The 71,278-nt window shown below is 45.6% G+C and overlaps 2 protein-coding genes and 1 pseudogene across 3 annotated transcripts; all 3 read right to left on the reverse strand.

Moving 5' to 3' along the window:
• Positions 1 to 15,054: 15,054 nt before the first annotated feature.
• Positions 15,055 to 16,790, reverse strand: LOC129644663 (beta-defensin 11-like). Its single transcript, XM_055570180.1, has 2 exons — positions 16,733 to 16,790; positions 15,055 to 15,262 (listed from the first exon to the last, which is right to left on the reverse strand). Exons 1-2 carry the CDS (start codon positions 16,788 to 16,790, stop codon positions 15,126 to 15,128), a joined length of 195 nt encoding a protein of 64 aa, XP_055426155.1. The 3' UTR covers positions 15,055 to 15,125.
• A 28,486-nt stretch (positions 16,791 to 45,276) lies between these two features.
• On the reverse strand, positions 45,277 to 49,829 carry LOC129644664 (beta-defensin 33-like; annotated as a pseudogene).
• Positions 49,830 to 59,180: 9,351 nt separating this feature from the next.
• Positions 59,181 to 67,497, reverse strand: LOC129644665 (lingual antimicrobial peptide-like). 2 transcript variants are annotated; one of them, XM_055570181.1, is made up of 3 exons: positions 67,360 to 67,447; positions 60,906 to 61,051; positions 59,181 to 59,412 (listed from the first exon to the last, which is right to left on the reverse strand). In XM_055570181.1, the coding sequence occupies exons 2-3, from the start codon at positions 60,961 to 60,963 to the stop codon at positions 59,279 to 59,281; spliced, it is 192 nt and encodes a 63-aa protein (XP_055426156.1). In that variant the 5' UTR covers positions 60,964 to 61,051; positions 67,360 to 67,447; the 3' UTR covers positions 59,181 to 59,278. The 2 variants fall into 2 exon arrangements, 1 of the variants encoding a protein (XP_055426156.1); XR_008710920.1 differs by lacking the exons at positions 59,181 to 59,412; positions 60,906 to 61,051 and adding an exon at positions 62,775 to 63,063 and having other exon boundaries at positions 67,360 to 67,497.
• Between the last annotated feature and the right edge of the window lie 3,781 nt (positions 67,498 to 71,278).

Below are 71,278 nucleotides of genomic sequence, written 5' to 3' on the forward strand. Positions count from 1 at the left end.
AGGTGATCACGCTCATTCATTTAAACAGGGTCTATGGGGCTTCCCTCTGGAGAAGGCAATGGCACCCCACTCCAGTACTCTTGCCTGGAAAATTCCATGGATGGAGGAGCCTGATAGGCTGTAGTCCATGGGGTTGCTAAGAGTCGGACACGACTGAGTGACTTCACTTTCACTTTTCACTTTCATGCATTGGAGAAGGAAATGACAACCCACTCCAGTGTTCTTGCCTGGAGAATCCCAGGGACAGGGGAGCCTGGTGGGCTTCCATCTATGGGGTCGCACAGAGTCGGACACGACTGAAGCGATTTAGCAGCAGCAGCAGCATGAGGCTTCCCTCAGGCTTCCCTGATGGCTAAGCTGGTAAAGAATCCGCCCACCAATTGAGGAAACAAGGAGATGCAGGTTTGGTCCCTGGGTCAGAAAGATTCCTTGGAGAAGGGAATGGCAACACACTCCAGTATCCTTGCCTGGAGTATCCCATGGACAGGAGAGCCTGGTGGGAGACAGTCCATGGGGTCACAAAGAGTCGAACACAACCCAGTGACTAAACAACTGGACTTGCTTGGTTAATGAATTCTGTGCGGAACTGACGTTTCCCTTCAGGGCTGGGTCCCTTGATCTCCAGCACGAGTCCTGAGAGTGCTTTGCTCGGATACAGGACCAGATGCCCCCAGGGTGCTGGCTGCTTCTTGGGGGTGGAGGGTCTGATCAGAGCACCCGGGCCTTCCCAGGTTGGCGTCATTTGAGCAAGAATTAAGTTTGGCTCCTGGAAGATGCTAAGGTCTGGAGGCGCTGTCACCACAGCACCGCCTAGAGCATGCTGTCACCTGAGGCGGGCTGCAGGGAAAACGCAGGACACCCAGTTTAGCTTGGATTGCTGGTGAGCAACACATAACCTTGTAGTTTAAGTATATCCCGAGTGATGCACAGATCACACTTGAGCTAAAGCATTTGTTGATTTTATGTAATTCAGTAGGTACATTAGTTTTCTAGGATTGTTGAATATTTAATAAAACAAGGTCTTTGGAGTCAAAACCACTTGGGCTTGGGTTAAAGTGCTCCCTACATTCAATCTGCACTCCTTTGAACAAATTGCTTCATTTCTTCATCCCATCTTGTAAAATGGCCTACCCCAGAAATATTGCTATGAGGAATATATTTGGGATAAGACATTAAAAGTTTCATTGTTTTAGTTAAAGAGGAACTTCAGTTCCGTTCAGTTCAGGTGCTCAGTCATGTCTGACTCTTTGTGAGCCCATGAATCGTAGCACGCCAGCCCTCCTTTTCCATCACCAAATCCCAGAGTTCAATCAAACTCATGTCCATTGAGTCAGTGAATCTATCCAGCCATCTCATCCTCTGTCGTCCCCTTCTCCTCCTGCCCCCAATCCCTCCCAGCATCAAGAGCTTTTTCAAAGAGTCAGCTCTTCGCATGAGGTGGCCAAAGTATTGGAGCTGCAGCTTCAGCATCAGCCCTTCCAATGTACACCCAGGACTGATGTCCTTTAGGATGGACTGGGTGGATCCCCTTGCAGTCCAAGGGACTCTCAAGAGTCTTCTCCAACACCACAATTCAAAAGCATCAATTCTTCAGCACTCAGCTTTCTTCACAGTCCAACTCTCACATCCATACACGACCAGTGGAAAAACCATAGCCTTGACTAGACGGACCTTTGTTGGCAAAGTAATATCTCTGCTTTTCAATATACTATCTAGGTTGGTCATAACTTTCCTTCCAAGGAGTAAGCGTCTTTTAATTTCATGGCTGCAGCCACCATCTGCAGTGATTTTGGAGTCCCCCAAAATAAAGTCTGACACTGTTTCCACTGTTTCCCCATCTATTTGCAATGAAGTGATGGGACCAAATACCATGATCTTAGTTTTCTGAACGTTGAGGTTTAAGCCAACTTTTTCACTCTCCTCTTTCACTTCCATCAATAGACTTTTTAGTTCCTCTTCACTTTCTCCCATAAGGATGGTGTCATCTGCACATCTGAGGTTATTGATATTTCTCCCGGCAATCTTGATTCAAGCTTGTGCTTCTTCCAGCCCAGCATTTCTCATGATGTACTCTGCATATAAGTTAAATAAGCAGGGTGACAATAGACAGCCCTGATGTACTCTTTTTCCTATTGGGAACCCTTTTGTTGTTCTATGTCCAGTTCTAACTGTTGTTTCCTGACCTTCATACTGGTTTCTCAAGAGGCTGGTCATGTGGTCTGGTATTCCCATCACTTTCAGAGTTTTCCACAGTTTATTGTGATCCACACAGTCAAAGGCTGTGGCGTAGTCAAGAAAGCAGAAATAGATGTTTATCTGGAACCCTTTTGCTTTTGTGATGATCCAGTGGTGTTGGCAGTTTGATCTCTGGTTCCTCTGCCTTTTCTAAAACCAACTTGAACATCTGGAAGTTCACGGTTCATGTACTGCTGAAGCCTGGCTTGGAGAATTTTGAGCATCATTTTACTGGCGTGTGAAATTGAATGGTGGTATGAATACCAACAAGACCTTTTGGAACTAACACCCAAAAAAGATGTCCTTTTCTTTATAGGGGACTGGAATGCAAAAGTAGAAAGTCTAGAAACACCTGGAGTAAAAGACAAATTTGGCCTTGGAATTCGGAGTGAAGCAGGGCAAAGACTAATAGAGTTTTGCCAAGAAAATGCACTGGTCATAACAAACACCCTCTTCCAACAACACAAGAGAAGACTCTATACTGGGACATCACCAGATGGTCAACACCGAAATGAGATTGATTATATTCTTTGCATCCAAAGATGGAGAAGCTCTATACAATCAGCAAAAACAAGACCAGGAGCTGACTGTGGCTCAGACCATGAACTCCTTATTGCCAAATTCAGACTTAAATTGAAGAAAGTAGGGAAAACCACTAAACCATTCAGGTTTGACCTAAATCAAATCCCTTATGATTATACAGTGGAAGTGAGAAATAGATTTAAGGGCCTAGATATGATAGATAGAGTGCCTGATGAACTATGGAATGAGGTTCGTGACATTGTACAGGAGACAGGGATCAAGACCATCCCCATGGAAAAGAAATGCAAAAAACAAAATGGCTGTCTGGGGATGCCTTACAAATAGCTGTGAAAAGAAGAGAAGTGAAAAGCAAAGGAGAAAAGGAAAGATATAAACATCTGAATGAAGAGTTCCAAAGAATAGCAAGAAGAGACAAGAAAGCCTTCTTCAGCGATCAATGCAAAGAAATAGAGGAAAACAACAGAATGGGAAAGACTAGGGATCTCTTCAAGAAAATCAGAGATCCCAAAGGAACATTTCATGCAAAAATGGGCTCAGTAAAGGACAGAAATGGTATGGACCTAACAGAAGCAGAAGATATTAAGAACAGATGGCAAGAATACACAGAAGGACTGTACAAAAAAGATCTTCATGACCCAGATAATCGCGATGGTATGATCACTGACCTAGAGCCAGACATCCTGGAATGTGAAGTCAAGTGGGCCTTAGAAAGCACCACTACAAACAGAGCTAGTGGAGGTGATAGAATTCCAGTGAGCTATTCCAAATCCTGAAATATGATGCTGTGAAAGTGCTGCACTCATTATACCAGCAAATATGGAAAATTCAGCAGTGGCCACAGGACTGGAAAAGGTCAATTTTCATCCCAATCCCAAAGAAAGGCAATGCCAAAGAATGCTCAACCTACCGCACAGTTGCACTCATCTCACACGCTAGTAAAGTAATCCTCAAAATTCTCCAAGCCAGGCTTCAGCACTATGTGAACCGGGAACTTCCTGATGTGCAAGCTGGTTTTAGAAAAGGCAGAGGAACAAGAGGTCAAATTGCCAACATCCGCTGGATCATCGCAAAAGCAAGCGAGTTCCAGAAAAACATCTATTTCTGCTCTATTGACTATGCCAAAGCCTTTGACTGTGTGGATCACAATAAACTGTGGAAAATTCTGAAAGAGATGGGAAACCAGACCACCTGATCTGCCTCTTGAGAAATTTGTATGCAGGTAAGGAAGCAACAGTTAGAATTGGACATGGAACAATAGACCGGTTCCAAATAGGAAAAGGAGCACATCAAGGCTGTCTATTGTTACCCTGCTTATTTAACTTATATGCAGAGTACAACATGAGAAACACTGGACTGGAAGAAACACAAGCTGGAATCAAGATTGCCTGGAGAAATATCAATAACCTCAGATATGGAGATGACACCACCATTATGGCAGAAAGTGAAGAGGAACTAAAAACCCTCTTGATGAAAGTGAAAGTGGAGAGTGAAAAAGTTGGCTTAAAGCTCAACATTCAGAAAACAAAGATCATGGCATCCGGTCCCATCACTTCATGGGAAATAGATGGGGAAACAGTAGAAACCGTATCTGACTTGATTTTTCTGAAATTCAAAATCACTGCAGATGGTAACTGCGGCCACGAAATTAAAAGACGCTTACACCTATTAAGGAAAGTTATGACCAACATAGATAGCATATTCAAAAGCAGACACATAACTTTGCCAACAAATGTTAGTCTAGGCAAGGCTATTGTTTTACCTGTGGTCATGTAGGGATGTGAGAGTGGGACTGTGAAGAAGGCTGAGCCCCGAAGAATTGATGTTTTTGAAGTGTGGTGTTGGAGAAGACTCTTGAGAGTCCCTTAGACTGAAAGGAGATCCAACCAGTCCATTCAAAAGGAGATCAGCCCTGGGATTTCTTTGGAAGAAATTATGCTAAAGCTGAAACTCCAGTACTTTGGCCAATTCATGTGAAGAGTTGACTCATTGGAAAAGACTCTGATGCTGGGAGGGATTGGGGGCAAGAGGAGAAGGGGACGACAGAGGACGAATGGCTGGATGGCATCACTGACTCGATGGACGTGAGTTTCAGTGAACTCTGGAAGTTGGTGATGGACAGGGAGGCCTGGCATGCTGCAATTCATGGGTTACAAAGAGTTGGACACGACTGAGCGACTGATCTGATATGATCTGATCTGGCTTCTGAGGTGAGTGCAATTGTGTGTTCATTTGAGCATTCTTTGGCATTGCCTTTCTTTGGGATTGGAAGTGGTCAACATGATTTACTATTATCATTAGTGTTACTGTTAGGCACATGGAAATGATTTGTAAGCCGTAAAGTCCCCTGTAAATGTTTTCTATCACCATTACAATTTATGGGTTTACCACCAACTATTTAAGGGCAATCATGGGAGGCTGTTTTTCACTTCTTTAAGCCTGTCTTTCATTATGTGTAAAATGGAGCATGTCACATATGCTATACTTCTCTCAGATTTTATATTATTCCATTTAGCACATCACTGGTTGATGAATCAACTTGATCTTCCCTACTGTAGGCTCCAAGGTCATCTACCATATCACCTGACAAGGTGCATTTGCCACTTGTCCGATGTTGTCTGGATAAGACATACAAGTAAGAGGAAGAGAAGTTATAGTAGCTTCTTATGGGGAATGAGTTTTCGGAATTCCAAGTAGAACCAGTGTCTGGTGGCACACCCGAATCGGGGCAGGAGATCTGGGAGAGAGTTTGAAAATTTCAGCTGGAAAGAAAGTGCTTTTATCCTATCAGAGATGTTCAGCTGGGCCTGGGCCTAATTTGAGGATGTTTCACCTATGGACACATAGTCCAAGTGTTTGCCTGTCGTAAAGGAAGAAGTTTGCAGGAAGTCAGGGTTTCCACATTGGTTCTCACTTCTCCTTATGGCTTCTGAGGTTTGGTGCATTTTTTGGAGAAAAATCATTAAACATTGAATTCTGTTAGAAAAGTATTCATTTCTTTTTTTCACCTTTATTTCATGTCTCTGCATCTGTCCATTTCTCCTTTCAGAATAAACACCCTCAATCCACGGGTCGCAAAGAGTTGGACACAACTGATTGACTGAACAACAACAACCCAACATACATACACCTTTTACAATCAAAAAATGAGAAGGAATTTTGGAAATTAAAATGATCTTTTTTCACTGTCAACTTTTTTTTTTTTTTTTTTTGCTACCATTTACAGAGAGAAGTGATCCATCCTAAGCAAGCTCTTGCATAGACCACAATCAGGTGAGGCTTTATGGGCTAGAGTATTTCTTAATACAGGTAATTCATCAATGTATTCTTGAGTGAAAAGCACCAAAGGATACCAGATAAGGGGCTTCCCAGGTGGCCCTAGTGACAGAGAGCCCACCTGCCAATGCAGAAGATGCAGTTTTGATCCCTGAGTCAGGATGATCCCCTGGAGAAGGGAACAGCAATCCACTCCGGTATCCATGCCTGGAGAATCCCATGGACAGAGGAGCCTGGTGGGCAACAGTCCATGGGGTCGCAAAGAGTGGACCACAACCGAGTGACTAAACAACTGGACCTGCTTGGTTAATGAATTCTGAGTGGAACTGTCATTTCCTTTCAGGGTTGGCACCCTTAATGGCCAGTACCAGAGTCCTGAGAGCGCTTTGCTTGGACACAGGACCAGCAGCACCCATGGTGCTGGCTGCTCCTCGGGGGTGGGGGGTCTGATCAGAGCACCCAGTTTCTCCAGGGCTGGCATCATTTGAGCAAGAATTAACTTTGGCTCCTGGAAGATGCTAAGGTCTGGAGGCGCTGTCACCACAGCACCGCCTGGAGCATGCTGTCACCTGAGGAGGGCTGCAGGGAAAACGCAGGACCCCCAGTTTAGCTTGGATTGCAGGTGAGCAACACATAACCTTGTAGGATAAGTATGTGCTGAGTGATGCACAGATCACACTTGAGCTAAAGTATTTGTTGATTTTATGTAATTAAGTAAGTACAGTAGTTTTCCAAGATTGTTGAATATTTAATAAAACAAGGTCTTTGGGGTCAAACCCACTTGGGCTTGAGTTCAAGTGCTCCCTACATTCAATCTGCACTCATTTGAACAAATTACTTCATTTCTTAATCCCATCGTGCAAAATGGCCTACCGCATAAATATTGCTATGAGGAATATATTTGGGATAAGACATTAAAAGTTTCATTGTTTCAAAGAGGAAGTTCAGTTCAGTTCAGTACAGGTGCTCAGTCATGTCTGACTCTTTGTGACCCCATGAATCACAGCACGCCAAACCTCCTTGTCCATCACCAACTCCCAAAGTTCACTCAAACTCATGTCCATTGAGTCGGTGATGCCATCCTGCCATCTCATCCTCTGTCGTCCCCTTCTCTTCCTACCCCCAATCCCTCCCAGCATCAAGGGCTTTAACAAAGAGTCAGCTCTTCGCATGAGGTGGCCAAAATATTGGAGCTTCAGCTTCAGCATCAGCCCTTCCAATGTACACCCAGGACTGATGTCCTTTAAGATGGACTGGGTGGATCTCCTTGCAGTCCAAGGGACTCTCAAGAGTCTTCTCCAACACCACAGTTCAAAAGCATCAATTCTTCGGCACTCAGCTTTCTTCACAGTTCAACTCTCACATCCATACATGACCACTGGAAAAACCATAGCCTTTACTAGAAGGACCTTTTTTAGCAAAGTAATATCTCTGCTTTTCAATACACTATCTTGGTTGGTCATAAGTTTCCTTCCAAGGAGTAAGTGTCTTTTAATTTCATGGCTGCAGTCACCATCTGCAGTGATTTTGGAGCCCCCCAAAATAAAGTCTGACACTGTTTCCACTAATTCCTCATCTATCCGCCATGAAGTGATGGGACCAGATACCATGATCTTAGTTTTCTGAATTTTGAGGTTTAAACCACCGTTTTCACTCTCCTCTTTCATTTTCATCAATAGACTTTTTAGTTCCTCTTCACTTTCTGCCATAAGGAAGGTGTCATCTGCATATCTGAGGTAATTGATATTTCTCCTGGCAATCTTGATTCCAGCTTGTGCTTCTTCCAGCCCAGCATTTCTCATGATATACTCTCCATATAATTTAATTAAGCAGGGTGACAATAGACAGCCTTGACATACTTTTTTTCCTATTTGGAACCATTCTGTTGCTCCATGTCCAGTTCTAACTGTTGCTTCCTGACCTGCATACAGGCTTCTCAAGAGGCCAGTCACGTGGTCTGGTATTCCCATCTCTTGAAGAATTTTCCACAGTTTATTGTGATCCACGCAGTCAAAGGCTGTGGCATAGTCAATAAAGCAGGAATAGATGTTTTTCTGGAACTCTCTTGCTTTTTCAATGATCCACCGGATGTTGGCAATTTGATCTCTGGTTCCTCTGCCTTTGCTAAAACCAGCTTGAACATCTGGAAGCTCATGGTTCATGTACTGCTGAAGCCTGGCTTGGAGAATTTTAAGCATTACTTTACTGGCTTGTCAGATGAGTGCAATTGTGTGTTCGTTTGAGCATTCTTTGGCATTGCCTTTCTTTGGGTTGGAAGTGGTCAACATGATTTACTATTATTATTAGTGTTATGGTTAGGCACATGGAAATGATTTGTAAGCCATAAAGTCCCCTGTAAATCTTTTCTATCACCATTACAGGTTATGGGTTTAACACCAAACTAGTTAAAGGCAATCATGGGAGGCTTTTTTTCACTTCTTTAAGCTCCTCTTTCATTATTTGTAAAATGGAGCATGTCGCATATGCTATGCTTCTCTCAGAGTGGATAATATTCCGTTTAGACATCACTGGATGATGAATCAACATGACCTTCCGTACTCCAGGCTCCAAGGTCATCCATCATATCACCCGACTTGTTACATTTGCCACTTACCCGATGTTGTGGATAAGACGCACAAGTAAGAGGAAGAAAAGGTACAGTACCTTCATGATGGGAAAGGAGTTTTCAGAATTCCACGTAGAACCAGTGTCTGGTGGCACACTTGAATCGGGGCAGGCAATCTGGGAGAGAGTTTGAAAACTTCAGCTGGAAAGAAAGTGGTTTTATCCCACCAGAGATGTTCAGCTGGGCCTAGGCCTAATTTGAGGATGTTTCATCTATGGACACATGGTCCAAATGTTTGCCTGTTGTAAAGGAAGAGGTTTGCAGGAAGTCAGGGTTTCCACATTGATTCTCACTTCTGCTTATGGCTCTGAGGTTTGGTGCAATTTTTGGAGAAAAATCATTAAACATTGAATTCTGTTAGAAAATTATTCATTTCTTTTTTTCTACTTTATTTCATGTCTCTGCATCTGTCCATTTCTCCTTTCAGAATAAGCACCCTCGATCCATGTGTCGCGAAGTGTTGGACACGACTGATTGACTGAACAACAATAACCCAACACACATACACCTTTTACAATCAAAAAGGAATTTTGGAAATTAAAATGATCTTTTTTCATTCTCAACATTTTTTTTTTTTGCTATCATTTACAGCGAGAAATGATCCATCCTAAGCAAGCTCTTGCATAGACAAGTGACTTAGCACACATGCCTACCAGGTAAATCATTGATATTTTTCTCCATGTCTTCCTTTGCTCCACTTGGTTGTACTTTACAGTGTTCATACCTCTCTTTTTCTTTATATGTAAATCTCCAAAGTAAGAAGCCCTGTTTTATTATCTCACATTCTCAGCACCTAGAACAGTGCCTGGCATTGAGCAGGTAGTCAAACATTTGTTTCTATGAATAGGTAGTAGAATGGAAGAGTCAATATATAGGTTAATGAATAAATGGATATGAATGGAGGGAATGAGGGAGGGAAGGAGAAAAGATAGGAAGGCTTGGGCATAATCCTTAGGATTTTGAGGGTCTGGAGAGAGCCCATTAACTTGCTTTATCCCAAAGTGTTCCCAAGCACAAGCACCCGCTCACCCACTCCCAACATAACAGGTCAAAGCAGGTCATAATACGTCATGGTCTCTAGCCTTCACTCACCCACCTCTCTTCCATCTTACGTGAACTATATGTTCGGACGTTTTTCTCTCTGTGCTGAGGCAACTTAGCAATAAAATATTTTCACTTTTAATCTTTTGATCTGCATTTGAATCTGTCACTAAGTAGAGATATATTTTAGTTTGGTGACATCAACCTAAAAATAGGGTAAGTGTTTGCGGCAAGCTGTTTAAATAAGTCTTACTTAATTCTATAGAATAGCTGTGAGGGTTTTACTTCTTTGGCCCCAGCAACAGTACTTTTATAATAATGGAAAAGAAAGTATAGCCTACAGGCAATTGGCCACATTTCTCTCTTGTACTTTTATACTGAATGTGATCCTTTACACTGACTCCCTAAATGTTACACACATATTCCCATGCTTTCTTCAACCACAGATATCTCTTTCTCTCCTGGAAACCTACCTTGTTGTTCTGCAGTTCTGCCCTTCTCAGGTGGACTGCGGCAGAGACACCTGGGAGTCCCTGTCCATGGCTACATGATTAGAGGCCAGGTCAACAAAGGGCAGAGGGAGAGGTGAGTGAGGTCACACAGGATACCTGGTGATCCCCGTTGGCAGGAGTCATCCTGGCGGAGAGGTGGGGAACCAGCCAGACTCGATGACATTGTTGCCACGGAAATCTTGGTTTTCTCTGTCCACTGGAGCCAAATAAAATTTGCAGAGACAGAGTTTGGGGCAAACAGAAAGATGGATTTAACCCTTAAGCCGGCAGAAGGGAGAACACAATAGGTTCCTGTCTCAAGGAGCCTGTCTCCCCTCCATCGGGAATCCAGGGAATCAAACAGTCGGGGCTCACAGTCAGGGTTTGGAGATACAGGATAAAAGGTGTAGGGGTCCTGAATTCTCTCTTTTTGCACTGTTTGGAAATAGTCTCTAGGCCACTGTCAGGTAGCTAGGTATTTGGGTCTGGCAGTTGGTCCCGGTGGTTGGGTCCATTGTCCTTTGGGGATTTCCTGGTGACTTTCTTCCTATAATACAAAAGGGGGAAAGCAAACCACTACGGGGTGGCTTCCAAAGAGAGTGCACCAGAAAGTTAAGCATCAACATGAGGTTAAAATAGAGCAAAGAGAGGTACCAAACTACAAGGAGAGGTTTATGATGCCATAAAGGTAAGTATTAGGACATGGCTAGAATTAGCTAAAGAATCATAGTTGCAGAGTGTGGCTCCTGCAGAGTTAGAGGGCAACAGGTACAGATGTAGTTTGTATAATAGGTTGCTGCTGCTAAGTCACTTCAATCATGTCCGGCTCTGTGCGACCCCATAGACGGCAGCCCACCAGGCTCCCCCATCCCTGGGATTCTCCAGGCAAGAACACTAGAGTGGGTTGCCATTTCCTTCTCCAATGCAGGAAAGTGAAAAGTGAAAATGAAGTCACTCAGTCGTATCTGACTCTAGGGACCCCATGGGCTGCAGCCCACCAGGCTCCTTGGGATTTTCCAGGCAAGAGTACTGGAGTGGGGTGCCATTACCTTCTCCAGCATAATAGGTTAGTCTTCTGAAAACAAGAAACTTAGTTATCAATGCAGACTGTTGATTGCTAGCCAAGTAGGGCTCAAAGTCCTCCAAGCTAGGCTTCAACAGTACATGAACTGAGAGCTTCCATATGTACAAGCTAGATTTAGAAAAGGCAGTGGAACAAGAGATCAAATTGCTAACATCTGTTGGACCATAGAAAAAGCAAACATTTCCAGAAAACATCTACTTCTGCTTCATCAACTATGCTCAAGCCTTTGACTCTGTGGATCACAATAAACTGTGGAAAATTCTGAAGGAGATGGACCACCTGACCTGCCTTCTGCAAAACCTGTATGCAGCTCAAGAAGCAACACTTAGAACCAGACATGGAAAAAGAGATTGGTTCCAACTGGGAAAGTAGTAAGTCAACGCTGTATATTGTCACCCTGCTTATTTAACTTCTGTGCAGAGTTCATCATGAGAATGCCATACTGGAGGAAACACAAGCTGGATCAGGATTGCTGGGAGAAATATCAATAAGCTAAGATTGTAGATGATACCATCCTTATGGCAGAAAGTGAAGAGGAACTAAAGAGCCTCTTGATGAAGCTGAAAGCGGAGAGTGGAAAAAGCTGACTTAAAACTTGACATTCAAAAAATGAGATCATGGCATCTGATATCATCATTTCATGGCAAATAGATGGGGAAACAGTGGAAGCAGTAGATGACTTTATTTTTTAGGCTCCAAAATCACAGCAGATGGTGATTGCAGCCATGAAATTAAAAGACGCTTGCTCCTTGTAAGAAAAGTTATGACCAACCTAGATAACTTATTAAAAAGCAGAGACATTACTTTGCCAACAAAGGTCCATCTAGTCAAAGCTATGGTTTTTCCTGTAGTCATGTATAGATGTGAGAGTTGGACTATAAAGAAAGCTGAGCATGGAAGGATTGATGCTATTGAACTGTGGTGTTGGAGAAGTCTCTTGAGAGTCCCTTGGACTGCAATGAGATCCAATCAGTCCATCCTAAAGGAAATCAGTCCTGAATATTCATTGGAAGGACAGATGCTGAAGCTGAAACTCCAATACTTCAGCCACCTGATGGGAAGAAGTGACTCATTTGAAAAGACCCTGATGCTGGGAAAGATTGAAGGTGGGAGGAGAAGGGGATGACAGAGGATGAGATGGTTGGATGGCATCACTGACTTGATGGACATGAGTTTGAGTAACCTGTGGGAGTTGTTGATGGACAGGGAGGCCTGGCATGCTGCAGTCCCTGGGGTCGCAAAGAGTCAGATATGACTGGGCAACTGAAATGAACTGTAGCATATGAGATCTTAGTTCCCTGACCAGGGATGAACCCATGCCCCTTGCATTGGCAGCTGGAGTTTTAACCATTGGACCACCAGGGAAGTCCCTGCTTTTAGTTTTTGTAGCTGCACTAGATGGGGGCAAGAGGTAGAGACAGTTTGGGTCTCACCCCTGAGTAAGCATGAGAAGAGACCCAGGACCCAGGTGGAAAGGCTGGCCTTGGACCAGAGCATGAGCCCATTTGGTTCATGAGTCACATGGGAAAGCCATCATCTTCCCGGTGCTGAAATGACACGAGCATTCCTGCCATGCAGGAGTCCAACATGACACCCAGAAATGTTATGGCAGTAAAACATCAACAGATACAAGAATGCAACTTAAAATTAAGTAGAAATTAAAAACTGAAATCCCAAAAAAGAACATGATCAAAATTTAATATAAACAGTACCACCAAACCACATTTAATGGCAGACAAACGTTCCATGATAATAAAACAGACTAAAAATAAAGGATAAAAGGGATACAAGATATATGAGGTGTAAGACTGAGTCCCAAATACAACCTTCGAGATGACAAAGAGTTGGCAGATGTACCATGGGCATTTCTATGAAGAAAGAAATATAAAGTTGAGTAAAATGTTGACAGCTGTTATCATTTTTTTCTCCATTAAACACACACAGGTTTGTCTCTTTTGAGCTGCTAATTTTAGGCTCAAGGCATGATTTTAAGCTACTGCTGTATTGATTTCCTGTTGCCGCTGTAGCAAATTGCCACAAGCTACATGGCTTAAAGGAACACATACTTGTTATTGTGGTTCTGAGAATCCAAAGTCCCAAATGGGTCTCACTGGCTTCAAATCATGATGTCAGCAGGATGCCGTTCTTTCTGGAGGCTTGCTTCCTTCTCACGCTTAGAAGCTGCCTGCCCTCCTTAGCTTATGGCCTCTGCACATCAGTGTGAGCTGATGAGAGTCTGGTTTAGCCTCTCAGCGTGCATCTCTGACACTGGTCTGCATCCCTCCTCCACATCTAAGGCTCCTTGTAATGAGATGGCATTGTGCACAGCCAGATACTCCACGTCACTTCCCTATCTTAAGGCCAAATGATTAGGTACCTTAATTCACCTGTGCTGTAATTCTCACTTGTCATGTGTCTTCCCTTTCAGGCTACTGAAACAGAAACACCATAGGCCAGGTGGCACTTTTTTTATACTTCGTGTTTTAACTGAAGGATGATTGCTTTACAGAATTTCTTGGTTTTCTGTCATAGAAAAACAAGAATCATCCATGGGTTCACCCATGTCCCCACCCTCTCGAACTTTGTACCATCTCCTTCCCCATCCCACCCTTCTAGCTGGTCTCAGAGCCCCTGTTTGATTTCCCTGAGTCACACAGCAAATCCATGCTGGCTATCTATTTTACATGTGGTATTGTAATATGTGGCTTACTAACAACAGACCCTTACTTCTCAGTTTTGGAGGCTGGGAGCTCCGTGATCAAGATAGAGCAGGTGGCTGGTGGACGGCGGTCTCCCTGTGTCCTCAGAGGGCACAAGGGGTGAGCCATCTCTCTGGGGTCTCTTTCATAAAGGCCCTCATTCCACCCAGGAGAGTCCCACCCTCATGACCATATCACCTCCCAAAGGCCCTGTCTCCTAACACCATCCCCTTGGTGACCTCAGCTTGCACTGAGGGAAGAGTTAGTGCAAAGACCAGAGAGTTGGTCACACATACAGCGTGCACCAGCAAGGCTCTTGGTTTAACTAGCAAACCCTCTGAAGAAACTGCAAGCAGGCTGAGGTCATCATGCTCGCCCCGCCCCCTGCGGTCTCTGTGTTCTGTGCTGTGTTGTCTTCATTGAATTGTGCTTTCCACAGGACTTGTTTTTCCATAGCATCTAGTTGTATCATATCATGTACACACAGAGAGACATGCTTTGTTCATGTCAACTCTGTCATTCAGTTGATGACAATTTGTGAAGCAATGTCTCGTCTCAATGCCCAGCACATACAGAAATAGGACAAGTCCATGTCTATAGAGATCTTATAGCCCAAAAGGGAATCAGAAGTGTATCCACGTGCACACAAGGCAGGAGTAAGAAGCACAAACCAAATGGAAGTGAGGGCTGCAGGGGGACAGAGGAGGGGGGTTTCCTCCTGGAACAGGGGTGGGGGCTTTCCTATGGGACTAGTGTGCTGGTGATTCTGGACCACTGGTGTGCATGTTTGAGGAGAGACGTGGGGCATGTCAGGATGCCCTGGGCTGGAAAGCAGGAAGGACAGCAGACAGAGTGGCTGGGGAAGGTCAAGCCCCCAAGGAACAGGGGGTCACACCCCTGGGAGCACAGAGCAACCCACCACAATTCCCTGATGGTCTGCATGGGGAGCTTAGAGAGCATCCTCAGGGATTTCAGAATTCGCCTGTGATCAGACACCACACAACAACCTCAATGACCAGTGGGCAAGTTTCTTTAACTTTGAACAAAATTTATTCTGGTTTAAATTTTAGACGTTCTGTCGAAGGGCGCAGTTTCAGTCTCCGCATCGGTCCCGGCCGCATCTTTGCCGTCTTCTACCAAGACCTGCAGCATTTTACTGGGGGCCTGAAACAGGTGCCAATCTGTCTCATACGTCCAGGGCACCTGCCCGGCAAACAGACGCCCCCATTCCTACGGCAGCTTAGAAAATCACTTATTCCTTGAGTAAATCGTAAAAAGAGAATGAAGAGGGAAAAACGTGTCAGCAGGAAAGTGGAATCTTGAGAAGGCCAGCTGTGTCCCCTCTGAGCGAGGCCCTGGGGCTTTCTGTGCTGAGATGTGGACATGGCCTCGTGACAACAAGATGTGAGTCCAGGACCCCGTGGACCAGCTTCCAGACAGACACTGGCCCTGCCCAGGCTCTGGTGGACCCTCACGTTTCCAGAACCAGAGGCTGAGGGACTGGGGTGTGAGGACCCCGGTTGTGTGCGGGGTCAGCTCCACCATGAGGGCAAAGACTGGGAAGCTCTGCTACATCCACCTTCCCACCAGGAGTCAGAAGCGGCCCGCGGGTTCTATTTTCACCACTTAGTTTTCCAACTCATGGAGTCAGTCAAGTAGTGCAGCTGAGGTAGGAGGAAAAGGTGCAGCTGAAAGTGTCAGAACTATTTAAAGAGAACTTACTCTCAAAGCAACTTACAGCTGACAGTGGCAATGGTTCAGAAAAAAAAAGTTTTGTATCGTGGTCTCTGCTGACTCAGAATGCTCTCAGCACTGGTGCCAGTCAGCCCCTCTCCTCCCTTTGTGGTTTCCTCCCAACCAGAGGCCTTCCCGTCTTCCTCACACACCTTTTTCCTCTTGACCACAAGGCACCTTTGGTCCCTCTCTAGTTCCCCATCCAGGGATAGAACCCGGGCCACAGTCCTTACACCCCTGTCCTCTCTCCCTGACACTGTGCTAAGGGTTGGGTTACAGTCTTAAACAACACTCGTCAAACAAGGCCTTTTCAACTTCATTTTGACATCTAATCAGTTGTCTCAGGTCTCAGTCTCTGCATCCTCTCCCTCTCTCCCTCCCTCCCTCCTTCCTTCCTACATATTTTCATCCCATTTCCGGAAATATCAAGGGTTAGATTAAACTCAGACAGCCTATCCTGCACACTGCTTTGGATGTGCTGCCTCCCAGCTGTGGAGTGAGGGTCGCATCATCAGCGACATGTCCTGGAGGACCTTCCTGCTGAGGAGACTCAGCACGGAGCATCCTAAAGGGAGCTCGTGAAGCCCAGGCTCGGCCTGACTCTCCTCTGGACTTGTCTGGTCGCCCAGAACCGCCACCCTTCAAATAGAAAGATTTATAAAGAGACATTCTGTGCTTATGTCATGGGACAAAATCAAATTTCTTGCTTTTATGAAAAAGAAAAAAAGGAGAGTCACTTAACAGAGGCAACTTCTGTTTCCTCCTCATGAAACCAATGAGGAGACGGGCTTAGAAGCTTGACTCGCTAGAGTGGCTTAGAAACAACCTGGAATTTTGCAGGGCGGTTCTCAGACCCTTCTTGCTACTGAGGACTCAGCGCTGGCTTCTCAGAAGCACCAAATATGGTGGGTTTAGTCTGACCACGTGTAGATGGGGGTAGCAGGACAGAAGTAGGTAGAAACAGGAGAGAGAGCCCACGGATCCCCCTGGGCTCCCACGAGCTCACCTGACCCAGCAGACAGGACCACAAAGAGGAGTGCGAGGAGCAGGTGATGGAGCCTCATGCTGGCGTCCCGAGCTCTGTGGCTGATGCTAGAGAAGAGGCTGCTCTTGCCACTTTAAAAAGGTCCCAGGTTCCGGGAGGAATTCCGCGCTGGCTGTGGATTTGGTTATTAGGAACTGGTTAACTAAGCCTCTTCCCTGTGTGTCATGGGAGTGGCCTTTATAGCACAAAGCAGGGGCAGTCACTTGTATGCTAATGAGGCTGTGAAAACCCCAGGAAAGCTTTCCTGCTGCCCTTTTAACCACAAACTTCTCCCTGGCAGTCTGTTCACCTGATGGGCAGGGGTCTGGCAAGGGGCACAGACTTGCCTGTTTCCCCTGGCAGGGGCACAGACTTCTTGCTGAACCTTCGCTTACCCACTCCCCAGCCCCACCCTTGCCCTTCCAGGGCTTTGAAACTGCCCACTGTTTTCCTGTGCAGAAGGAAATGGCACCACACTCCAGTACTCTTGCCTGGAAAATTCCATGGATGGAGGATCCTGGTGGGCTAAACTTCATGGGGTTGCAGAGAGTCAGACATGAAAGGGAGACTTCACTTTCTTTATTGCTATACTTCCTTTTGGTCTTGAAGAAGCACAAGCTGGAATCAAGATTGCAGGGAAAAATATAAATAACCTCAAATATACAGATGACACCACCCTTAGGGCAGAAAGTGAAGAGGAACTCAAAAGCCTCTTGATGAAAGTGAACGAGGAGAGTGAAAATGTTGTCTTAAAGCTCAACATTCAGAAAACTAAGATCATGGCATCCGGTCCCATCACTTCATGGAAGATACATGGGGAAACAGTGGAAACAGTCAGACTTTATTTTTTGGGACTCCAAAATCACAGCAGATGGTGATTGCAGCTGTGAAATTAAAAGACGCCTATTCCTTGAAAGGAAAGTTATAACCAACCTAGATAGCATTTAAAAAGCAGAGATATTACTTTGCCAAAAAATGTCAAGGCTATGGTTTTCCCGTTGTCATGTATGGATGTGAGAGTTGGACTGTGAAGAAAGCTGAGTGCCGAAGAATTGATGCTTTTGAACTGTGGTGTTGGAGAAGACTCTTGAGAGTCCCTTGGACTGCAAGGACATCCAACCAGTCCATCCTAAAGGAGATCACCCCTGGGTGTTCTTTGGAAGGACTGATGCTGAGGGTGAAACTCCAATCCTTTGGCCATGTCATGCGAAGAGTTGACTCATTGGAAAAGACCCTGATGCTGGGAGGGATTGGGGGCAGGAAGAGAAGGGGACGACACAGGATAAGATGGCTGGATGGCATCACCAACTCAATGGACATGAGTTTCAGTGAACTCTGGGAGCTGGTGATGGACAGGGAGGCCTGGCGTGTTGCAATTCATGGGTTTGAAAAGAGTTGGACACTACTGAGCGACTCAACTGAACTAAACTGATAGTTCCTTTTGGAGAAGGAAATGGCAACCCGCTCCAGTGTTCTTGCCTGGTGAGTCCCATGGACTGAGGAGCCTGGTGGGCTGCAGTCTATGGGGTTGCAGAGAGTCGGACACGACTAAGCAAATAACACATACACTGTTTCCATGAAAGGCTGTTTCAGGCCCAAATAGGGACTAACTTGTTCAGAGGCAGTTTCACTCCCTGGGCAAGACTTGCTGACTCCCAGCATCTGCAGAGACAGCCATGCTCTTTCTGGACCCTGGAGCACTGAGGGAAGAGACCCAGTGGTCCCGAACTGCTCCCCACACCAGCTAGCCTGTTACGGGATGGCATCAACAGTCGCCGCCAAAATCTTGGTTTTCTTTGCCCACCAGAGCTGAATAAAAATTGTGGCGACAGAGTTTGGAGGAAACATAAAGATGGCTTTAATCATTAAGCCGAGAGAAGGGAGAACTCGATAGGTTCCTGCCTCAAGGAGCCTGTCTCCCTTCCATTGGGAATCCAGGGGATTATACAGTCGGGGTTCACAGTCAGGGCTTGGAGATATGGGACAAAAGGTTTAGGGGTCCTGAATTATCTCTTTTGCACTGTTGGAAAACAGTCAATACGCCAGTGTCAGGTAGCTAGGTATTTGGGTCTGGCAGTTGGTCCCGGTGGTTGGGTCCATTGTCCTTTGGGGATTTCCTGGTGACTTACTTCCTGTAATACAAAAGGGGGAAAGCAATCCACTAGGGGTGGCTTCCAAAGAGAGTGCACCATAAAGTTAAGCATCAACATGAGGTTAAAATAGAGCAAAGAGAGGTACCAAACTACAAGGGGAGGTTTATGATGCCATAAAGTTAAGTATCAGGAAGTGGCTAGAATAAGTTAAAGGATAATAGATGCAGAATGTGGCTCCTGCAGAAATGGAGGGCCATAGGTGTCGGTGTTCGCATAATAGGCTGGTTTTCAGCAAAGAAAAAAATTGGTTATCAATACAGACTGTAGGTTAGGAACAGTTCAAGTGGAGAAAGACATAAAAGGGAAAAAAGAAAGAAAGAGGGGGGAAAAAAACTTTTCTTAATTCTCTGCAACAAAATCACACACCTGTCTCATGAAATCTCAGTGGGACACGTGATGGGCAGATGGGTGCTCTGTTTCCCTTCATCAGAGACAGAGTGGGAGGATGACGCTGCCACTGAACGCATATTCCCAGCCTAGTATCACGAAGCAGGCCCAGCAGTGGGGACCCCTTCACTGGGTTGAGGGGGACCCCCCTCACTAAGTAACATCCCTCACATAGTAACATCCGTCCATCTCAGTGTTGGAGAGACACTGACCTGGCTTTTCAGAAACGCTAAATCTCAGGATGGAACTTGCCATGCAGCTCTGAGTAGAACTCCAAGCCCTTTAGAAATGTGGGAACCCAGGAGGACCACATCCTGAAGGAGCCCCCAGAGCTTCAGTCCTGTTCAGGTCCCCCGCTGTGGCTCAGAGTCTCGCATCTGAGGCTCGGCAAAGCCATGGAGGCTGCCTCAAGCAGACAGAGTCCCTGGCTGGCACCCAGGGATAGGATTTTTCTGATGGAAAATAAGTTGTCTTCATCATGATTCCTTCTGCTTTAGCTCTAAATGATATTTGAGAGAGGTAGATATCATCTACATATATATATATATATATAAATTTATCAAGATATATATATATATATATATATATGTTTTTTTATGGACCTTGCAGGCAAAATCTATACTACAGTGTCAATTTATAAACACGCTATAGGTCTACACTGGAGAAAGAAGTGAGACTGAGTCATTGTCTACTGTGTCTCTTCATTGAAAATGATGTTTTTCAGGGAATTCTGCTAAATGTTATGTGACAGCTTGGATGGGAAGGAAGTTTGGGGCAGAATGGATACATGTATATGCATGGCTGAGTCTCTTTGCTGTCCACCTGAAACTATCACAACATTATTAATCAGCTATACTCCAAAGTTTTTTAAAAAATAATTTTTAAAAATGCTGTTTTACGGGACTTCCTTGAAGAGTGGGTAAGAGTGGTAAGAGTGGGTAAGACTCTGTACTCCCAAACATAGCACATCAGGTAAGTAGATTCCACATGCCACAACTATGACCTCAGTTCAGTTCAGTTCAGTCCCTCAGTGGTGTCTGACTCTTTGTGACCCCATGAACTGCAGCATGCCAGGCCTCCCTGTCCATCACCAACTCCTGGAGTTCACTCAAACTCACATCGAATGAGTCCATGAATCCATCCAGCCATCTCATCCTCTGTCGTCCCATTCTCCTCCTGCCCCCAATCCTTCCCAGCATCAGGGTCTTTTCCAATGAGTCAACACTTCACATGAGGTGGCCAAAGTACTGGAGTTTCAGCTTTAGCATCATTCCTTCCAAAGAACACCCAGGGCTGATCTCCTTTAGAATGGACTGGTTGGATCTCCTTGCAATCCAAGGGACCCTCAGGAGGCTTCTCCAACACCACAGTTCAAAAGCATCAATTCTTCGGCACTCAGCTTTCTTCATAGTCCAACTCTCACATCCATACATGACCACAGGAAAAACCATAGCCTTGACTGGACGGACCTTTGTTGTCAAAGTAATGTCTCTGCTTATTATATGCTATCTAGGTTGGTCATAACTTTCCTTCCGTCTTTTAATTTCATGGCTGCAGTCATCATCTGCATTGATTTGGGAGCCCAAAAAAATAAAGTCCAACACTGTTTCCACTGTTTCCCCATCTATTTCCCACGAAGTGATGGAACCAGATCCATGATCTTAGTTTTCTAAATGTTGAGCTTTAAGCCAACTTTTTCACTCTCCTCTTTGACCTTCATCAAGAGGCTTTTTAGTTCCTCTTCACTTTCTGCCATAAGGGTGGTGTCATCTGCATATCTGAGGTTATTGATATTTCTCCTGGCAATCTTGATTCCAGCTTGTGCTTCTTCCAGCCCAGCGTTTCTCATGATGTACTCTGCATATAAGTTAAATGAGCAGGGTGACAATATACCGCCTTGACGTACTCCTTTTCCTATTTGGAACCAGTCTGGTGTTCCATGTCCAGTTCTAACTGTTGCTTCCTGATCTACATATAGGTTTCTCAAGAAGCAGGTCATGTGGTCTGATATTCGCATCTCTTTCAGAATTTTCTACAACCTAGTACAGCCTAAATAAATAAACAAAACAAAAATTGGTGTGTTTTAGTGATCTATGGTTTGCAGCACAGCAGATTTTTTTTTTTCTTTTAAGGAAGCTGATGATGCAGTTTTATGTGCAAGACCAGGCATGACTTTTCATAGAAGGGCATTTCCAAAAGGGGGCAGGGGGCCATGGTGAGTTTCAAGGGAGTTTCTTGCCATGGTTCCTCACCAGTTGGAAAACGGCCCTTGTCAGGAATTGCACAATTGCAGTGGCTTATTTTCCTTGGCAAGGTCTAAAGATGAGTCCTTTGCAGCTATGTTAATCCTGCAGATAGCATCCAGGGGCATCTCTGTACATCAGGGAAGGGTCCTGTTGCCTCAGCAAGGAGGTCACACACCCAAGAAAGCATGGGGTGGCTCACCAAAAACCAGAGATGAATTCATATAGAATAGAGGGAAGGGTAATTTTTAGGTCAAGTCTACATGAACTGTTAGTTTTCCCAGGTGCAAAGCCAAACAAGGCCATGTGGATCCTGGTTGCTTCATGCCTGGGCTGAGAGGTAACTCATGGTTTCATTCTTTAAAGGGAAGATAAATGCTGTGTCCCCAAACCCTTAACCTGTGAGTCGGAAATTGAGGCAGGCTCTTTCCAGCAAAGCGCCTCAGTTCCTCAGGTAAGAAGGGCAGTCCCAGTTCTACAGATAAGATTTTGAAGACCAAATCCCTTTACATCTATGACTCCACAAACAGGTGTTCTCAACACGGAGCCCTGGGTGTTAATGGGCAGAGGCCGTTGTCCCCAGTTCCCTTGTCCTATGGACGGGGTGGGCATCATGGCTTCTGACAGTCATGTGGGGACCTACTCTGCAAAGGGGACCAGGACTGGGTCTAATGCTGTGCTCTCCCACTGACACTTTTACTAGTTTCTTCTTTGAACTTGTCCCACAATTATATTTTGCAATGAGCCTTGCTCAGTAGCTGGGCACTTTTATTCAAATTACCTCTTTGAATACCCCTAAACAAACCCGCCAGGTAGGTATGCCCCAAGGTTTATACAAGATGGTCCCAAGGACTAGAAAGCCATGTCTGAGGCCACAGGCAAAACTGACTTAAAAAGTCAATTAAAATTGGCTGCAAATCCAACAAAAAGATGTATCCAAGGCCACAGTCTACTAAGTGGCAGTGATGTAACTTGGAGCAAAATCGACCTCTCTTCCAAGGTTCCTGCCTGCCTCCTGCAGTCACTACAGTGTCCTGAGAGCTTTACCAGGACATTCTCCTATAACGCGAAAGCTTGAATAGTGCTGTCAAATGCCAGCTATCTGGTGCTAATGAGATCGGAATTGGGCGGGGCACAACCTTTAAAAGAATGATGGGGACTTCCCTGGTGGTCCACTGGATAAGAATCTGCCTTGCAGCACAGGGGATGTGGATTCAGTCTCTGGGCTAGGCACTAGGATTCCACATGAAAGAAAGAAAGTGAAGTTGCTCAGTTGTGTCCGACTCTTTGCGACCCCATGGACCTTTGGCCACCAGGCTCCTCTGTCCATGGAATTATCCAGGGAAGAATACTGCAGTGGGTTGCCATTTCCTTCTCCACATGCCATGAGGAGACTAAGCCAGTGTGCTGAGATGAATATCCTGCATACCGCAACTAAGACCTGAAGTTAATATATGTTTTTAAATCCCTTTGTAACATGGCAGCTAGGTGACACACGCAGAGGCGCCATGACAATTCCAAGGCTGACCATAAAGGTCAACAAGGAGGTGCTGACCCAGTTCCTAGAAATCCCAACCCTTTCCACAAAATAGCTGGAATACGCCTCCCACTCATTAGCCTATGAAATGACCCACCCCTATAAACACCTACAGCCCCATACCCTGGTGCTGGGCTTGCTTTACAAGATGGCCCACACTCTCCGTGTAGCGTGTTTCCTCCCTGGATTGACCTTCCTTCACCATGACTTGCTCTTGAGTCCCTGCCTGTGCGAAGCCAAGTCCCCACATTCGGCAGCCATCCCAGGGACTCAGACGTGACCTGGGATGCGACCCTCCTCTCTCACCCCACTCTCTTTCCCGCAACACTGCTGCCATCTCCTCCAGCCTCAGAGATCACTGGAGCGTTAAAACAGCATCGTCTTTTCAATTTGTTCATTGTTTCCTTTGCTGTGCAGAAGCTTTTCAGTTCGATGGATCCTACCATTTCGCTTTGTTTTTGTGGCTTGTGCTTTTGGTGTCAAGCTCAAAATCATCCTTGTGAAGACCCATGCCAAAGAACTTTTCTCCTATGCTTTCTTTTAGGAGTTTTGTGGTTTCAGGAGTTTAGTGGTTTTTGTAAACCTTTAATCTATCTTGCATTGAATTTTGTGTATGGTATAAGAGATCTTACTTGCTCAACCAGGGATGGAACCTGTGCCCCCTGCATTCAAAACTTGGAATCTTAACCACTGGATGGTCAGGGAAATTCCAACTGTAACTGCTAATTTGTCTGTCTCTCCGATTATTCCTGTAAGTTTTCTTTAAGAATTTTAAAATTCCTTTGTTAAGTACATTCTGATTCAGTATTCATATATATTCTTGATGAATTAAACATTTTATCATTAGGATAAATACCAGCTCTCTATATCTGGTCCTTGTCCTAAAAGTTACTTGATTGTGCTGTGCTTAGTCACTCAGGCATGTCTGACCATTTGTGACCCCATAGACTGTAGCCTGCCAGGCTCCTCTGTCGATTGGGATTCTCCAGGCAAGAATACAGGAGTGGGTTGCCATGCCCTCCTCCAAGGCATCTTCCCAAACCAGGGATCCAACCAGGTCTCCCACAATGGAGGTAGATTCTTTACCATCTGAGCCACCAGGAAGCCTGTCAATTAACCAATATAGCCTACCATGTTTTCTTTAAATTAATGTTTCCATAGCATATCTGTCAGCTCAACAGTTATGAATCTGCTTGAGATGCAGGAGATGCAGAGACATGGTTTTGATCCCTGGGTCGGGGAGATTCCCCAGAGGAGGGCATGGCCACACACTGCAGTAATCTTGACTGGATGATTCCATGGGGGTCTCAAGAGTGTTGGACACGACTGAGGGTCTAAACAATGACCACAGCAGATCTTTTTCCATCCTTTCATTTTAAATCCACTTGCCTTTTTATTTGATGTCTCAAGTGGATTTTTAAAGTTAGTTTATATCTGATTCTTGTTTTTTATTTTTTATTTATTTATTTATTTTTTTACTGAAATGACCATCTCTCTCCTTAAGATAGGGTCTAGAATCTTAACATCAGCCTTTATCCCATCAAGCTGAGCCAAAATTCCATCTAGTATCATAGACTTCGTTTTTCAGTTTTTCAGAGCAGTTTTAGAACTGAATGAGAAGCACAGAGTTTTTAGGCAGGCTACACAGGCAGGCTACACTCAATGGGGTCACAAACAGTCAGCACCTCCACAGTCCACAGAGTAGCAGAGTCGGACACAACTGCAGCGACTTAGCACACAGGCACACACCCCTGATCCCGACGCCCAGTGCTGGTTTTCTGTCCAGAAGTGAAGATGCCTGCACTCTCTGAACTTTGACCCCACTCTCTGCGACTCAGAAGAGTTGTTGGTCTGTTTGGATTTCTTGTTGCCTGAGCTTTAGGCCTGGAAATCTGTAGAGGCTGAAGATGTCATAAGTCTCACTTCACTTGTTTTCTTTTTTTTATAAATGGTTAAGCACATAACATTTAATTAGCTAATTCATTAATTTGGCTGCCTTGGACCTTAATCATGGCAGGCAGGATCTTAGTTGTAGCATGTGGGATCTAGTTCCCTGACCAGGGGTGCACCCAGGCCCCCTGCATTGGGAGCACAGAATCCTAGCCACCAGACCGCCAGGGAAGTCCCTCACCTCACTTGCTTTCTTCTCTCCTCAATTATGGTCCTGGACTGCTTGTGCCAGAGTCTGAATCAGTAGTTTCACAGGTTTTGCCTGGTTCCTTAGTTGTGTAAGGTAGGAGGGCACAATACACTCCCATCACAGTCCTTTTTTTTTTTTTAATGCTGAATTGTGGGGTCCAAGCTCTTATCTTTGAGGGTGTGCCCTTTGTTCCTGAGATAATATTGTATCCCTGAATATACTCAGGTAAACAATTCCCCTCACCTCAGCAACATTCCTGTACTCTCCTGGAGCTGCATGTTCCTGAATGATGCCCCTTGCTTTAGTTCCTGCTGAAGATCCCAGTCCCTTCGAGCTTTCCTGTAATTTTCCTGCACGTTTCAGGGGCAGTGATGCAGGTTCTATGAGCAGGTTTCCGTCACTCTAGCTCCTTTTGCTTCCCTCCCTTTCCCTCCCCTCCTCTTTCTCATCCTCTTTCTATATCCTCTATATCCTGTCTCATCTTGTGGAGGGGAAACTGCTAAAGGAGAGGTGACCCAGCTCCATGCTGTGTAGATGGTGGTTCCAGTGAGCTACCTGTACCACCTCATTTATTTTACCCAGCAGCTTCAGGAAGCAGGTAAGACCCTAGGAACGGGAGCTCTGTCCACTCTGCTCAGAGGGGCTCGGGGGTGGAGGTCTCTTCTGATGGACCATGGGAGGAAGGAAGCAATGGAAACCACGTGGCTGCCGGTCGGCAGGGCTTCCCAAAGACCCGCCATCATCACCCATGGTCTCCGCAGAGGCTCTTCCCTGAGCCCTGCGCTCCCTGGCAGTGGCTGCCTCCTGAGCCTCCCCGGAGTCCCTGGTCCTCCGCCCACCCCCAACCCCCACTCCCGGCTTTCCGGCCCTGGCATTTGTGGCCACCCTTCTTGCTCTGTGTTTCTTAGCTTCTGTTCATTTCTCCCACCAGCTGTGTCTCTGTGTGTCAGTTATTGCAGGGTTGCAAAAACATGTGGTACACATCATGCTAACACAACCTCAGCTGCAGTCTGTGGCCAAGTTTTGGTGAAGAAACTTTGAAATTTTCCAAGACTGACTTGTGTCTGTGTTGGGGGGGTTTGTGTAGGGGGGGCGGGGGCAGGGTGTTCTCAAAAGGTTCTGCAACCCAGGAAAAGTTACTTCAGAGTGTAGACACCCACAGCCCATCACTGAGGGGCTTTCTGGGGAGTGCCTCCCATCTTTATCCTCTTCACTTGTCCACATTTGGTTGTGAATCAGTCAGGGTTCTCCATAGAAATAACCCATTTCTTTAAGGAATCATCTCACACCATTATGAAAGTAAGTCCCAAAACAAACAAACGTTTTGGCAAGTCCCCAAAAAAACAAACAAACAGATCCAGTGCCAGTGCGGTAGACCAGCAGGACTCAGGGAGGAGCTGATGCTGGAGTTCAAATCTGAAGGCTGGCTGCTGGCAGAATTCCTTCCCTTTGGGGGAAAGTCAGTCTTTGCTCAGGCCTTCAGCTGATTGGATGAGGCCCACCCGTGTCACACAAGGGTAATAATAGTCTGTTTTACCAAAGTCCACTGATTTAAATATAGGTCTCATTTCCAAACATCCTCACAGGAACATCCAGAATGACGTTTGGCCAAATATCCGGGGACCAAGGCCCAGCCGCATCCATACGTGAGATGAGGCACCACAGGGAGGTTCTCAGGTTTGCTCTTCTCTCTCTTGTCTCCCCTTTCCCTCACAGTGTGGGTTTCCAGCCATTAGAAGCTTTGAGATGGACAGCATTTGTGGTCCTTTAGAGGTGAGAGGACATATGGGAGTGGTCCTCCGTCCCTCCTGTCCGCCCCATTTATCCATTTTAAAATGAGACCTAAAGGGCTTTTTTTTATTACAGAGCCTGCATTTAGTCTTTGCCAATTTTCAATTGAAGCAGAGCTTGCATAGAGTGAGGAGCACAGATCCTGAGTGTCCAGCTGGAACCCGAATCCCTGTCAAACTGTGGGATGGCCCCATCCAGCCCCAAGTGACCTTGACCCCCTCCCCTCCTCCTCTCCGACCCTCTCCTACTCATCCTGCCTGCAGAACTCTGTGGAATCTGGGTGGTGGGGTCAGGACACATTCTCAGCAGTGCAAGGACCTCCAGCTTTGTATTCCAGTAGTTCTGATAAGTACCCATAGTTTAATGCCAGTAGTTCTCAACTCACATGGTTTTTCATTGTAGTTTACCTGTAAATAATATTTACCCTCATCTTCACTGAATGGTGGGCATTAGTCCCTTGGACTACAAGGAGATCCAACCAGTCAATCGTAAGGGAAATCAACCCAGAATATTCATTGGAAGCCTAATACTGAAGCTCCGATGCTTTGGCCGCCTGATGCAAAGAGCCAAGTCATTGGAAAAGACCGTGATGCTTGGAAAGATTGAGGGCACGAGAAGGAGGTGGCAGAGGATGAGATTGTTGGATGGCATCACAGTCTCATGGACATGAATTTGAGCAAACTCTGGGAGATAGTGAAGGACAGAGGAGCCTGGAGTGCTGCAATCCGTGGGGTCACAGAGTTAGACATGACTGGAAAGCAACTGAACAATAACAAGAACAACAACAGTGATCTCTTGGAGGGGGAAGGGACCACGAACTTGTCTGTGTTTGGCTCCTGACAGGTACTCCATGAAGTCTGTTGCCTCAGTGACTGTGGAGCCAACACTGAGAACCAAGGAGGGCTTGGTTGTTTACTGGGCTCAGATTACGCATGTGGCCTCTGCAGCAGGGAGCTGGAGGCACCACCAGGGTGGCAAAGGGAGCCCAGGGTGTCCTGCACTATTTTTTGCTATTCTCTGCCTGTGAATCACGAGTGTTGTGGACAGACTGCCCCCTGTGGGTCTGACCCACTCCGGAAGCTCTGAAAAAAGAAAAAAAAATAGAGGCTTTTTGCTTAGGAGACCTAAAACTTACACAGCACACCTTCCTACCATGGTGTGGGTCTGACACACTCAGGAAGCTCTGAAAACAAACAAAAATACAGGCTTTTTGTTTAGGAGACCTAAAACTTACACAGCACACTCTCCCTACCATGGTGTCAGGTAGGGAGAGAATGCACGGGGGACCTAGGCTTTTGCTTTTGTTCAGGTATAGGGTTGGGGGTCTGGGTTTTCAAGGATGCTGCTGCTGCTGCTGTTGCTGCTGCTGCTAAGTCGCATCAGTCATGTCGGACTCTGTGCGACCCCATAGAAGGCAGCCCACCAGGCTCCTCCGTCCCTGGGATTCTCCAGGCAAGAATACTAGAGTGGGTTGCCAGTGCCTTCTCCATTCAAGGATGCACTATTGGTGAATTTAAAACATTCGAGGGAGAATTTAAAGTGTAGGAAGAGAAACCAACAAACAAGTGACCCAAATGGCCAGTTACAGAAATCAACCAAGGTTTCTGAAACAAAGGAGCCTGGGGAGGGGGCTGTGGCCTGGCCCTTCCTCTGGTGTTTTCTGGAGTTCTGTGAGTCAGTCTAGCAAATTATACAACCTGAAGGGGGAGGTACTGGGATTCCTGAGTTTGTAGCCAAGTCGGGCAGAAGTGTGGGGGAGCTGGGGACCCAAGAGTTGGCATCTGAGGTGGGGACAGTCTTGTGAAACTGGGACCATACCTGTGAGGCTGCCCCTCCTTCTGGGGTCGTTAGTGTCAGAACTGAGCTGAAGCCCTGGACACAGTTGGTGTCAAGAAGGGAAAACACACAAACAAAACCCTCTCTGCCAGGACCTACGAACCCTCTGTACTCTCAGTTTTAAGCAACTGCTCTCAACTTCCACCTCCTGTCTTAATGGCTCAACACTTTGTAGATGAAGAACCTAGAATCCTTGACCTGATGCTGCTAAGCCCCTTCGCACGCCCCCAGATTCAGCCTGTCTTCAGGACGCCTCATACACAGTAGGTCCTGTCTCCCCACTGGCCCTGCTTGGACACTCCTTTCCCCTCCGCTTGCCTTCACTCCCCATGACTGATTCACGCGGCACCTTCTCTTCCAAAGCTCCCGTCAGCTCCCCACACCCACTCTCAGCTGAGAGACATCATGCCTGGTTTTCAAACAAAATCAAAGCAACCAGAAGAGAATTTCCCCAGTTGTGGCCCCCAGGTGTGTCTACGTCTGTGCCCACGTGTGGTGTGTGATTCTCTCCAAGCTCCCTGCACACCTTCCTGTCTCTTCTCCCTGTCCCCCTTCCCCAGTCCCCACCACCTCCTTTTTCTTTCAGCATCTTTGGAGAGATTCTGATTGGTTCCTGTTTGATGATGCCTCATCTTTGTCCAGGTGAAATATTCCTGTGCTATTTTTCTTTATTTATTGTATTTAACTGCTTGCTTTATACTGATTCTTTTTTTGTTTGTTTTTTTGTTTAATTTGTGCCGGCTCTTAGCTGTTGCATGCAGAATCTTTAGTTGTGACACGTGAACTCTTATTTGTGGCATGTGGGATCTAGTTCCCTGACCAGGGATTGAACCTGTGCCGCAGCATTGGGAGCTCAGAGTTTTAACCACTGGATCACCAGGGCTGTCCCTGTACAATCTACTTTAAAGAGGTTTTATAGGGGGGTACACAGAATTGGGTACCAGGCTACAGGGATTTCTCCCTATTATCCATGATTGTTACTATGAATATGTTCTTTCAATGGATAACCAATGAGAATAACACAAATGGACCATCCCCATTCTCATAACCAGATTCACAACTGCTGCCTCCTAAGCAGACTGCTTCCTACCAGTGTGGTTCCCTCGTGTGATGGTCAAATCAGCACATCTCTTCTCCTTCCTGAAGCTGAGCTTCCTGTGTTATACAGCAGTTTCCCTCTAGCTAGCTGTTTTATATATGGTGGGTTTATAACAGTCCTTTACCTTCACTTCCTGAATCCAGTCTATATATAGCTACCGAGTTTTTTCCAGATTACAAACTTGACAGTGTTATTTCCTCATTTAAAGTCCTTCAGTTTATTCTCTTTGCTTACAAGACAAATTCAAATATCCAAACCTGAGTCTACATATCCTACAGTGTTTCCTTTTTCTTTAGCCAAAGGACACATGACTTCCCAAATTCACATTGCGATCTACACCTTTCTATCTTTGCCTATGATCTTCCTTTTTCCAGGACTGGCTTCAGACTGTGTGTGTGTCTGCCTCATAAATACTGACTCATCCCTTAGACCATAAATCAAAAACTGACCTCACAGCAAAGTTTTCTCAACCTCTCCCCCTGCTCCCACCCCCACACCATAGGAACAGGAACAGCCATTCCTTCCTTTAAGACCCCTCCTCCTCGCTGCAGTGAATAGTGATGAACTGTTACAGTGTGGATCTGTTTGATCCAGCTGAAAGCCCCTGGCATTCTGGGAGCACATTTTGTTCATTTTGTACCTGATTCTGCCTAAGAACTGGAAATCGTGGGAGCAGAGGAAATGGGTCGCAGGAAGAATGGTGCTGAGCCAAGCTGCCCTGTGCCTGGAAAGGGGGCCAGGAGAGTGCTAGAAACGAAGAACCAGGTGATGCCTGAAGGGACCCATCTGACTGTTTCCTATCTTTGTGTAATTCCTCTCATTTGAGTGCTTTGCCCAGAAACTTCAAGGATGTTAGAGTACTATACTCGTGTAACATGAAGCAGGAAGATAAGCCTACACTCTGAGTAACTTACTTCCTTTTATTAAGCAGGAGGGACAAACATATTTTTTCCAGAGGCAGATAATTTGGCTTTTACTTAGTGCAGGAAGTATCTTTTTTTTTTTTTTTTAATTCTAAGAAACCATCCATCAGAGCCTAGTGTCAGCAGGTGTGAGCCCTGGGCTCCGATGCTGTAGCATCTCCGAGTTGGAGGGACCTAAGTGATCATTGCATTTTCCAGATGAGAAAACTAAGGTCCAGAAAAGAGAGGGTACTTCCCAGGGGTCCAGAGGCAAGTGGTATCTCTGGAGCCACAGCCCTGGTTTCCTGACTCTAAAATTGGTGCTTTCTCAGTTAATCCTAAGACTTATTAATGACACTTTTTCATGGAGGAAATGTCTAGAGTTCTGAATAATAATCAGTAGAGAAATCAGAAAATAAAAGATTAAAAAGGTGAAATGAAGCAATGTTGTGCTATTTCCTTTTATGGACACTTATTAATATTATTGCCAAAGTATTTTTGTCATTTTCAACCTAAACCATTTTTTTGTCTCCCTATTTCAAATGCACCTGATGAAGCACCCTCCACAGACGAAGGTACTGAAGACCCCAAGACTCTTCACCTCTTCTCAGCTGAGTTCGTTGCTTCCCCGCCCCTGCCCTCTACTTGCCCGCTGATGCGATGGTTAAAGCACACGTCTAGGTATGATTTACTGCCTTGTCTCCCCAGACAGGTTTTCTCTCTTTATCTTGCTGGCATGCCGCCCTATTTCCTCTTGATTGCCTCCCTTCTGCAGGGGGATCTGACCATCTGAGCCCTAAGGCCGTGCCACGGTGTCACAGAGAGCTGTTCTCCTCCTTCTGTGCACTCCCGTCCTCAGTGTTCCTGGCCCTGCAGCAGCGCTTGGACCTTCCGACACTCTCCACTCGCCCAGCAGCTCAGCTCTCGCAGGTCGAGGTGACTGGCTCCCTGAGCTTGCTGAGGGAGGGGCAGTGACGAGCGCCCCGTATTTTGCAGCCTCGCATCCCCTCCAGTTTCTGCCAATGTGCCAGGCCCAGGTACAGAGGCCCCGGGCGCCAGGCGCTGGCCCTTGGGTCCCTGCCAGGAGGTGCCGTGCGTCCGAAAGTGCCCACTCAGTGATTTCTCTGGTTCACTAGCGCCCGGTGATGGGAACATGGCAGGCCGTCAGGGCGCCTCCAGGAACAGGCCCTGGAGGACGAAGGAGAGGCTCCTCAGGCCCTGTTGCCCACAGGAGGGACAGGAGGTGAGTGAGTGAAGCTGAGGGCCGGGGGGAACGAGGTCTCGGCTCGGGGGACCCCAGGCAGGAGCCCGAGGACCAGGCGAGCGGCCGTCCTCCCGCAGTCCCCGCTCTGCATCAGGCCCAAGTGCCTCTCGGAAGTGCCTGGAGCCACGCGCCTCAGAACCGGGGTGCCTGGGGTCAACTCACCCAGCTCTGGCATCTCGCCAAAGAGGGTGTGGAGGCTCTGGGAAGGGACGTGACCTGTAGTCAGAGGTGGAGCCGGGACCGGAGCCAGGGTCCGAAGCCTCGGTCTAGCGTCATCTTTCCACACGACATCCCAGAGGTGTCTGAGGCTGATTCTGAGGGAGCGAGGGGGCTGCGGGACGGGACATGGGCCGTGGCGGGGCCCGGCTCTGTCCACCCGGGGCTCAGTCCTCCTGACTTAGGTGTGGTCCTGCTCCCGGTGGAGGGAACGGCCGCTCTAGGTCGCCCCCCAGAGGCCGTCTGAGGCCGCAGGGTAGGTCCTGGGGCGCTCTGCGCGAAGCCCGCCCGGTGCCGCCGGATACCGACACACTTCTGGGCTCAACCAACGCTCATGGCAGCCCACCGCAGCCCAAGACCCAAGCCGCCCGTGCACACGTGGGATAGTGCCTCGCCCAGACCGACCAGAGGCAAAGCATAGCGGAGTTGAAGGGCCCCTTCTTGTTCTCAATGGAAGCACGACCCCAAGACTGGAGTGCGTGCAGAGGCGGGCAGGACGGGGGCCGGGTTCCTGAGTCCCTGATTCAGGAGCGATGAGTGAGCCCCCTCAGGGTCCAGCGTGGAAGGCGTGGGAGCCCGGGCTCGGATGGGAGAAGTCTGGGCACAGACGAAGAAGAAGAATCCCACGTTCCTATGGTTCTGTCAAAGGTGCTTCCTGTTTCCAGGCTCGAGTTATTCTCCGTCTGGTTCACACCTCAGCTCAACGCTGAGGAGACTCAGTCTTGGGTTTTCAAGACCTCGGAGTCTTGTAGGTGAAACAAGGTCGACAGGTAACAGGACTCCCAACTCATTCATGACTCAAGGACGTCCTTCTGTTTCTCTAGGGAGAGAAGGAGGGCTCAGAGTGAGGCCTGTCCTGTCAGAGTGGAGTCAGTAAGCTCCTCAGAGCAGAGCCGGGTGGGAACAGAGCTGCCAGCACCCGACAGAGAAGAGACGTGCTAACCCAGGGCCACATGCTCCCTGGCCTGCTCTGCTGGAGGAGCACGTGGGGAGCAGACTGGGGCCTTTTATGGCCCCAAAACTGAAGAAGAATTTTATGAGATTCTTGTGACTGCTCTCTCTCCCTCCCTTCTTCCCTCCATTTCTATTTTCTCTCCTTTGAAGTAGCAACCATCCCTGCCTTGGACAATTTCTCTCACAGCCCATACATCCTCCAGAGATTTCACTCAGGGCCCATAATCAGAATTAGCTCACATTACTAGACCCAAATGTGGATGTTTATCTCACTCTAACTTTTCAAACAGAAATCTTGACATGAACTCAGTCATCTCCATTTTGACCCTGCAAGAGTGGTAGACTTAATCCCAGGGTCGCAGAAGCACTGGGTGTGGGTGTTGTCATCAAAATTCCCTCCATTTCTTCACTGGACACAGTCATTTCTGACCACCCAAGGACATCTTGGCTGAAACTACAACTTGTGCTTCATGCATGAGTTGAAATTCTTCATCAAGCCCTGGAAGAAAAATCAAAGGTTTTTACAGAAGAAATTACACATAAAGAAAAAAACGTGGAAGCATCTATTTAAAAAACAGCAACTTTCTTTAAAAACTGTTTTTGAAAAAACTTGTTTCATTTTTGAGATTGAGGAAGTTGATCTTTGACAGGAGAAAGAAGGGATAAAGAAACAGAAAAACAGGGGAAATGGATAGAAACAAGTTAATGTTTGCATTGTCATAACTGAGAAAGAATTTACAGCATAAAAGACATTTACCAGAGAATAACCCCTAGACATGATTTTGACCTTGTTTGGCCACAATTTCCTCTTCTGTGAAGTAAGGAAGTTGGCTTTGAGGATCTCTGACAGTTGCAGGCATTGTGAGTCAATGTCTTTCATTGATAGCAGAAAGGAAGAATCCTATACTTCAGAATCAAGGAGGTTAATGATAATTCTTAGAGACCTATAATTTTAGAACTGCAAAACCACTGAGAAGTAACCACAAAAAATCTAAATGAATAAGAGTTCAACTTGTGGGCTAGTGATGCATTATTATCCCAGATCCACAGATTTTCTTATGCACACAGTAGCAGTTATAAAATGTAATGAAAGAAGAATGTGGCTGAAAAAGAAAAACCATGAAATATCTAGGAGTCAAGTTACAAAAACACTCTGAAGGACCCAGAAAGAAACTTACTGAAGCTAAGTTTCTTAGTACAAAAGGTTGTACTTCAGCTGCTAAGTCACTTCAGTCGTGACTCTGTGCAACCCCATAGACGGTAACCCACTAGGTTCGGCCACATATCATTTTTTTTTCTTTAGTAAAACCTGTAATTTCAATGAAGCAATAACATTGTGTTTAACTTGATGGAATAATTTAAATGTTATTTGGTAATAGAGAATCAGTGAGCGTAGCCATGCCCTCCGAAAGAGATTAAGAGGGAGATTTGATTACCTTGAACTGGAGGAGCTGTGTTATTAATAGCTCAGATCACTTAGTGCTGCCTCCAGCAGAGACAAACAGAAGAGCAGAAGGAACAGAACCGTCTCTGACCAGGACTAGGTAGGTGCCAGGCAGGCTGTGTGGTTTAGGTGCTCTGGTGGGTGTACAAAATGTGTTCCCCCATCCTCCCCCAGACGGCCTGCTGTACTTGGATCACCCAGGTGGCCCTGATCATTTTCAATTCCTTCCAGTCATGTATGAGCTTGTTTCTCTTCCATGCAAGACTAGGTTTCCTAAGAGGACAGAGATGTGAACTCAGACATGAGCCTTCCATATGAGACATGTGGGAGTGAGGGCATGTCTGTGGGCTCAGGAAATTCATAGTGCTGGATGGTGCAAGCAACAGTTCTCAGGTCACTGCTGGGGACTTGTCTGTCATAGGTTTTCAGAAGAGCCTCCATTCCAGGACTGAAAGAATTAAGGATGAGACTAACCAGGAATACAGACAAAAGTAGATAAACATACTAATAAATATCTTTGAAGAAAAGCAAATGTAATCTCTAAGGGTAGCTATAAATTTCATCTATTAGATGAGCAAGCACACAGCCAAAAGCAAGCCAGAAAACATTTTTGTAACACATAGAATATAGGATTAGTGACCTTAAATATACATGGGATTCTGAGAAGTCAGCAAGGAGCGATGAATAGAAAAATGTGTAACGTGAAAGAGATAAAAATAACCAAAAAACATTTTTCAAAATGTTCAACCTCAGAAACAATTTTTTTAATATATTAAAACAAAAAAGAAAATATTATTCCCTCATTCTATTTGGAAAAATTGAAAAAATTCTTAAAACCACTGCTGCTAAGCTGCTAAGTCACTTCAGTCGTGTCCAACTCTGTGCGACCCCATAGATGGAAACCCACCAGGCCCCCCCGTCCCTGGGATTCTCCAGGCAAGAACACTGGAGTGGGTTGCCATTTCCTTCTCCAATGCGTGAAAGTGAAAAGTGAAAGGGAAGTCTCTCAGTCGTGTCCGACTCTTAGCGACCCCATGGACTGCAGCCTACCAGGCTCCACAATCCATGGGATTTTCCAGGCAAGAGTACTGGAGTGGGGTGCCATTGCCTTCTCTAGTAATGAGAATATTGACTGTAAAATATAGTTTTTAACATTGTCAGCAAGAGGATAAAGTGGTACAACAGTTTCTAGCATGGGCAAATGGGAAAAACCCATTAAAACTTGAAAAATGCATATATATATATATATATATGTATATGGAGATTCCACTTGTAGGAATTTATACAAAAGTAAGTGTTATATAAATTTCTCAAGATATATATATATATATATATATATATGGTCATACACATTTATGATGCAAATTCATTTGAACAGATATAAAATGTTTCCAAGATAATATTTAAGTGGTAAAAACACATTGGCATTGAGTGTGAAGTAAAATTCTATGTTTTAAATTAAAAATAAATATTTACACAATTTCATTTGCAAAGGAAAAGAGCTGAAATATTCTGAATTGTAGGTAGTAGTTATAACTGAAGGGTGGGCCTATGGGTTTTTAAAAAACCTTTCATTTTTGCATTTACTTATGACCTGAAATTTTGGGTGTTTTTAGTTGAAACTTTCTGATGTCTATTATTTTTTATAATCAGAAAACTGTGATAGATTTAAATGAAAGTAAACATTAAAATTAAAATCCTAGAAATAATTGGGTATATTTCTCCACTAAATTTTAACCAATACAAACTCTTTCTTCCTTTAACATGGATTCTCTAGGAAGATTATAACCCACCACCATTCTGGACCTTCCTTTCAAGTAGCCCTGAATATCCAATCAACTGGGCTCTAAACCTTTTCTAATGAACCTCCTCACCCACAAGGGGCTGGCCTTACCCTCCTTTTGTAACAGCCAGACTCCCGCCCTACCAGTGGCTTTGGATGCTCCAGCCTCTGCCTCAGGGGGACGCTGCCTCCATAGAAGTGGGCACAGGAGGGCCTCAACCCCAGATCTGAAACCCCAGGTCTGAGCAAACCCAAGGCAAGCAACACCTGGGGCTCAGGGAACCAGAAAGGACAGAGAGTCACACTCCTCCTGCCAAAGCAGGCGCAGGGCCCCAGGGCAGGAGGTTGTGTCTGCTCTGGTCCTGGAGGCCCTGAGCTCCTCGGACTTCTCACTGTGTCCTTGATCCTTCCACCAGGCCTTCTGGGACCTCCGTTCTGGGACAATGAGGCTCCTCCATGTCTTCCTCACTGCTCTCTTGATCCTCTTTCAGGTACTGCCCGGTAAATACCAGCCATGATGCCCTTTCTTATCATTACTTGTTTTTTTCTTCCTTGAGTTAACCATCATCAGAAAGTAAAGCATGACAGAGCTACTAGTAGGTCACTTCCACACCCAAATTCGGCATTGAGTGATTAGAGAATTCTTTCCAAAGCATGTTGTTGTGTTTTCATGACCTTAAATGTCTTATTGGTGGCAACTTTCTCCCTCTTCTCCTTTCCCTGGAATGAGCTGGATGATTTGTGAACTAAATCAGTTGAATCACTTGGCTGGTATAACCCAGTATGAGAAAAACTTCCTTTATTCAGGCCCAGACTGGAGACCTCTTGCCACATGTCACGGTGTGAGCTTGAGTTCTGCTGGACAAGGCTTCCATCCGACGAGCCTGTGAGAGCTGGGTGGGTTTTGCATGATGGGGAGGTGGGGTGACTGGTGAGGCACACGGGCAGTGGTTACTGACCCTGCAGTTAACACCCAGGTGTTCCTGTGGCACAAAGGGTGTATATTTGTGTATATATATATATATATATATATATATTTTTTTTTTTTTTTATTTCTTTCTTTCTTTCTTTTGGCTGTGCTGGGTCTTCGTTGCTGTGTGGGCTTTTCTCTAGTTTTGGAGAGCGCAGGCTACTCTCCAGTTGCAGGGCACACGTTTCTCGTTGCAGGGGCTTCTCACTGTGGAGCCAGAGCTCTGGGGCACAGGCTCACGGTGGTGTCTCAGGGGCTTAGTTGCTCCCACACGTGGGATCTTCTCGAACCAGGTTCATCAGCAACACTCACATCTTACATCAGAACAGAGAGTGAGGGATACGAGGGGAACGTTTGCTATTGGTGTTTAGCTGGGAAAGAAGGGGATCCCAGTCAGATGGTGAGACCCCCAGATTTCCTCATGGGACTTCCACGAGGCTTCATATAAATGTCTTTTCCTTTTCCAGACAGCACTAGGGCACTCAATTTTGAAAGACCCTGCCATCTTCAGGGTGGAATCTGCCTGAAGCAAGGGACACCAAGCTGTGAGGCCTTCAGAGAACCCTGCCGGGCATTCACCATTTGCTGCAAAATAAAGCCGAGCTGATGGAGGCAGCCCAGCTGAGGAACCTGGCGAGAGACCCTGAGCAAGTCTCCTCTTGTGCAAATAAAAGCAGACAGTTCTCACATCTACACAATCGAATGTTTTATCATTAGGACTGATGTTGTTTTCCATGGCAGGGTAGGCAGTGGGAAGGAGACAGTTATTATGCTTTAAATTCTTGCCTGGAAAATTCCATGGACAGAGGAACCAAACAGGCTGCAGTCCATGGGGTTGCAAAGAGTTCGGCAGGACTGAGAGACTGAACACAAATGTTGCAACAGTGTTTTCATTCACAGAGCAAATGTGACCCTTAAGCCACTTTGGCCCGAGGCTGGAGTCCTGAGAGAGGTGCGGTCATTTGGTGTCTTCCTTGTTCATTTGTCTTGTCCAAGGCGTGGCCCCGTCTGTAGTTTGCTGAGTAGGCCGCCTCTCCATACAGGTGTCACTCTCCTCCCTCTGGGGAGGAAGCAGGCCTTGACAGGACCACAGCTCTCTGCAGTTTACAGAGCAGGTTTAGGGCGGGAGGACAGAGATAGGAGGCAAGGTGCCCAGGAAGCGGGGGACAAAGAGGAAGGACAAGAGACACGAGCATTCTTCCAAAACCTGAACAATCTCACAGGAAAGAAAGAGTGTGACTGGCATTGCGATGATGTGACGAGGACCAGTTCTATAACTGGGTCCCAATCAGTGATGAGTGGGTTTCCCTGGTGGCTCAGATGTCAAAGAATCGGCCTGCTATGCAGATTTCTGGGTTGGACAGAACCCCTGGAGGAGGAGACAGCAATCCACTCTAGTATTCTTGCCTAGGAAATCCCATGGACAGAGGAGCCTGGTGGGCTACAGTTCATGGGGTCGGGAAGAGTCAGACACCACGGAACAACTAACACTTTCACTTGACTTTCAACCATGAATAATTAAAGAAAATTCAGAACAGGTTAGCAGATGAACAACCAGTGTACTGTTTCTGGCTTCTTTGTTTTGCCTCAGGTTTTATTTTTTTTAATTCTTCAGCCAAAGTCACATATTTCAAGCCTCAGCACCATCATAAATTATAATAACTGGTAATGAAAGTCATTGCGTTGTTCTTTATAAAAACTATCCTGCTTATTCTTGCAAGTTTTCCTTTACAAGGTATTTTAAAATTAACTTGGTCAATATAAAAATATTTTTAAATCCTAATTTCTAGATTATTACTAGTGTATAGAAAGTCGTGAGCCAATTTATCATTCTTTTAAAATGTATAATAATTTTCACTTGATTCTAATACTTAGTCCTTGAGGAAGGAGACCAGTAGAACATCATGCAGTAATAAAGAATTCAGTATCTAGAATCAGATTCCTGATTCCAACTTTAATTGCACCACATACAAACTCGAACACCACACTGAATATCTCTAGTCTTATTTTTTTCCCCATGGATACCATTAGGGATGATATTAGTATTGGTATAATGTAAGACTAGTTTACTCCTGGTTGTAGGAAGGCCATCATAATCACCTTCAATACGCTTCACTTAGTGGGTTCTGATTAATTGCATAAATGTAGGATGAGTAATCAGCCATCATCTTGAGATGAGAGGGAAAATACAAGAATTCTTGAGTCAGTCACTCTGAAGACATTTGTTACAGAAAAATGCTTCATTCAGAATAAGGGGGATCATTTCTTATAAGAAGCCCAAGATTTTCTGGGTGAGAAAAAACTGAAATCTCACCCCCATCTGCTGAGACTCTAAGTTAGGGACAGCTCAGCCAAAGCCCGGGGACAGAAGAGAGAAACAGCAGGTTAAGGAAAACCAGGAGGAGGGTGCCTGGATGTCTGTTAGCATCACTGACCCCATCTTGGGCTCGTGCAGCTCCCACCGTAATTCTGCTGACCCTGCCCGGAACTGGCCTGTGCAGTGAATGGCATCTCTGTCATGAGGGTCTTGTAGTTAATAGATATTGTTTAATAACCATTAGCACCAGGCAGCCTCTATGCTCTGTTAGTCCCCAAACAATGAGGAAAACCTTCCCTGATGTATTCCCATGTGACTAGTTACTCTTTCACAAATCTTAGGAAAATAGATTCCTATTTCCAAGCTCCCACACACATACACCAGGTTAGCAACAAAATAGCCCCAGTGGCTCCTCAGAGGGAGCCTTGGAGTCCTGCTCTGTGAGTAAGTAAGGTGCTCCCCCAACCTTGGTAAAAAATGGACTGGTTGATTATATCCAGCGGCCTCCTCATTTTTTGGTCTCAAGATGCCATCTCCGTTTGGTGAGCTGTTTTCATTCCTTCTGTCCTTCATCAGGGACACTAAGCCCCTGTCCCAAACTTGCTTTGATTCAGGCTTTGGCTAAGGAACAAAGCCCTTCGACTTTCACTTACCCTGGAACTATGCTGTGTTTTATAGCACAAGAGTCAAGAACATGAGGCTTTATGGGTCATTAGACATCACCATGGCCTGGACAGGGCCCTGAATCAGCAGGGTCATTCCTAGAGCACAGAAAAAGCCCATTGTCAGATGCAGGGGGGGCCGTCTTCTGTACAAACTGAGCCAAGTGACATGCTACAATAGATCGAAGACACCTCTCGGCATCTGAAGAGAAGTGAGTCCTAAACCCTGTGATAGTTTTCCTTCTCGAAGTCCCATTTGGTTAACAGCAGGAGTGACTATCAGAAAAATAAAAGATTGTATCTTGACTGTACCTGTGCCTGAGTTGAAGTAGTGGATGGTACTAACTCCATGAAAGGAAATGGAAAAAATGTCATCTAAACTATTCACAGGTTCCCATAGAGTAAGTGCTCCATCAATTTTAATCATTCTTTTAGATTTTTATTTTTTTGATGTGGACCGTTTTCAAATCTTTATTGAATTTGTTACCCTATTGCTTCTGCTTTATGTTTTGTCTTTCTGACCACAAGGCATGTGGGATCTTGGTTCCCCAATCAAAGTTGGAACCCACATCACCTGCAATGGAAGGCCAAGTCTTAACCACTGGACTGCCAGAGACATCCCATCTATTCATTCTTTTCTTTTTCCCATATATTCATTCTTATTTTTACTGTCATCATCATTGTTGTTCTCTTCAGGTCCTGCACACATAAGAGCTAACAAAAGAAACCCCTCCAGCTTTGCCAGGAACATTGTTAATCATTGCTCCTGATTATGTCATGGGCTTTCGAAGTCCAGCAAATATTTCAGTTAGTACTCAGATCAGAATGGAACACTGTCTTCCACATGCAGTTGCCCTGATTGGACCTATAAAAGAAGCTTTGGGTCGCTTTTTATTCAACCCACTGAAGTGCTGTTTGTTTTCTCCTTTCCAGGAACTTGAAAGGAGTCTCTTCTGAACCAGCCTTGAAGCTGTCTTACCTCCTCATCTTTGTTGTCTTCTTTTCTCAAGTGATACCAGGTAAATGGTCTCTGGTATTTCCCTGTCATGTCTGAGTTCTATTTCGTTTCTCCAACCTGCTCCATTTTCAGAGAAATACCCTGGTGTCCCCAAAGCAGCTCAGGGATGCTAATCTGGGAAGAGAAGAAAAGGGAAGTTTCTCAGCCGGGTTTGCCAAAGGCCATCTGGCTTGGAGGCATAAAGAAGAAACCCTGAAATCAATGGGAAAGAATGGAAACAAACCATCATCTGCTTTCTTTAAAGTCTAATATGATGACATAGTCATAACATACATAGTTTCCTTTTTTAAACCTTCCACCTACTGACGTGTGTCTGAGCTGATAGCAGTACCTAAAGTTTACCATTTGCCTCATTCCAGAGGCATTTTGTTCCTGGCTGCAGAGCACGAAAAAAGAGGAAGCTTAGAGGTATTCTTTAGGAGATAATTCATATAGGTAGAACCATGGCATTTTGGGAAAAAACACAGATGTATATTCTGCCCCATATCTTGAGCAAGCGGTGGCAGGGATGAGAAAAGAAGGGGAGGTGGGGGAATGAGCCCCTGTGGTATTGCTCCTCGCATCACAGAAGTGCTGACTGTCACGGGACAGCTCAGAGGGCAGTAAGATCACTTGAATGTGCGGGAGGAGAGTGGCTGGTGTGGCTGAGAGGGGCTGGAGGGTCCCTGAGAGCCGGCACCTCGCCTCCTGCAGGGAGTCTTGTCTTTTGCCGCCATGTTGTGCTTGGTGCCCAGCACCCTTCTCTTCTGTCTCCCCTCACTCACTTCCTCCTGTCATCACATCACACCATGTGGTCGCTCAGTCGTGTCTGACTCTTTGTGACCCCATGGTCTGGTCAGGCTCCTCTGTCCATGGGGTTCTCCAGGCAAGAATAATCAAGTGGGTAGCCATGCCCTCCTCCATGGGATCTTCCTGATGCAGGGATCTATCGCAGATCTCCTACATTGCAGGCAGAGTTAGCTCACAAAACCTGACAGATAATGAGCTAAGCGAGCAGGGGCTGGATGGATGCAGTAGCTCCCCCGATGCCCACCCCCAGACCCCGTCCTTTGTCTGCTTCTGGTCTACAAGCCACTCTGTTCTCTGGGCCCACTGGGCACAGTCATTGATTCTGTGGCCTCACTCAGATGAGTGACCCCAACTCATTTTCCTCACTGGGCTAACTCTCAATCAGAGAGAAGGGGGCGTAGATTCCCTTCCTCCACTGGGCTCTGAGGGGATGTCCTGGGGAAGAATGAAAACAGAGCCACAGAACTCCTCATGTGAGATTCTCAGCACAGCACTAGGGCATCTGTGGGTCCCAGCGATGGGCGGTCCAGAGGTCAGAGCTCCTGGGTCACAGCTGCCTTGATGAAGCCCAGCGTGGCATGGGTAGGCATCAGGACAGCCTCCACGATGTGGCACAGAGCTGCAGGTGCGAGGACCTGTGATGAGCAAGCTCTCTGCTATAAGCCAAATGCTAGCACATTCCCTCCAGCCTGTGGGTAGAATGAGCAGTTCAAAGAAAGTGGAAACAATGTTGACGTCACTGAATGGGCAGAAGGAGAGTGTGAGCCTACCGCCAGCCCTGGCATTGACCCCAAAGGGCATTGACTCCCCAGGCCAAAGCCAATGAGAGCCAGCCCTCTGACCACTCAACCTGGGCTCCAAAGCTGGTGACCTCTACTAATGACCCAGAGTGGACAGGCTGGACTTAGAGGGCCCTTGGCAGGGGGGGCTTGTTTATCTCCCCCACATCCTAAGAGGCAGGAAAAGAAATCTTTTTTTTTTTTTTTTTTTTTTTAATTTTTGGCTGCACTGGGTCTTTGCTCCTGAGCCCAAGCTTTCTCTAGTTGCGGTGACTGGGGGCTCCTCTCTACTTGTGGTCCTCAGGCTTCTCATTGCGGTAGCTTCCCTTGTTGCGGGTCCTGGACTCTAGATCACAGGCTCAGCCATTTGGCACATGGGGTTAGGTGCCCCGAGGCATGTGGGATCTTCCAGGACCAGGGATCAAACCCATGTCCCCTAGCTGGCAGGTGGACTCCCAGCCACTGGACACCCAGAGAAGTCCCAAACCAACCTTAGTCCTGGTTTGGAGCCAGGCGGGCTATTCCTTTTTCTCTTTTAGAAACCTCTCTCCCCTCAGCTGGTGTCCTGATAGTTCTAGGTCCTTGGCTTCAGGGTCTTAATGTTTAGATCTTTAATCTTAATTGTAAGACTTATCTGAGAAACCCTGAAAGCAGGCCTATGTTCTTAGCCTGGGAATGGTGAGTGACCTTCAGAGTATTGCTGACACTCTTCAACTGCGTGGGGCATATGTGTGAGTATGTTCGCAGATTTTAGTAAGAATTTGAGGGCTGTGGTACCACTTATCTTCAATGGGAGGGATCCCTTGCCAAGAAGATGAAAACACAAACTAACAAAATTGTAATGTGCTGTTTCCAAAAGACATCTGATAACCCCACAATGGCGCATTTCAGAGGGCACAATAACAGGCTGTAAATGTCAGCCCAAGAGAGCTGTTTACAGTCTCTGATCCTAGTTTCCAAATTACAGCATAAAATTTCTATTCAAACCAAATTTGAAATTCAGCCTTTCTCCTACTGAACAAGCAAGTATAATAGGAGGGACAAAGAGAGGGGAAAGAGGTGCATAAGACAGAATACTTTCCTGGCAGTGTATTTTGGGGATTCCTAGTTGAACTGAATTATTTCTTCCCCCGGATAGTGATCTCAAGACTTTCTTCCAAAAACAGACATTTTTGTTCTTTTTTTAGGTTGTAGAATGCTTAATTTGTGTGACTCTCACAAAAGTGTGTGCCTGGAAAGAAAATAAATTGCCTTCATCACATGGTAAACACTTCTGCTGTATGATGGACTCATGTTTGATGGAACTTCCTGAATTAAGTGAACTGAGGAATTCACATTTAATGGATCATCCCTGAATTACATTGGAAAGCTGAAGCCTCATTCTATCATTTTCTTTATTCATCAACTATTCTGTCAACATCTGTTGAACACCTACTGTGTGCTAGAAAGTGTACTGGTAGCTGAGGCCATGGAACCAAAGTCTCTTCTCTTACTCAAGTTGGGTGAATGAAGGATGTCTTCCCAGTGAAGGCCATGTGTGAGCTGAGACTATAAAAAGCGAGTAGAAATCAGGCAGGGAAACTCTGAGGACAAGTAGCTTAAGTGTGTTTCAGTGTGAGAACACACTACGCCAGAAAGATGACTGACACTGTGTCAGGGGTTAGTTTGAGAACCAGGCTGATGAAACTCGAGAAAGTATGGCCAACGGGTGAAGGACCTGAGACATTAGAGAATTTGTCCTTCATCCTTTTAACAGAGAAACACTGAGAATTTTACATGGAGGTGTGATGAGGGATGGGAACATGGAGAGACTGGAAATTCAGAGGCCACTGAGATTATCAGCAGCGACCACAGCTGCTTCAGAAAGCAGTTTGCTGTCTCTTGTGACGTTAAGCACATGTTGACCATGTGGAAACCCATATGCCAATGGAAACACAGACATCCTTCCACAAAGGGACACAAAACCTTGGTGACTTTTCATACTATAACACACACACACACACACACTCAAAGATCTTTCCCCCAGTCCATACATTTGTAGACATAGATTAACAGGTTGGCTTTCCTGGGGCTCAGTGCTAAAGACTCTGCCTGCCAATGCAGGAGACATAGCAGATGTGGGCTTGATCCCTGGGTCAGAAAGATCTCCTGAAAAAGGAAAGGACAACCCACTCCAGTATCCTTGCCTGCAAAATCACACAGACTCAGTCCATGGGGTCACAGAAGAATCAGACATGATTTAGCAACTAAACCCCACCACCAACAAATTAGGTTGTGGAGAACATCCATTTCAACAGTCACAGGAGCAGAGACTGAGACCTAGGAAAGGCAAGGCCTGTCCAGAGTTAATCAGCTTACGAGTGGTGTGACCAGACTTCCAACTGAAATCTTCCCATCCAGTTCATGATGTCATGCACTCAGAAAGACCCCACAGGACCCGAATGAGCAGTGTCTCTTTTCACTCTTTTCATCAGTCTTCCCTGATGGCTAAGGACTGAGCTGTGGGGAGTGTCTTGTGCTGCTGAGGATGCTCCGATGCTGAAACTAGACTCTGCAGCAGTGTTTCTTCCGACTCTTGCATTCTCCAGGCAGGATGACACACTCATGGGTGTTCTGATACTTGCAGGCACCACCGATTTTATCACATTCAAGGTTTTTCATTTTTATTTTCCCTCTAAAGAAAGGGGAGGTGAAAAAGAAACAAATAAATAAGACATGTGTAACTAAAGCTACCAGAATTCATCTTATATAGCAAGGAACTCCACATTACAGTCCACAGGGACACCACTGGCACTCTCCTTAGTTTGGTGTGACCTACAAGCTTAGAATGTTTTTCCACAATATTTTAAAATTATAGTAAGAACTGAGATCAGATCAGTCACTCAGTCGTGTCCTACTCTTTGCGACCCCATCGGTCGCAGCACGCCAGGCCTCCCTATCCATCACCAACTCCCGGAGTTCACCCAGACTCACGCCCATCGAGTCAGTGATGCCATCCAGCCATCTCATCCTCTGTCGTCCCCTTCTCCTCCTGCCCCCAATCCCTCCCAGCATCAGAGTCTTTTCCAATGAGTCAACTCTTCGCATGATGGGGCCAAAGTACTGGAGTTTCAGCTTTAGCATCATTCCTTCCAAAGAAATCCCAGGGCTGATCTCCTTCAGAATGGACTGGTTGGATCTTCTTGCAGTTCAAGGGACTCTCAAGAGTCTTCTCCAACACCACAGTTCAAAAGCATCAATTCTTCGGTGCTCAGCCTTTTTCAAAGTCCAACTCTCACATCTATACATTACCACAGGAAAAACCATAGCCTTGACTAGCCGGACCTTTGCTGGCAAAGTAATGTCTCTGCTTTTGAATATGCTATCTAGGTTGGTCATAACTCTCCTTCCAAGGAGTAAGAGCCTTTTAATTTCATGGCTGCAGTCACCATCCGCAATGATTTTGGAGCCCAGAAAAATAAAGTCTGACACGGTTTCCACTGTTTCCCCATCTATTTCCCATGAAGTGGTGGGACCGGATGCCATGATCTTGTTTTCTGAATGTTGAGCTTTAAGCCAACTTTTTCACTCTCCACTTTCACTTTCATCAGGAAGCTTTTTAGTTCCTCTTCACTTTCTGCCATAAGGGTGGTGTCATCTGCATATCTGAGGTTATTGATATTTCTCCCGGCAATCTTGTTTCCAGCTTGTGTTTCTTCCAGTCTAGGGTTTCTCATGATGTACTCTGCATATAAGTTAAATAAACAGGGTGACAATATACAGCCTTGAACTCCTTTTCCTATTTGGAACCAGTCTGTTGTTCCATGTCCAGTTCTGACTGTTGCTTCCTGACCTGCGGATTGTTCTCTAGGAAGGTTATCATGCTCAATGATTTAAACAGCGTCTATGGGGCTTCTCTCCAGAAAAGGCAGTGGCACCCCACTCCAGTACTCTTGCCTGGAAAATCCCATGGATGGAGGAGCCTGGTAGGCTGTAGTCCATGGGGTCGCTAAGAGTCGGACACGACTGAGGGACTTCACTTTCACTTTTCACTTTCATGCATTGGAGAAGGAAATGGCAACCCACTCCAGTGTTCTTGCCTGGAGAATCCCAGGGACGGGGGAGCCTGGTGGGCTTCCGTCTATGGGGTCGCACAGAGTCGGACACGACTGAAGCGACTTAGCAGTAGCAGCACCATGGGGCTTCCCTCAGGCTTCCATGATGGCTAAGCTGGTAAAGAATCCGCCTACCAATTGAGGAGACACGGAGATGCAGGTTCGATCCCTGGGTCAGAAAGATTCCTGGGAGAAGAGAATGGCAACACAGTCTGGTATCCTTGCCTGGAGTATCACATGGAGTGAGGAGCCTAGTGGGAGACAGTCCATGGGGTCACAAAGAGTCAAACACAACCCAGTGACTAAACAACTGGACCTGCATGGTTAATGAATTCTGAGCAGAAGTGACATTTCCCTTCAGGGTTGGGGACCTTAATCGCCAGCACGAGAGTCCTGAGAGTGCTTTGCTCAACAGAGGACCAGCAGCACCCACAGTAGTGGCTGCTCCTCGGGGGTGCGGGGTCTGACCAAAGGACCCAGGTTCTCCAGGGTTGGCATCATTTAAGCGAGAATTGACTTTGGCTCTTCGAAGATGCTTATCTGGAGACGCTGTCACCACAGCACAGCCTGGAGCACGCTGTCACCTGAGGCGGGCTGCAGGGAAAATGCAGGACACCCAGTTTAGCTTGGATTGCAGGTGAACAAGACATAACCTTGTAGGATAAGTATGTCCCGAGTGATGCACAGATCACACTTCAGCTAAAGTATTTGTTGGTTTCATGTAATTCAGTAAGTACATTAGTTTTCATGGATTGTTGAGTATTTAATAAAACAAGGTCTTTGGAGTCAAAGCCAATTGGGCTTGAGTTCAAATGCTCCCTACATTCAATCTGCTATCCTTTGAACAAATTACTTCATTTCTTCATCCCATCTTGTAAAATGGCCTACCCCATAGATATTGCTATGAGGAATATATTTGGGATAAGGCATTAAAAGTTTCATTGTTTTAGTTAAAGAGGAAGTTCAGTTCACTTCAGTTCATGCACTCAGTCGTGTCTGACATTTTGTGAGCCCATGAATCTCAGCACGCCAGCCCTCCTTGTCTATCACCAATTCCCAGAGTCCAATCATAGTCATGTCCATTGACTCCGTGATGCCATCCAGCCATCTCACCCTCTGTCATCCGTTTCTCCTCCTGCCCCCAATCCCTCCCAGCATCAAGGTATTTTCCAATGAGTCAGTTCTTCACATGAGGTGGCGAAAGTATTGGAGCTTCAGCTTCAGCATCAGTCCTTCCAATGAACACTCAGGACTGATCTCCTTTAGGATGGACTGGTTGGATCCGCTTGCAGTCCAAGGGATGCTCAAGAGTCTTCTCCAACACCACAGTTCAAAATCATCAATTCTTCGGCACTCAGCTTTCTTCACAGTCCAACTCTCACATCCATACATGACCACTGGAAAAACTATAGCCTTGACTAGATGGACCTTTGTTGGCAGTGTAATATCTCTGCTTTTCAATATACTATCTAGGTTGGTCATAACTTTACTTCCAATGAGTAAGCGTCTTTTAATTTCATGGCTGCAGCCACCATCTGCAGTGATTTTGGAGCCCAAAAAAATAAAGTCTGGCACTGTTTCCACTGTTTGCCCATCTATTTGCCATGAAGTGATGGGACCAGATACCACGATCTTAGTTTTCTGAATGTTGAGGTTTAAGCCAACTTTTTCACTCTCCTCTTTCACTTTCATCAAGAGGCTTTTTAGGTCCTCTTCACTTTCTGCCATAAGGGTGGTGTCATCTGCATATCTGAGGTTATTGATAATTCTCCCGGCAATCTTGATTCCAACTTGTGCTTCTTCCAGCCCCGCATTTCTTGTGATGTACTCTGCATATAAGTTAAATAAGCAGGGTGACACTAGACAGCCTTGACATACTATTTTTCCTCTTTGGAATGATTCTGTTTTTCCATGTCCAGCTCTAACTGTTTCTTCCTGACCTGAATATAGGTCTCCCAAGAGGCTGGTCAAGAGGCTGGTCACATGGTCTGGTATTTCCATCTCTTTCAGAATTTTCCACACTTTATTGTGATCCACACAGTCAAAGGCTTTGGCATAGTCAAGAAAGCAGAAATTTTTTTTTTTTGGAACTCTCTTGCTTTTGCCATGATCCAGCGGATGTTTGCAATTTGATCTCTGGTTCCTCTGCATTTTCGAAAACCAGCTTGAGCACCTGGAAGTTCACTGCTCATATACTGCTGAAGCATGGCTTGGAGAGTTTTGAACATTACTTTACTGGCGTGAGATGAGTGGAATTGTCTGTTCGTTTGAGTATTTTGGCATTGCCTTTCTTTGGGATTGGAAGTGGTCAACATGATTTACTATTATTATCAGTGTTACTGTTAGTCACATGGAAAAGATTTGTAAGCCATAAAGTCCCCTGTAAATCTCATCTCTCACCATTACAATTTATGGGTTTACCAACAACTAGTTAAGGGCAATCATGGGAGGCTATTTTTCACATCGTTAAGCTTCTCTTTCATTATTTGTAAAATGGAGCATGTTGCATATGCTATGCTTCTCTAAGATTTGATATTATTCCGTTTAGCACATCATTGGATGGGATGAATCAACTTGATCTTCCCAACCCTAGGCTCCAAGGTCATCCACCATATCACCCGACCAGTTGCACCTGCCACTTACCTTATATTGTCTGGATAAGACACACAAGTAAGAGGAAGAGAAGGTACAGTACCTTCATGATGGGAAAGGAGTTTTTGGAGTTCCAAGTACCAGTGTCTGGTGGCACACCTGAATCGGGGCAGGCGATCTGGGAAAGAGTTTGAAAACTTCAGCTGGAAGAAAGCACTTTTATCCTACCAGAGATGTTCAGCTGGGCCTGGGCCTAATTTGAGGATGTTTCATCTATGGACACATGGTCCAAGTGTTTGCCTGTCATAAAGGAAGTGGTTTGCAGGATGTTAGGGTTTCCACATTGATTCTCACTTCTGCTTATGGCTCTGAGGTTTGGAGCATTTTTTGGAGAAAAATCATTAAACATTGAATTCTGTTAGAAAATTATTCATTTCTTTTTTCACCTTTATTTCATGTCTCTGCTCTGTCCATTTTTCCTTTCAGAATAAACACTCTCAGTCCATGGTTTGCAAAGAGTTGGACATGACTGATTGACTGAACAACAACAACCCAACACACATACAGCTTTTACAATCAAAAAATGAGAAGGAATTTTGGAAATTAGTATGATCTTTTTTCATTCTCAACATTTATTTATTTATTTATTTATTTTGCTAACACAGAATTGATCCATGCTAATAAGCAAGCTCTTGCATAGACCACAAACAGGTGAGGCTTTATGCGCTAGAGTATTTAATAGAGGTAATTCATCAATGTATTCTTGAGTGAAAATCGCCAAAGGATACAAGATAAGGGGCTTCACAGGTAGCTCTCTTGACAAAGAGCCCACCTGCCAATGCATGAGATGCAGCTTTGATCCCTGGGTCGGGAAGATCCCCTGGAGAAGAGAATGGAAACCCACTCCAATATCCTTGCCTGGAGAATCCCATGGACAGAGGAGTCTGGTGGGCGACAGTCCATGGGGTCGCAAAGAGTGAACCACAACCGTGTGACTAAACAACTGGACCTGCTTGTTAACGAATTATGAGCGGAACTGATGTTTCCCTTCAGGTTTGGGGCCCTGAATCGCCAGCAAGAGAGTCCTGAGAGCTCTTTGCTCGGACACAGAACCAGCAGCACCCACGGTGGTGGCTGCTCCTCGGGGGTGGGGGGTCTGATCAGAGCACCCGGGCCCTCCTGGGTTGGCGTCATTTGAACAAGAATTCACTTTGGCTCCTGGAAGATGCTAAGGTCTGGAGGCGCTGTCACCACAGCACAGCCTGGAGCATGCTGTCACCTGAGGAGGGCTGCAGGGAAAATGCAGGACCCCCAGCTTAGCTTGGATTGCAGGTGAGCAACACATAACCTTGTAAGATAAGTATGTCCCGAGTGATGGACAGATCACACTTGAGCTAAAGTATTTGTTGATTTTATGAAATTCAGTAAGTATTTAGATTTCTGGGATTGGTGAATATTTAATAAAACAAAGTCTTTGTAGTCAAAGCCACTTGGGCTTGAGTTTAAGTGCTCCCTACATTCAATCTGCACTCTTTTGAACAAATTACTTGATTTCTTAATCCCATCTTGTAAAATGGCCTACCCAATAAATATTGCTATGAGGAATATATTTGGGATAAGACATTAAAAGTTTCATTGTTTCAGTCAAAGAGGAAGTTCAGTTCAGTTCAGTTCATGCGCTCAGCCGTGTCTGACTCTTTGTGACCCCATGAATCTCAGTATGCCAGCCCTCCTTCTCCATCACCAACACCCAGAGTTCACTCAAACTCATGTCCATGGAGCCGCTGATGCCATCCAGCCATCTCATCCTCTGTTGTCCCCTTCTGCTCCTGCCCCCAATTCCTCCCAGCATCAAGTTCTTTTCCCATGAGTCAGATCTTTGCATGAGGTGGCCAAAGTATCGGAGCTTCAGCTTCAGCATCAGTCCTTCCAATGAACACCCAGGACTGATCTCTTTGCAGTCCAAGGGACTCTCAAGAGTCTTCTCCAACACAGCAGTTCAAAAGCATCAATTCTTCGACACTCAGCCTTCTTCACAGTCCAACTCTCACATCCATACATGACCACTGGAAAAACTATAGCCTTGACTAGACGGACCTTTGTTGGCAGTGTAATATCTCTGCTTTTCAATATACTATCTAGGTTGGTCATAACTTTCCTTCTAAGGAGTAAGCATCTTTTAATTTCATGGCTGCAGCCACCATCTGCAGTGATTTTGGAGGCCCAAAAATAAAGTCTGGCACTGTTTCCACTGTTTCCCCATCTATTTGCCATGAAGTGATGGGACCAGATACCATGATCTTAGTTTTCTGAACGTTGAGCTTTAAGCCAACTTTTTCACTCCCCTCCTTACTTTCATCAAGAGGCTTTTTAGTTCCTCTTCCCTTTCTGTCATAACGATGGTTTCATCTGCATATCTGAGGTTATTGATATTTCTCCCGGCAATCTTGATTCCAGTTTGTGCTTCTTCCAGCCCAGCATTTCTCATGATGTACTCTGCATATAAGCTAAATAAACAGGGTGACAATAGACAGCCTTGATGTACACTTTTTCCTATTTGGAACCATTCTGTTGTTCCATTTCCAGTTCTAACTGTTGCTTCCTGACCTGCATACAGGTTTCTCAAGAGGCTGGTCACGTGTTCTGGTATTCCCATCACTTTCAGAATTTTCTACAGTTTATTGTGATCCACACAGTAAAAGGCTTTGGCATAGTCAAGAAAGCAGAAATTGATGTTTTTCTGGAACTCTATTGCTTTTTTGATGATCCAGCAGATGTTGGCAATCTGATCTCTGGTTCCTCTGCCTTTTCTAAAACCAGCTTGAACATCTGGAAGCTCACGGTTCATGTACAGCTTAAGCCTGGCTTGGAGAATTTTGAGTACTGCTTTACTGGCGTGTGAGATGAATGCAATTGTGTGTTCATTTGAGCATTCTTTGGCATTGCCTTTCTTTGGGATTGGAAGTGGTCAACATGATTTACTATTATTAGTAGTATTACTGTTAGTTACATGGAAATGATTGGTATGCCATAAAATCCCCTGTAAATGTTTTCTATCACCATTACAATTTATGGGTTTACCACCAACTACTTAAGGGCAATCATGGGAGGCTATTTTTCACTTCTTTAAGCTTCTCTTTCATTATTTGTAAAATGGAGCATGTCACATATGCTATACTTCTCTCAGAGTTGATATTATTCCATTTAGCACATCACTGGATGATGAATCAACTTTACCTTCCCTACTCTGGGCTCCAAGGATATCTACCATGTCACCTGACCAGTTGCATCTGCCACTTAACCTGATGTTGTCTGCATAAGACACACAAATAAGAGGAAGAGAAAGTACAGTACCTTCATGATGGGAAAGGAGTTTTCAGAATTCCAAGTAAAATCAGTTGTCTGGTGGCACACCTGAATCGGGGCAGGCGATCTGGGCAAGAGTTTGAAAACTTCAGCTGGAATGAAAGTGCTTTTATCCTAGCAGAGATGTTCAGCTGGGCCTGGGCATAATTTGAGGATGTTTCATCTTTGGACACATGGTCCAAGTGTTTGCCTGTTGTAAAGGAAGAGGTTTGCAGCAAGTCAGGGTTTCCACATTGGTTCTCACTTCTGCTTATGGCTCTGAGGTTTGGTGCATTTTTTGGAGAAAAATCATTAAACATTGAATTCTTTTAGAAAATTATTCATTTCTTTTTTTCACCTTTATTTCATGTCTCTTCATCTGTCCATTTCTCCTTTCAGAATAAACACCCTCAATCCATGGGTCACAAAGAGTTGGACACGACTGATTGACTGAACAATAGCAACCCAACACATATACACCGTTTACAATCGAAAAGGAATTTGATAATAAAAATGATCTTTTATCACTCTAAACATTTTTTTTTTTTTTTGCTACCATGTACAGAGAGAATTGATCTATCCTAAGCAAGCTCTTGCATAGACCACAATCAGGTGAGGCTTTATGGTCTAGAGTATGTCTTAATCCAGGTAATTCATCAATGGAGGAGCCTGGTGTGTGACAGTCCAGAGGTCACAAAGAGTTGGACGTAACTGAAGTGAATTAGCGCACACGCATACCAGGTAAATCATTGATATTTTTCGCATGTCTTCCTTCTCTCCACTTTGTTTTCCTTTACAGTGTTCATATCTCTCTTTTTCTTTATATGTAAGTCTCCAAAGTAACAAGTCCTGTTTTATTATCTTGCAGTGTCAGCACCTAAAACAATTCCTGGCATAGAGCAGGTAGTCAAAAATTTCTTTCTATGAATAGGTACTAGTGTGGAAGAGTCAACATATAGGTGAATGAATAAATGGATGAATTGAGGGAATGAGAGAGGGAAGGAGAAAAGAAAGGAAGGCTTTGGCATATTCCTTAGGGTTTTGAAGGTCTGGAGAGAGCCCATTAAGTTGCTTTATCCCAAAGTGTTCCCAAGCACAAGCACCCACTCACCCATTCCCAACATAACAGGTCAAAGCAGGTCATAATACGTCATGGTCTCTAGCCTTCCCTCACCACCTCTCTTCCATCTTACCTGAACTATATGTTCTGACGTTTTCCTCTCTGTCCTGAGGCAACTTAGCAATCAAATGTTTTCACTTTTAATCTTTTGTTCAGCATTTGAATCTTTCATTAAGTGGAAATCTATTTTAGTTTAGTGACATCAACCTAAAAACAGAGCAAGTGTTTGTAGCAAGCTGTTTAAAGAAGTCTTACTTAATTCTACAGAATAGCTGTGAGGGTTTTACTTCCTTGGCCCCAGCAACAGTACTTTTACAATAATAGAAAAGAAAGTATAGACTACAGGCAGTTGCTTGCATTTCTCTCTTGTACTTTTATACTGAAAGTGATCCTTTACACTGACTCCCTAATTGTTACACATCTACTCCCACCCCTTCTTCAACTACAGATGTCTCTCTCTCTCTCCTGGAAACCTACCTTGCAGATGGCTCCTCTGCCCTTCTCAGGTGGACTGTGGCAGAGACACCTGGGAGCCCCTGTCCATGGCTACATGATTAGAGGCCAGGTCAACAAAGGGTGGAGGAAGGGGTGAGCGAGGTCACACAGGATGCCTCCTGATTTCCGTTGGCAGGAGTCATCCTGGCGGAGAGGTGGGGGACCAGCCAGACTCAATGGCATTGTTGCCACCAAAATCTTGGTTTTCTCTGTCAACTGGAGCCAAATAAAATTTGCAGAGACAGAGTTTGGGACAGATAGAAAGATGGCTTTAATCATTAAGCCAGCAGAAGGGAGAACACAATAGGTTCCTGCCTCAAGGAGCCTGTCTCCCCTTCATCGGGAATCCAGGGGATCAAACAGTTGGGACTCACAGTCAGGGGTTGGAGATACGGGTCAAAAGGTGTAGGGGTCCTGAATTCTCTCTTTTTCCACTGTATGGAATCAGTCACTAGGCCAGTGTCAGGTAGCTAGGTATTTGGGTCTGGCAGTTGGTCCCTGTGGTTGGGTCCATTGTCCTTTGGGGACTTCCTGGTGCCTTTCTTCCTGTAATACAAAATGGGAAAAGCAAACCAAGAGGGGTGGCTTCCAAAGAAAGTGCACCATAAAGTTAAGCATCAACATGAGGTTAAAATAGAGCAAAGAGAGGTACCAAACAACAAGGGGAAGTTTATGATGCCATAAAGTTAAGTATCAGGACGTGGCTAGAATAAGTTAAAGAATCATAGATGCAGAGTGTGGCTCCTGCAGAGTTAGAGGGCAACAGGTACAGATGTAGTTTGCATAATAGGTTAGTCTTCTGAAAAGAAGAAACTTAGGTATCAATGCAGACTGTTGATTGTTAGCAAAGTAATGCTCAAAATCCTCCAAGCTAGGCTTCAACAGTACATGAACTGAGAGCTTCCATATGTACAAGCTAGATTTAGAAAAGGCAGAGGAACCAGAGATCAAATTGCTAACATCTGTTGGACCATAGAAAAAGCAAGACATTTCCAGAAAACATCTATTTCTGCTTCATTGACTATGCCAAAGCCTTTGACTGTGTGGATCACAATAAACTGTGGAAAATTCTGAAGGAGATGGACCACCTGTTAGAACCAGATATGGAAAAACAGATTGGTTCCAACTGGGAAAGTAGTAAGTCTAGGCTGTATATTGTCACCCAGCTTATTTAACTTCTGTGCAGAGTTCATCATGCGAAATGCCAGACTGGAGGAAACACAAGCTGGATCAGGATTGCTGGGAGAAATATCAATAACCTCAGATTGCAGATGATACCACCCTTATGGCAGAAAGTGAAGAGGAACTAAAGAGCTTCTTGATGAAGCTGAAAGCAGAGAGTGGAAAAAGCTGACTTAAAACTTGACATTCAAAAAACTAAAATCATGGCCTATGATACCATCATTTCATGGCATATAGATGGGGGAAACAGTGGAAGCAATAGATGACTTTATTTTTAGGCTCCAAAATCACTGCAGATGGTGATTGCAGCCATGAAATTAAAAGATGCTTGCTCCTTGTAAGAAAAGCTATGAACAACCAAGACAGCTTATTAAAAAGCAGAGACATTATTGCCAACAAATGTCCATCTAGTAAAAGCTGTGGTTTTTCCAGTAGTCAGGTATGGATGTGAGAGTTGGACTATAAAGAAAGCTAATCAGTGAATTATTGATGCCATTGAACTGTGGTGTTGGAGAAGACTCTTGCAATTCCCTTAGACTGCAAGGAGATCCAATCACTCCATCCTAAAGGAAATCAGTCCTGAATATTCATTGGAAGGACTGATGCTGAAGCTGAAACTCCAATACTTTGGCCACCTTCTGGGAAGAAGTAACTCATTTGCAAAGACCCTGATGCTGGGTAAGATTGAAGGTGGGAGGAGAAGGGGATGACTGAGGATGAGATGGTTGGATGGCATCACTGACTTGATGGACATGAGTTTGAGTAACCTCTGAGAGTTATTGATGGACAGGGAGGCCTGGCATGCTGCAGTCCTTGGGGTCGCAAAGAGTCATATATGACTGGGCAACTGAACTGAACTGTAGCATATGAGATCTTAGTTCCCTGGCTAGGGATTGAACCCATGCCTCTTGCATTGGCAGCTGGAGTTTTAACAACTGTACCACCAGGGAAGTCCCTGCTTTTAGTTTTTGTAGCTGCACTAGATGGGGGCATGAGGTAAAAACAGTTTGGGTCTCACCCCTGAGTAAGCATGAGAAATGAGACCCAGGACACAGGTGGAAAGGCTGGCCTTGGACCAGAGCATGATACCATTTGGTTCATGAGTCACATGGGAAAGCAATCAGCTTCCTGGTGCTGAAATGACACGAGCATTCCTCCCATGCAGGAGCCCAACATGACACCCAGAAATGTTATGGCAATAAAACATCAACAGATAGAAGAATGCAACTTAAAATTAAGTAGAAATTAAAAACTGAAATCCCAACAAAAAATATGATCAAAATTTCATATAAACAGTACCACCAAACCACACTTAATGGCAGATAAATGTTCCATGATAATAAAACAAACTAAAAATAAAGGATAAAAGGGATACAAGATATGTGAGGTGTAAGACTGAGTCCCAAATACAACCTTTGAGATTAAAAAGAGTTGGCAGATGCACCATGGGCATTTCTGTGAAAAAAGAAATATAAAGTTGAGTAAAATGTTGACAGCTGTTATCATTTTTTTCCTCCATTAAACACACACAGGTTTGTCTCTTTTGAGCTCCTAATTTTAGGCTCAAGGCATGATTTTAAGCTACTGCTGTATTGATTTCCTGTTGCCACTGTAGCAAATTGCCACAAGCTACATGGCTTAAAGGAACACATACTTGTTATTGTGGTTCTGAGGATCCAAAGTCCCAAATGGATCTCATTGGCTTCAAATCACAGTGTCAGCAGCATGCCGTTCCTTCTGGAGGCTTCCTTCTTTCTCTCGCTTAGAAACTGCCTGCCTTCCTTGGCTTTTGGCCTCTCCCCATCAGTGTGAGCTGATGAGAGTCTGGTTTAGCCTCTCAGCGTGCATCTCTGACACTGGTCTGCGTCCCTCCTCCACGTCTAAGGCTCCTTGTAGTGAGATGGCATTGTGCACAGCCAGATACTCCACGTCACTTCCCTATCTTAAGGCCGAATGATTAGGTACCTTAATTCACCTGTGCTGTAATTCTCACTTGTCCTGTGTCTGCCCTTTCAGGCTACTGAAACAGAAACACCATAGGCCAGGTGGCTCTTCTTTGCACTTTGTTTTTTAACTGAAGGATGATTGCTTTACAGAATTTCGTGGTTTTCTGTCATACATCAACAAGAATCTTCCATGGGTTCACCCATGTCCTCTTCCTCTTGAAATTCGTACCATCTCCTTCCCCATCGCACCCTTCTAGCTGGTCTCAGAGCCCCTGTTTGAGTTCCCTGAGTCACACAGCAAATCCATGCTGGCTATCTATTTTACATGTGGTATTGTAATAGGTGGCTTACTAACAACAGACCCTTACTTCTCAGTTTTGGAGGCTGGGATCTCCATGATCAAGACAGAGCAGGTGGCTGGTTGACGGCGGTCTCCCTGTGTCCTCAGAGGGCACAAGGGTGAGCCATCTCTCTGGGGTCTCTTTCATAAAGGCCCTCATTCTACCCAGGAGGGTCCCACCCTCATGACCAAATCACCTCCCAAAGGCCCTGTCTCCTAATACCATCCCCTTGTTGACTTCAGCTTGCACTGAGGGAAGAATTAGTGCAAAGACCAGAGAGCTGCTCACACATACAGCGTGCACCAGCAAGGCTCTTTTTTTAACTAGCAAACCCTCTAAAGAAACTGCAAGCAGGCTGAGGTCAGCATGCTCGCCCCACCCCCTGCACTCTCTGTGTCCTGTGCTATGTTGTCTTCATTGAATTGTGCTTTCCACAGGACTTGTTTTTCCATAGCATCTAGTTGCATCATATCATGTACACACAGAGAGACATGCTTTGTCCATGTCAACTCTGTCATTCAGTTGATGACAATTTGTGAAGCAATGTCTCGTCTCAATGCCCAGCACTTACAGGAATAGGACAAGTCCTTGCCTATAGAGATCTTATAGCCCAAAAGGAAATCAGAAGTGTATCCACGTGCGCACAAGGCAGGAGTAAGAAGCACAAACCAAATGGAAGTGAGGGCTGCAGGGGGACAGAGGAGGGGGGTTTCCTGCTGGAGCGGGGGCGGGGGCTTTCCTATGGGACTGGTGTGCTGGTGATTCTGGACCCCTGGGGTGCATGTTTGAGGGGAGATGCGGGGCAGGACAGGGTTCCCTGGACTGGGAAGCAGGAAGGACAGCAGACAGAGGGGCTGGGGAAGGTCAGGCCCCCAAGGAACAGGGGCCATCCCCTGGGAGCACAGAGCACCCCACCACGATTCCCCAGTGGTTCACGTGGGGAACTCAGAGAGTCCTCAGGGATTTCGGAATTCACCTGGGATCAGACACCACACAACAACCTCAATGACCAGTGGGCAAGATTCTTTAACTTTGAACAAAATTTATTCCGGTTTAAATTTTAGACGCTCTGTCGAGGGCACAGTTTCTGACTCTGCATCGGTCCTGGCCGCGTCTTCCCCTTCTTTTACTAACTCCTGCAGCATTTTACTGGGAGTCCGACACAGGTGCCAATCTGTCTCATGTTTCCAGGGCACCTGATCGGCACACAGATGCCTCTATTCCTCCAGCAGTCTAGAGAATTTCTTACTCCTTGAGTAAATCCTAAAAAGAGAAGGAAGAGGGAAAAACGTGTCAGCAGGAAAGCAGCATCTCGACAAGGCCAGCTGTGTCCCCTCTGAGCGAGGCCCTGGGGCTTTCAGTGCTGAGATGCAGATACGGCGTTGTGACAACAAGATGTGAGTCCAGTACCCCGGTGACCAGCTTCCAGACAGACGCTGACCCTGCCCAGGCTCTGGTGGACCCTCACGTTTCTAGAACCAGAGGCTGAGGGACTGGGGTATGAGAACCCCAGTTGTGTGCGGGGTCAGCTCCACCACGAGGGCAAAGACCGAGAAGTTCTGCTACATCCACCTTCCTGCCAGGAGTCAGAAGCAGCCTGCAGGGGTATATTATCACAGTTTAGTTTTCTGACACATTGGAGTCAGTCAAGTAGTGGAGCTGAGATAGGAGGAAAAGATGCAGCTGAAAGTGTAAGAACTGTTTAAAGAGAACTTACTCTCAAAGCAACTTACAGCTGACAGTGACAATGGTTCAGAAAAAAAAGTTTTGTATCCTGGTCTCTGCTGACTCAGAACGCTCTCAGCGCTGGTGCCAGTCAGCCCCTCTCCTCCTCCCTTTGTGGTTTCCTCCTGACTAGCCGCCTTCCCGTTTCCTCACATGCCTTTTTCTCTTTTGGCCACAAGACACCTCTGGTCCCTCTCTAGTTCCCCATCCAGGGATTGAACCCGGGGCCCGGGCACTGAGAGGCCACATTCCTTACACCCCTGTCCTCTCTCCCTGCCACTATGCTAAGAGTTGGGTTACAGTCATAAATAACACTAATCAGACAAGGGCATTTCAACTTAATTTTGACATCTAATCAGTTGTCTCAGGTCTCATTCTCCACATCCTCTCCCTCCCTCCCTCCCTCCTTCCTTCCTTCCTACATATTTTCATTCTATTTCCAGAAATATCAAGGGTAAGATGAAAATCAGACAGCCAATCCTGCACACTGCTTTGGATGTGCTGCCTCCCCGCTGTGGAGCGAGGGTCGCATCATCAGCGACGTGTCCTGGAGGACCTTCCTGCTGAGGAGGCTCAGCACGGAGCGTCCCAAGGGCAGCTCCCAGGGCCCAGGCTCAGCCTGTCTCTCCTCTGGACTTCTCTGGTCCCCCAGAGCTGCCACTCTTCAGATAGAGAGATTTATAAAGCAACATTCTGTGCTTCTGTCATGGGACAAAATCAAATTTCTTGCTTTTATGAAAAAGAAAAAAAGCAGAGTCACTTAACAGAGGTATCTTCTGTTTCCTCCTCATGAAACCAATGAGGAGATGGGCTCAGAAGCTTTGACTCGCTAGAGTGGCTTAGAAAGAGCCAGGAATTTTGCAGGGTTGTTCTCAACCCCCTCTGGCTACTGAGGACTCAGCGCTGGCTTCTCAGAAGCATCAAATATGGTGGATTTAGTCTGACCACGTGTAGATGAGGGTAGCAGGACAGAAGGAGGTATAAACAGGAGAGAGAGCCCCCGGTTCCCCCTGGGGTTCCCACGAGCTCACCTGACCCAGCAGACAGGACCAGGAGCAGGAGCGCGAGGAGCAGATGATGCAGCCTCATGCTGGAGTCCCAAGCTCTGCGACTAAGGCTGGAGAAGAGGCTGTGCTTGCCACTTTATAAAGGTCCCAGGTTCTGGGAGAATTCTGCACTGGCGGTGGATTTGGTTATTAGGAACTGGTTAACTGAGCCTCTTCCCTGTGTGTCATGGGAGTGGCCTTTATAGCACAAAGCAGGGGCAGTCACTCGTATGCTAATGAGGTTGTGGAAACCCCAGGAAAAGCTTTCCTGCTGCCCTTTTAACCACAAACTTCTCCCTGGTAGTTGGTTCAGCTGATGGGCAGGGGTGTGGCAAGGGGCACAGACTTGCCTGTTTCCCCTGGCAGGGGCAAAGACTTCTTGCTGAACCTTCACTTACCCACTCCCCAGCCCCACCATCACCCTTCCAGGGCTTTGAAACTGCCCACTGTTTTCCTGTGCAGAAGGAAATGGCACCCCACTCCAGGACTCTTGCCTGGAAAATTCCATGGATGGAGGAGCCTGGTGGGCTACAGTTCATGGGGTTGCAGAGAGTCAGACATGACTGGGAGACTTCACTTTCTTTATTTCTATAATTCCTATGGGCTTGAAGAAGCACAAGCTGGAATCAAGATTGCAGGGAAAAATATCAATAACCTCAAATATGCAGATGACACCACCCTTAGGCAGAAAGTGAAGAGGAACTAAAAAGCCTCTTGATGAAGTAAAAGAAGAGAGTGAAAAGTTGGCTTAAAGCTCATCATTCAGAGAACTAAGATCATGGCATCCAGGGCCATTACTTCATAGAAGATAGACGGGGAAACAGTGGAAACTGTGTCAGATTTTATTTTGGGGGGCTCCATAATCAGTGCAGATGGTGATTGCAGCTGTGAAATTAAAAGATGCTTACTCCTTGAAAGGAAAATTATGACCAACCTAGATAGCATTTGAAAAGCAGAGATATTACTTTGTCAACAAAGGTCTGTCTAGTCAAGGCTGTGGTTTTTCCAGTGGTCATGTATGGAAGTGAGAGTTGAACTGTGAAGAAAGCTGAGTGCCAAAGAACTGATGCTTTTGAACTATGGTGTTGGAGAAGAGTCTTGAGAGTCCCTTGGACTGCAAGGACATCCAACCAGTCCATTCTAAAGGAGATCACCACTGGGAGTTCTTTCGAATAACTGATGCTGAGGCTGAAACTCCAATCCTTTGGCCATGTCATGAGAAGAGTTGACTCATTGGAAAAGACCCTGATGCTGGGAGGGATTGGGGGCAGGAGGAGAAGGGGACAACAGAGGATGAGATGGCTGGATGGCATCACCGACTCAATGGACATGAGTTTGTGTGAACTCTGGGAGTTGGTGATGGACAGGGAGGCCTGGCATGCTGCAATTCATGGGGTTGCAAAGAGTCGGACAGGACTGAGCGACTGAACTGAACTGAACTGATTGTTCCTTTTGGAGAAGGAAATGGCAACCCGCTTCAGTGTTCTTGCCTGGTGAGTCCCATGGACTGAGGGGTCTGGTGGGCTGCAGTCTACGGGGTTGCAGAGAGTCGAACACGATTAAGCAACTAACAAATACACTGTTTCCACGAAAGGCTGTTTCAGGCCCAAATAGGGACTAACTCGTTCAGAGGCAGTTTCACTCCATGGGCAAGACTTGCTGACTCCCAGCATCCGGAGAGACAGCCATGCTCTTTCTGGCCCCTGGAGCACTGAGGGAAGAGACCCAGTGGTCCCGAACTGCTCCCCACACCAGCTAGCCTGTTACTGGATGGCAGCAACAGTCGCCACCAAAATCTTGGTTTTCTTTGCCCACCAGAGCTGAATAAAAATTGTGGAGACAGAGCTTGGAGGAAACAGAAAGATGGCTTTAATCATTAAGCCGGCAGAAGGGAGAACACGATAGGTTCCTGCCTCAAGGAGTCTATCTCCCCTCCATCGGGAATCCAGGGGATCAAACAGTCGGGGCTCACAGTCAGGGCTTGGAGATATGGGACAAAAGGTGTAGGGGTCCTGAATTCTCTCTTTTGCACTGTTGGGAAATAGTCAATAGGCCAGTGTCAGGTAGCTAGGTATATAGGTCTGGCAGTTGGTCCCGGTGGTTGGGTCCATTGTCCTTTGAGGATTTCCTGGTGACTTTCTTCCTGTAATACAAAGGGGGAAAGCAAACCACTACGGAGTGGCTTCCAAAGAGAGTGCACCATATAGTTAAGCATCAACATGAGGTAACATAGAGCAAAGGAAGGGAAAAACAAACTACAAGAGGAGGTTTATGATGCCATAAAGTTAAGTATCAGGATGTGTCTAAAATAAGTTAAAGGATAATAGATGCAGAATGTGGCTCCTGCAGAAATGGAGGGCCATAGGTGTAGGGTGTAGTTCGCATAATAGGTTAGTCCTCTGCAAAGAAGAAACTTGGTTATCAATACAGACTGTACATTAGGAACAGTTAAAGTGGAGAAAGACACAGAAGGGAAAAAAGAAAGAAAGAGGGGGAAAAAAACTTTTCTTAATTCTCTGAAACACAATCACACACCAGTCTCATGAAATCTCAGTGGGACATGTGATGGGAAGATGGGTGCTCCATTTCCTTCAATCAGAGACAGAGTGGGAGGATGACGCTGCCACTGAACGCATCTCCCCAGCCTAGTATCACGAAGCAGGCCCAGCAGTGGGGACCCCTTCACTGGGTTGAGGGGGACCTCCATCACTAAGTAACATCCCTCACTTAGTAACATCTGTCCATCTCAGTGTTGGAGAGACACTGACCTGGCTTTTCAGAAATGCTAAATCTCAGGATGGAACTTGCCACGGGGCTCTGAGTAGAACTCCAAGCCCTTTAGAAATGTGGCTACCCAGGAGGACCCCATCCTGAATGAGCCCCCGGAGCTTCAGTCCTGTTCAGGTCCCCTGCTGTGGCTCAGAATCTCGCATCTGAGGCCCGGCAAAGCCATGGAGGCTGCCTCGAGCAGACAGAGTCCCTGGCTGGCACCCAGGGATAGGATTTTTCTGATGGAAAATAAGTTGTCTTGATTATAGTTCCTTCTGCTTTAGCTCGAAATGATATTTGAGAGAGGTAGATATCATATATATATATATATATATATATATATATAGTCTATACATAAGAGATATATATGTATGTATTTATTTGTGGACCTTGCAGGCAAAATCTATACTACAGGGTCAATTTATGAACACGCTATAATACTACAGTGGAGAAAGAAGTGAGACTGAATCATTGTCTACTGTGTCTCTTCGATGAAAATTCTGTTTTTCAGCGAATTCTGCTTAATGTTATGTGACAGCTTGGATGGAAATAAATTTGGGGCAGAATGGATACATGTATATGCATGGCTGAGTCTCTTTGCTGTCCACCTGAAACTATCACATTATTAATCAGCTATACTCCAATTCAAAGTATTTTAAAAAGTAATTTTTAAAAATGCTGTTTTGAAATTTTATTTTCTTATAAATTCTTTCTTATATTTCTTATTTCTTATTATTCTTAAGTGCAATAAAATGTTTTTTTTTTTCATGTTAAAATAAATAAATAAAAATGCTGTTTTTCAGGACTTCCTTGAAGATTGGGTAAGAGTGGTAAGAGTGGGTAAGACTCTGTACTCCCAAGCATAGCACATCAGGTAAGTAGATCCCACATGCCACAAGGATGACCTCAGTTCAGTTCAGTTCAGTCGCTCAGTCCTGTCAGACTCTTTGCTACCCCATGAACAGCAGCATGCTCGGCCTCCCTGTCCATCACCAACTCTCAGAGTTCACTCAAACTCACATTCAATGAGTCCATGAATCCATCCAGCCATCTCATCCTCTGTCGTCCCCTTCTCCTCCTGCCCCCAATCCCTTCCAGCATCAGGGTCTTTTCCAATGAGTCAACTCTTCACATGAGGTGGCCAAAGTACTGGACTTTCAGCTTTAGCATCATTCCTTCCAAAGAACACCCAGGACTGATCTCCTTTAGAATGGACTGGTTGGATCTCCTTGCAGTTCAAGGGACTCTCAAGAGTCTTGTCCAAAACCATGATTCAAAAGCATCAATTCTTTGGCACTCAGCTTTTTTCATAGTTCAACTCTCACATCCATCCATGACCACAGGAAAAACCATAGTTTTGACTAGACGGACCTTTGTTGGCAAAGTAATGTCTCCGTTTTTTAATATGCCATCTAGGTTGGTCATAACTTTCCTTCCAAGGAGTAAGTGTCTTTTAATTTCATGGCTGCAGCCACCATCTGCAGTGATTTGGGAGCCAAAAAAAATAAAGCCTGACACTGTTTCCACTGTTTCACCATCTATTTCCCATGAAATGATGGAAGCAGATGCCTTGATCTTAGCTTTCTGAATGCTGAGCTTTAAGCCAATTATTTCACTCTCCTCTTTGACCTTCATCAAGAGGCTTTTTAGTTCCTCTTCACTTTCTGCCATAAGGGTGGTGTCATCTGCATATCTGAGGTTATTGATATTTCTCCTGGCAATCTTGATTCCAGCTTGCGCTTCTTCCAGCCTAGCATTTCTCATGATGTACTCTGCATATAAGTTAAATGAGCAGGGTGACAATATACAGCCTTGATGTACTCCTTTTCCTATTTGGAACCAGTCTGTGGTTCCATGTCCAGTTCTAACTGTTGCTTCCTGATCTACATATAGATTTCTCAAGAGGCAGGTCATGTGGTCTGGTATTCCCATCTCTTTCAGAATTTTCTACAACCTAGTACAGCCTAAATAAATAAACAAAACAAAAATTGGTGTGTTTTACTGATCTATGGTTTGCAGCACAGCAGATTTTTTTTTTTCCTTTTAAGGAAGCTGATGATGCAGTTTTATATGCAAGACCAGGCATGACTTCATAGAAGGGCGTTTCCAAAAGGGGTCAGGGTGCCATGGTGAGTTTCAAGGCAATTTCTTACCATGGTTCCTCACCAGTTGTAAAACGGCCCTTGTCAGGAATTGCACAATTGCAGTGGCTTATTTTCCTTGGCAAGGTCTAAAGATGACTCCTTTGCAGCTATGTTAATCCTGGAGATAGCACCCAGGGGCATCTCTGTCCATCAGGGGAGGGTCCTGTTGCCTCAGCAAGGAGGTCACACACCCAAGAAAGCATGGGGTGGCTCATCAGAAACCAGAGATGAGTTCATATAGGATAGAGGGAAGGGTTATTTTTAGGTCAAGTCTACATGAATTGATAGTTTTCCCAGGTTCAAAGCCAAACAAGGCCATGTGGATAATGGTTGCTTCATGCCTGGGCTGAGAGGTAACTCATGGTTTATTCTTTAAAGGGAAGATAAATGCTGTGTCCCCAAACCCGTAAACTGTGAGTAGGAAATTGAGGCAGGCTTTTTCCAGCAAAGCACCTCAGTTCCTCAGGCACGAAGGGGCATCCCAGTCCTACAGATAAGGTTTTGAAGAGCAAAGCCCTTCACATCTATGACTCCACAAACAGGTGTTCTCAGCACAGAGCCCTGGGTGTTAATGGGCAGAGGCCATTGTCCCCAGTTCCCTTGTCCTATGGACGGGGTGGGTGCCATGGATTCTGACAGTCACGTGGGGACCTGCCCTCAGAAGGGGACCAGGGCTGGGTCTAATGCCATGCTCTGCCACTGACACTTTTACTAGTTTCTTCTTTAAACTTGTCCCACAATTATATTTTGCAATGAGCCTTGCTCAGTAGCCAGCCACTTTTATTCAAATTATCTCTTTGAATTCCCCTAAACAAACCCACCAGGTAGGTATGATTCAAGGTTTATACAAGATGGTCCCAAGGACTAGAAAGCCATGTCTGAGGACACAGGCAAAACTGACTTAAAAAGTCAATTAAAATTGGCTGAAAATCCAACAAAAAGATGTGTCCAAGGCCACAGTCTACTAAGTGGCAGTGATGTAACTTGGAGCAAAATCGACCTCTCTTCCAATGTTCCTGCCTGCCTCCTGCAGTCACCACAGTGTCCTGAGAGCTTTTTCAGGACATTCTCCTATAACGCGAAAGCTTGAATAGCGCTGTAAAATGCCAGCTATCTGGTGCTAATGAGATCAGAATTGGGCAGGGCACAACTTTTAAAAGAATGATGGGGACTTCCCTGGTGGTCCAGTGGTTAAGAATCTGCCTTGCAGTGCAGGGGATGTGGATTCAGTCTCTGGCCTGGGCACTAGGATTCCACACGAAAGAAAGTGAAGTCGCTCAGTTGTGTCCGACTCTTTGCGACCCCATGTGCTGGGGTCCAGCCCCAGCTGATCCAGGGTATTCGAAGGAGAGACGGTGTAGGCGAGGGTCAGGAAACAACTGCTTAATCAAATGTTAATTAAGGATATAAAGAGTAATAGAATGAGGATAGCTCAGTAGGAAAATTCAGTGGAGAAAAGAGGCTGAGTAGCTTGGTTTACGCGGGAGACCAATAAAACTTCAAGACAAGAAGTTTGCACCACTTACGTAGGCCACAGGCGTCCTTCCATTCTCCTGAAGGAGAGGAGACACTGAGGCCTCCCCGGTCGGATCTTAGAAGCCCAGGCATAATTAGCAAGCATGGCAGGTTCCTCGCTCCAGATGGAGACTCAGCCAGAATTTGGGAGACAGAGCGACATGGGAAGACCAAGTTTCAGTGAAGAAGGCCCGCACATTATTTTCCAAAGTAGTTTTTATACCTTAAGTTGTGCATAGAGGATAATGGGGGAAGGGGTGGAGTCATGCAAGGACAGCAGTTCCTGGTCCTAATTGAAGCCAGGCTTTCAAACTTACCATATGCAAAAGTTCAGGTGAATTACATCATCTTCTGGCCCGGAGGCCTGTTAACATTTTAAGAAACTTATTTTTCTCTAAAGGTGATTATTCCAAAGTCAGGCACCAGCCTCCAAAAAAGCATTGGACAAAGCTGCATTTTACATTTCTATACACCCATTATATCAATCAATACACTGCCAAGGACACAGTAGGTAAGGAGTATGGAGACTTAGCAGCAAACATTGGCCCAACAAGTGAAAAACCCTTCACCAATACAATTTCTAATCAATCTTTTAACTACTCAAGAGAATCTGTGTTTAGACAGTTTAGAACATCTCCTGCCTCTCACAGTTGGGAGGCTCTGAACAATCACATGTGGCCGGAAAAACCTATTCAGGCAGGCTAGAGGATTTCCAAAGGAGTTTGTAGGTTAAACACTGTCACACCCAGGAATTATTAACTGGAGCTGTAAGCTAATTCTTTTTTCAGAGAGAGGTAGTGGGGGACAGCCCCCCGTAAAGTCAGAGGTGTAGGTGAAAGCACAAAGCAGAAAGTAGGCAGACTCTGGTTTTAGGGGTAGATGCTTGAGAATTTCCAGGGGGACTCCTGAGGCTCGATCCCGCCTTTGCGTATGCCGAGCCTCCTTCCTCATGACCTTTGCCATGGGCGGAGTTCCTCACGCTGGCTCCCAGCAGTGATAGAATTCCTGTTGAGCTATTCCAGATCCTGAAAGATGATGCTGTGGAAAGTGCTGCACTCAATATGCAATATGCACTCAATATGCAATATGCCGGCTTCCGGCACCCATGGACCTTGGGCCACCAGGCTCCTCTGTCCATGGAATTTTCCAGGCAAGAATACTGCAGTGGGTTGCCATTTCCTTCTCCACATGCCGTGAGGCGACTAAGTCAGTGTGCTGAGATGAATATCCTGCATACCGCAACTAAGACCTGAAGTATATATATACTTTTAAATCCCTTTGTAACACGGCAGCTAGGTGACACACCCAGAGGCACCGTGACAATTCTAAGGCTGACCATAAAGGTCAAAAAGGAGGTGCTGACCCAGTTCCTGGAAATCCCAACCCTTTCCACAAAATAGCTGGAATAGTCCTCCCACGCATTAGCCTATGAAATGACCCACCCTTATAAACACCGACAGCCCCATACCCTGGTGCTGTGCTTGCCTTCCAAGATGGCCCACACTCTCCGTGTAGCATGTTTCCTCCCTGGATTGGCCTTCCTTCACCATGACTTGCTCTTGAGCCCTGCCTGTGCGAAGCCAAGTACCCACATTCGGCAGACTCCCAAGGACTCTGACGTGACCTGGGATGCGACCCTCCTCTCTCACCCCACTCTCTTTCCCGCAACACTGCTGCCATCTCCCCCAGCCTCAGAGATCACTGGAGCGTTAAAAGAGCATCATCTTTTCAGTTTGTTCATTGTTTCCTTTGCTGTACAGAAGCTTTTCAGTTTGATGGATCCTACCATTTAGCTTTGTTTTTGTGGCTTGTGCTTTTGGTGTCAAGCTCAAAACCATCCTTTTGGAGGACCATGACAAAGAACTTTTCTCCTATGCTTTCTTTTAGGAGTTTTGTGGTTTCAGGAGTTTTGTGGTTTTTGTAAACCTTTAATCTATCTTGCGTTGAATTTTCTGTAAGGTATAAGAGATCTTACTTGCTCAACCAGGGATGGAACCTGTGCCCCCTGCATCGAAAACTTGGAATTTTAACCATGGAATTGTCAGGGAAATTCCAACTGTAACTGCTAATTTGTCTGTCTCTCCAATTATTCCTGTAAGTTTTCTTTAAGAATTTTAAAATTCCTTTGCTAAGTACATTCTGATTCAGTATTCATATGTATTCTTGACGAATTAAACATTTTTTCATTAGGATAAATACCAGCTCTCTATATCTGGTCCTTGTCCTAAAGTTACTTGATTGTGCTGTGCTTAGTCACTCAGGCATGTCTGACCCTTTGTGACCCCATAGACTATAGCCTGCCAGGCTCCTCTGTCCATGAGGATTCTCCAGGCAAGAATACTGGAGTGGGTTGCCATGCCCTCCTCTAGGGCATCTTCCCAAACCAGGGATCAAATCAGGTCTCCCACATTGGAGGCAGATTCTTTATCATCTGAGCCACCAGGAAGCCTGTCAATTAACCAATACAGCCTACGATGTTTTCTTTAATGTTTCCATGGCCTATCTGTTGGCTCAACGGTAAAGAATCTGCCTGAGATGCAGGAGATGCAGAGACATGGTTTTGATCCCTGGGTCGGGGAGATTCCCCAGAGGAGGGCATGGCCACACACTGCAGTAATCTTGACTGGATGATTCCATGGGGGTCTCAAGAGTGCTGGACACAACTGAGGGTCTAAACAATGACCACAGCAGATCTGTTTCCCTCCTTTCATTTTAAATCCACTTGCCTTTATATTCGGTGTCTCAAGTGGGTTTTTTATAGGTAGTTTATATCTGATTCTTTTATTTTGTTTGTTGTTTTTTGTTTTTTTTTTTTTGTTTGTTTTTTACTGAAATGATCATCTCTCTCTTTAATACAGGGTCTAGAATGTTAGCATCACACTTAATCCCATCAAGCTGAACCAAAATTCCACCTAGTATCAAAGACTTCATTTGTCAGAGCAGTTTTAGAATTGAATGAAAAGCACAGAGTTTTTAGGTAGGCTACACAGGCAGGCTACAGTCCATGGGGTCACAAAGGGTCAGCACCTCCACAGTTCACACAGTAGCAGAGTCGGACACAACTGCAGCGACTTAGCACACAGGCACACACCCGTGATTCCGATGCCCATTGCTGGTTTTCTGTCCGGAAGTGAAGATGCCCGCACTCTCTGAACTTTGACCCCACTCTCTTCGACTCAACTCAAGAATTGTTGGTCTGTTTGGGTTCTTGTTGCCTGAGCTTTAGGCCTGGAAATCTGTAGAGGCTGGAAATGTCAGAAGTCTCACTTCACTTGTTTTCTTTTCTTTTTTTATAAATGGTTAAGCACATAACATTTATTTAGCTAATTCATTAATTTGGCTGCCTTGGACCTTAATCATGGCAGGCAGGATCTTAGTTGTGGCATGTGGAATCTAGTTCCCTGATCAGGGGTGCACCCAGGCCCCCTGCACTGGGAGCACAGAATCCCAGCCACCAGACTGCCAGGGAAGTCCCTACCTCACTTGTTTTCTTCTCTCCTCAATGACACTCCTGGACTGCTTGTGCCAGAGTCTGAATCAGTAGTTTCACAGGTTTTGCCTGGTTCCTTAGTTGTGTAATGTAGGAGGGCAGTATACAGTCCATCACAGTCCTTTTTTTTTTTTTTTTTTTAATGCTGAATGTGGGTTCAAAGCTCTTGTCTTTGAGTGTGTGCCCTTTCTTTCTGAGATAATATTGTAACCCTGAATATACTCAGGTAAACAACTCCCCTCACCTCGGCAAGATTCCTGTTCTCTCCTGGACCTGCATGTTCCTGAATGATGCCCCTTGCTTTAGTTCCTGCTGAAGATCCCAGACCCTTCGAGCTTTCCTGTTATTTTCCTGCACGTTTCAGGGGCAGTGATGCAGGTTCTATGAGCAGGTTTCCGTCACTCTGGCTCCTTTTGCTTCCCTCCCTTTCCCTCCCCTCC

The sequence above is a fragment of the Bubalus kerabau genome, chromosome 2, assembly GCF_029407905.1.
Source record: "Bubalus kerabau isolate K-KA32 ecotype Philippines breed swamp buffalo chromosome 2, PCC_UOA_SB_1v2, whole genome shotgun sequence".
NCBI lineage: Eukaryota > Metazoa > Chordata > Mammalia > Artiodactyla > Bovidae > Bubalus > Bubalus kerabau.

What these genes read in the sequence shown, in the direction of transcription:
- LOC129644663 (XM_055570180.1), bottom strand. Translation starts at nt 16,790, where the DNA reads ATGAGGCTCCATCACCTGCTCCTCGCACTCCTCTTTGTGGTCCTGTCT. An exon ending in GGTCCTGTCTGCTGGGTCAG is followed by an intron (nt 15,263 to 16,732) that starts GTGAGCTCGTGG and finishes TTCTCTTTTTAC; the next exon opens with GATTTACTCAAGGAATAAGT.
- LOC129644665 (XM_055570181.1), bottom strand. Translation starts at nt 60,963, where the DNA reads ATGAGGCTGCATCATCTGCTCCTCGCGCTCCTGCTCCTGGTCCTGTCT. An exon ending in GGTCCTGTCTGCTGGGTCAG is followed by an intron (nt 59,413 to 60,905) that starts GTGAGCTCGTGG and finishes TTCTCTTTTTAG; the next exon opens with GATTTACTCAAGGAGTAAGA.